Here is a 72,089-nt window from a genome sequence, read left to right on the forward strand (position 1 = left end):
AATTCCGGAAGTCGTGTCCACTGGCATCCACACACTTCTGGTTCAGGTGCTAAAAAAGAGTGAAAAGAGGCAAGAGGAGTTCCCACTGTGGCTCAACAGGATCAGCAGTATCTCTGCAGTTCGAGGACATATTATTATGTGCGATCCCCAGCCCAGCACAGTGGGTTAAAGGCTCAGGTGTTTCCTCAGTTACTGATATCTAGCCCCGGAATTTCCATATGCCACAGCGTGGCCAAAAAAAAGAAAGAGAGAAAGAAGAGAATCCAAGCCCAAATCTCAGGAGGGGCTCCATTTACTGGTCCAGGGGTCCAGGGGTCCAGGGAGCGATTGAGGTTACATCCTCAGGATGTGCTGAGCCGAAGGTCTGCAAAGAGCTCCAGGTAGACGGGGATGGAAAACAAAGGCAGGGCTACAGAGAGGTTGAGTCACAAAGGATAAGGATCACTGAGACTGCTGGACCATTGACAGACAGCCACGTGGAGAACTCTGGGTGGGGGCGGGGCCTGAGCAGTTACCGCAGAAGGTTGCAGGCGGAGGAGAGATTTAATCTAAGAACATAAAATTTTAAGAACGTTTTATTTGAAAATAATTTCAAACATGCAGAAATGTTATAAGAACATAAACTGGACGTAGACTATCCATTTTTTACTCAGATTCCCCTATTGTTAACATTTTACCCATTTGCTCCATCATCTGATCACTCTCACACGTGTGTATACATGTATATATGCAAATATATATGTTTACACAGATATACATGTATATATATATGCAAAATATTCTTCTGGACCTCTTGAGTAAATACACACACACATCACAAAATTTTACCCCCAATATCTCAGTGTGTATTTACGAAGAACAGAAATATTCCCTAACATAACCTAAGTAAATTATCAACTTCCATAAATTTAGCACTGATGCAATTATTTCTCTAGCTGACCCAGTAATGTCCTTTTTAGTATCCCCCTCCCTCCGCCCCAAACTGGGGTGAGTGTATAAGCCGGCCTTTCTTCCTGGAGTCTCGGCAGCTGTACTGAGGTGGGGTGGGGGTGGGGTGGGTGAAAGGGAAGGGTCTCCTCCAGGAGCAGCCACTTAAGCCATGTATCAGTTGCCAACAGCCCCAGCTCCTGAGAACCTGGGCAGGATGTGTGGCTACCTGGGAGGTGAGTAGAGGTCAAAGAGCCACATTAGGCAGAGGTAATCAGGTTGACCTCCAGGTCTGCTAAGCTCATGGCTTGGATATTGGAAGAAATTCCTTGGAGAAGTTTCCATAGTAGCTCAGTGGAAATGAATCTGACTAGTATCCATGAGGATGAAGGTTGGTTTGATCCCTGGCCGCACTCAGTGGGTTAAGGATCTGGCCTTGCCATGAGCTGTGGTGTAGGTTGCAGACACGGCTTGGATCCCACATGGCTGTGGCTGTGGCTGTGGTGTAGGCCGGTGGCTACAGCTCTAATTGGACCCCTGGCCTGGGAACCTCCATATGCTGTGGGTACAGCCTAAAAAGACAAAAATCAAATTTTTTTTAAAAAGGGAAAAAAAAGAGGAATTCCTTATTTCCCTTCTCAGTTTTTTATGAGAAATAACATTTGTGAGTCTTCTAAGGCTTGTTCAGCAGAGTAAACCGCACCTGACACTGACACGTATATTCTCTTTGGGCAAAGGATGCACTTCTGAGCCTATGTTCATATGTCCATGACAATGAAAATGGATGCTCCATGGAATCCAAAGACATCTCAGGCACTTTGTTACTTGCTTAAACAAGATTCTGCTGAAGCTTTTTTGGGGTGATGATATGTTTCTCCTCAAGTCCCCAAAGTCTCTGGCCCACGAAGGGATGCTACAGTTTTTGTCCTTTCTGAGGCTGTTTACTTCCTGAATTGGCTCTTTCTAACGCCGAGACAGAACACACCTGGTGCTTTATCAACTAGAAACACAAAAATCAATCTGAGAAGGAAGCACAGACAGGGGTGTTTCTGATCTAAATACTTTTAGGAGGATTATTTGGCAGCACAGAAATTTGTTCTCCTTAGTAACCACTTTTGAGCATCTTGGTAATCCCCCGGAGCTCACTCTGGTATTCTTCCTACCAGATGAAAATAATACATCCCATTGTGTTTCCTATTTCGTGTTGTTGCCAGAAATCCCGGAGCTCCATTTAGTGCTTAAATATATAATACAACAAGTAAATCAGCATAACTTTTTCTTATATTTGTACCTCCACTTACCATATATGTTATATTTGATTTTTCATGTGGTATATATATCCATGTACTATTTATCTATGAGTTTCTTTGTATGACTATCTATTTACTATGGTTTTATTGTACATGTGTCTTTAACATTAAACATCCTCATGTTTCTTTTGTCTTTTTTTTTTTTTTTTTGTCTTTTTGCCATTTCTTGGGCCACTCCCACGGCATACGGAGGTTCCCAGGCTAGGGGTCTAATCGGAGTTGTAGCCGCCAGCCTACACCACAGCCACAGCAACGCAGGATCTGGGCTGTATCTGTAACCTACAGCACAGCTCATGGCAACACCAGATCTTTAACCCACTGAGCAAGGCCAGGGATCGAACCCGCAACCTCATGGTTCCTAGTCAGATTTGCTAACCACTGCGCCACAACGGGAACTCCCAAACAGCCTAACATTTCTGCAAGCAAATAGGCCATGCCTTATAAATATATAGTGCCTCACAGAACCCTTGTCCCCTTCTGGCCGCTTCTTCTAACCATTCCACATATAAAAGCAAGTCCAAGACATTTTCTGGCGTGTCTGTCAACTACCCCTCCTGGTTCCAACTCTAAACGGCATTGCCACACAAGGCAACCTGGTTTAGGGCAGGAGTTCTTAGTTGAAGGAGAAACTTCTCTCCTTGGATTGCATCCTGAGCTCTTATGTTTATGTCATTTCTTCTGGGGAATTCAAATGTGATGCCGACAGAATCCAAAGGGAATGCTGGTGAAGAGGGGCACAACCTCCCAACCGACTTTTTTTTGTTGTTGTTGGGCTTTTTGCCTTTTCTAGGGCCACTCCTGCGGCATATGGAGGTTCCCAGGCTAGGGGTCGAATCAGAGCTGTAGCTGCCGGCCTACACCTCAGCCATAGCAAGGCGGGATCTGAGCTGCGTCGGCAACCACCACAGCTCATGACAACGCTAGATCCTTAACCCACTGAGCAAGGCCAGGGATCAAACCCACAACCTCATGGTTCCTAGTCAGATTCGTTAACCACTGCACCACAACGGGAACTCCTCAAGCTGACTCTTTTAAGAGCGGAGAGAAAGCCTGGTCTTGGGGAGGTTTGTGCTCCCCCAGCCGTGGCGGAAAAAGAAGAGGGGGTGGGAGCGCAAACCTCCCTCAACAACTCGGACTCCTAATTGATTGCTGACTCAGGCCTAAGGAGTAGGACCAAGACCCAAGCACAGGCAGGTCTGTAAGGACCTTCAAGGCACTTCCCCTATAACAGAAAACGTCCCCAGGCAGGGAAGACACTTTCTCTCATGGTTGACTCTGGAGCCAAGTCCTACCCTGGATTTTTGCACATTTCTAAGAGGAACCAGGGGGAGTTCCTGTGTGGCTCAGCAGGTTAAGGATCCAGCATTGTCACTGCAGTGGCTCAGGTCACTGTTGTGGCCCAGGTTCCATCCCTGGCCGGGGAACTTCTGCATGCTGCAGGCACGGCCAAAAAGAAAGAGAAAGAAACAGAGGAGCTATAAAATAGATGTGTAGGTGCGGTCATTTGTCTCCACCATGGAAAAATAATAATAATATAATAACTGACACTTGTACGAACTATCCAAGGGCCAGATACTTTTCCAAGCATTTATGCATGTGTGCTCACACGCTCACGCACACACACATACACCCCCCATCCATCCATGAGGTAGATATATTATCATTATCCTCGCTTTACAGAGGAGGAAACTGAGGCTCAGAAAGGGTACATAACTTGCCCAAGGCCACCCTTCTGCTATACTTACCCAGTGGCCAGCCCACAGATGGCCCCTAACCCACACAAGCCATAGTGAGTAGACCCATGAGTCCAAGTAGATCATAATATTGGTCTCAAGCCCCAATTCCAGAATTCCAGAGAAGGTTTATTCACTAGAACTGTGTCAGTCCATTTCTTATCCATGGGCCAGAGATAATATTAAGTATGTCAATTTAAAGTCTACTTACTTCTCTTTTGAAGAATTTCAGAAACATCACTTTTCAGAGTTCCCATCGTGGCTCAGTGGAAACGAATCTGACTCGGAACCATGAGGTTTCGGGTTCGATCCCTGGCCTTGCTCAGTGGGTTAAGGATCTGGTGTTGCCATGAGCTGTGGTGTAGGTTGCAGATACGGCTCAGATCCCATGTTGCTGTGGCTGTGGCGTAGGCTGGCAGCTGTAGCTCCAATTTGACCCCTAGCCTGGGAACCTCCATATGCTGAGGGCGAGACCCTAAAAAAAAAAAAAAATCACTTTTCAACTTCTAGAAGAAGGTGAGAATTTAGATCACTCATTCATCCAAAACACAGTTATTAGGGGCCTACTGCATGCAATGCACTTTGCTAGGTTCTAGAGAGATGATAACAGCCTCGGTCCCTAACTACCAGTCTGCAGACAGGACCTAATGAGGTAGAAAGAGACAATGCTTCACCGGGTAAGGGAAGGCCTGAAGTGGGGATCCCACCCTGCTCTTAACCTACTGTGGAACATCACTTAATCCCTCTGGATCTCAGTCTCCCCAGCTGTAAAGTGAAGGGGTGGTTCGGGACATTATCTGGAGAGAGCTTCTAGCTCTAAAGTTTGATGCTAACTCCAATGTTCATTGCAGCACTATTTGCAGTAGCCAAGACCAGGAAACAACCTAAATGTCCATCGACAGAGGAGTGGATCAAGGAGATGTGGTACATATACACAATGGAATATTACTCAGCCATTAAAAAGAATGAAATACCAGCATTTTTAGCAACATGGATGGACCTAGAAACTATCATGCTAAGTGAGGTCAGCCATTCAATGAGACACCAACATCAAATGCTTTCACTGACATGTGGAATCTGAAAAAAGGACAGACTGAACTTCTTTGCGGAACAGATGCTGATTCACAGACCTTGAAAAACTTACAGTCTCCGGAGGAGACAGTTTGGGGGGTGGGAGGATGTGCTTGGGGTGTGGGATGGAAATCCTGTGAAGTTAGATTGTTATGATCATTATACAACTACAGATGTGATAAATTCATTTGAGTAATAAAAAAATAAATTAATAAATGTTTGATGCTAATAGCAGTTGCTGTTACTGCTGTAAAACATTGACAAGCATCTTCTATAACAGCCATCGAGAGAGGCTCTGTCCATACATCTCTCATTTTTCAAACAGGCATCAAAGACAAAATGCAGCAAACAAGGAAGAAGATTCTATTCAGGCCACCGCAATGGGAGGACCATTCCTTAATGAGGAAGGTAGCAAGAAAGGGACGAGGCCTGATGTCTTGTGGAGGCAGGTAGACATGGGGACATGGGAGGCATCCCCAAGACTCATAGGAGTCACATGGAAGGATTATCTTGGAGTGTTCAATGGCAGTCGCCTATTTGGGGAACAAAAGGGGGAGGGATTTCTTAGCGGTCACTGTTTTCCAGGAACCTGGGCTGAGGTAAAGCTCAGGATTGTCCCAGGGGCCACATACTTTGTGATGCACAAAAGTATAACCACGAGGTAGCTAAAACCACAAAATAAACAGGGGACATCTCCCCAGAGTATCTATTTTTACTTGAAATTGTGGAGGCAGAATCATTATTTTATATAAAACAAACACCTAAAAAAAAAAAGAATGAAAATATTTATGATTTGGGAGGTGGGTAAATCTTCAAAGAAATTTTATCCTTCAAGTGCAACCCTCTCCCTCCCTCAACCATCGGGGAACATCTGAGGAAGAGTTTGAGAGGCATGGTCATTTATTCTCTTCTTGAATTCTCAACAACTCTTTGGTAATACATACTTTTTGTTTGTTTGTTTGTTTTGTTTCGTTTTGTTGCTTTTTAGGGCCGAACCTGAGGCATATGGAGGTTCCCAGGCTAGGGGTTGAACCAGAGCTGCAGCTGCTGGCCTACACCACAGCCACAGCAATGCAGGAGCCAAGCCACATCTGCCACCTGCACCGCAGCTTGTGGCAATGCCAGATCCTTAACCCACTGATCAAAGCCAGGGATCACACTTGCATGCTCATGGGTATCAGTCAGGTTCTTAACCTGCTGAGCCACAATGGGAACTCCAATATATATACATTTTTTATCAAGGCTTTGTGGGGGTGATGTTATCTTTTATGTAATGTTTTGTTCATAGGCCTCCATAAATTTTTTTTCTAACATCAGAATTTTTTTAATGGCAAACCTTTTAATTTGGAATATCACAGAAATATTGCAAGAATAGTATAGAGAGTTTCTGTAAACCCTTTACCTGTACACTCAACTTCTGCTATTGTTAACATCTCCAGTCTAATGCTCTCCCAACTGAGCTATTTCAGCTCCCACTGGTAACATCTGATATAACCATGGTACGTTGGTCAAAACTACTACAATTAACATTGGCCATTACCTTTTTTTGTTTTTTGTAAATTTTATTGAAGTATAGTTGATTTACAGTGTTGAATTAATTTCTGCTGTACAGCAAAGTGATTCAGTTTTAGATATCCTTTTTTCATATTCTTTTCCATTACACTGAATAAAGTTCTCTGTGCTAGAAGCCATTACTATTAAGTAAACTACGGACTTGATTTAAACTCCACCAGTTTTTTCACTAACGTCCTTTCACTGTTCTGGTATCAACTCACAAGTCTTTGCACTTACATAAATGCCCTTTTTTTGGATTTTTAGGGCCGTACTTGTGGCATATGGAGGTTTCCAGGCTAGGGGTCAAATCGGAGCTGCAGCTGCCAGCCTACACCAGAGCCACAGCAACACAGGATTGAAGCCGCAACTGCCACCTACCCCACAGCTCACATGGATGCTGGATCCTTAACCCACTGAGCAAGGTCAGGGATCGAACCTGAGTCCTCATGGATACTCATCGGATTCATTACCACTGAGCCATGACAGGAACTCCCATAAATGCCTTCTGATGGATTGAGAGAATCTTTCATGAGGGCTACTAAGTGCCAGGCATCACCTTACATCTTGGGAGCTGATGCAATCAGTAGTCCTGGGTTTCTGAGTATATAAAGCACACCTACCTACCGTGGGGAAATCAGCTTGTCTGTTCTGTGCTACACACACGTGAGGAGTCCAAGGACTCTGCGTGTGGATCTCAAACATCGACAAACAGGTATGCAGCTCCGGTACCCACCCACAGGTCATCAGCTGGAGGGGTCCTGGCGCTGGCCACAGTGGGGTCTCCCAGCTCCCACTCCCCAAATCTGGGCAGCATTTCTGAGCCTGTGATGTGACCCCTTCATTAGTCTGCACTGGGCAGCCCCTCTGGAGCCCAGTGCTGAAATTTAGCACCTTTGAAATCAGATAAAGGGCATCAAGCCCCAGCTGTATTTGTTTTAGAAATGAAAGGGCGAAGCATGAAAATGATTGTTTTCCTGAAAATAAAGAGATTAAACAAGTCTCCCTTCTCCCCTGCTGCCTCTCTCCTCTTTTTCCAACTTGTCTGCAAAGGACTCCAGCTTCATGTTAAAGAGCAGAGAATTATCTCTTTCAATCTTGGGGACTGGGCCGGCTCCATAACAATTATAAACTCTTATCTGAACCCGCCTGGAGGCAAGGGGGCCACGGGAGCTGAATTCTTTCCAGCATTAACTGCCATTCAAATGGATACAGGAGAATAATTGAGCCTTTCCTTTAATGTTGGGGGCCCGCAAGGTGATTCTCAAACTTGTTTTTGGTGCTATTTTTTCCCTTAACCTTCTTCTGTGGACGGTTTGATGCATGTTGGGAATTTAAGATTTTCATACAGGAAAGGAGAAAGCATGTGAAAAGTGCCTAGAAAATCACCTGACACTCAGTAAGTACTCCATAAATGTTAGTTATCATCATTACTATATTTAAGAGGCCTGTGAGAGACATTTGTACCCAATTTGGACAGCAACGGGGAGCCTTCAGGGTTTCTTAGGAGGATGATATGGTTGGACCAGAGAGGTGGTCCTTAAGGAGCTTAAGAACTAGTAAGGTCTTGGGAGTTCCCCTTGTAGCTCAGCAGGTTATGAACCCAACTAGTACCCATGAGGACAAGCGTTCAATTCCTGGCCTTGCTTAGTGGGTTAAGGATCCCGCATTGCCACAAGCTGCACTGTAAGTCGCAGACATGGCTCAGGTCTGTCGTTGCTGTGGCTGTGGCGTTGGCCAGCTGCTGCAGCTCTGATTTGACCCCTAGCCTGGGAACTTCTGTGTGCCACAGGTGCAGCCCTAAAAGGCAAAAAAATAAACCCCTAAAAAACTAGTAAGTTCTTAAATCACCCACACATAACAAGACATAAAATAATGACTACAGTAAATAACAGTTATACAAAGTCATTTCCCTGCGTGATGCCATTTTGTCATCAATGGCAAGACTGTCGAATAGCCATTGTTTTGTCCCTGATTTACAGATGGAGAAACAGAGGTTAAGAAACTAGTAAAAGCTGGAGTTCCCGTCGTGGCGCAGGGGAAACGAATCCGACTAGGAACCATGAGGTTGCAGGTTCAATCCCTGGCCTTGCTCAGTGGGTTAAGGATCCGATGTTGGCCTGAGCTGTGGTGTAGGTCACAGATGCGGCTCGGATCCTGCGTTGCTGTGGCCCTGGCGTAGGCCAGCAGCTGCAGCTCCGATTCGACCCCTAGCCTGGGAACCTCCATATGCCCCGGGTGTGGCCCTAAAAAAAAAGACAAAAGACAAAACAAACAAAAAAAAAAACAAAAAAAAACCTAGTAAAATCAGAGCTCTGAGCCCACGTAGTATCAATATTTTCCCTTGACGGTGGAGGAGAGTCCTCCCTCCCACCTACTCTACACACAGCTCCATCACAGCAGAGCCTGAGTGGTGTGGCTTTGGTGTCTGTCTTCCCTCCAGACTGGGAGCAATTTAGGGGCAGAGTCAACGTTTTGTCATCTTCACCTGGAGGGGCAAGCACAGAGCCTGACTCATGTGGATACGCAATACAAAAAATGTGTTCAGTAAACAAAGGACGCACATCCCAGGCACGCCTGCCCAGGGACTCCTTGTGTCCTTGTTCTGCTGACTCATCTCATGGTTCCTGTTCCCTCTTCTGGGACAAAAGAATCTGTGGCCTCTATTACCAAAACATGGTGGACAATTAGCAGTGGGAGCTCTAAAAGTGCTCGGGGAATGCAAAACACCACAGCCCCTGTAACTAATTGTGGTCAGTTCCCTGACCTCTGCAATGAAAGAAGATCTTTCATTTTTTCAAACCGGAAATGAAGAGTTTTCCCCTCAGGTCAGCCAGGGGGGGTCCTTCTTCACGAGCAAATCCTGAGGTGGCCCAGGAGATGAAGGCCGAAAATGGGCTTTAAGCCTGGAGGTTGCTAGGGCCGGTCTAGAAAGAGACTGCGCTGCGAGAGTCATTCCTGTGCCTAAATGAGACTTAGAGAATTGGGGTAGACCTCACCCCCAACTCTCTCTCCGTCTCCCCAAAATAGAAGAAAAAGAAGTGACACTTAACATTAAAAATGAATAAATAGGAGTTCGCAGCGTGGCTCACCGGAAACGAATCTGACTTGTGACCATGAGGTTGCAGGTTTGATCCCTGGCCTCAGTCAGTGGGTTAAGGATCTGGCATTGTCACGAGCTGTGGTGTAGGTCTCAGATGAGGCTCGGGTCCCAAGTTGCTGTGGCTGTGGTGTAGGCCGGCAGCTACAGCTCGGATTTGGCCCCTAGCCTGGGAACCTCCATATGCTGCAGGTGAGGCCATTAAAAAAAAAAAGGCTCTTCCAGTCCCCGTAATTCTTATGAGATCAGATCTGGCATTGCTGTGGCTTGGGTCACTGCTGTGTTACAGGTTCGATTCCAGGCCCAGGAATTTCTGCGTGCTGTGGGTGTGGCCAAAGAAAGGGAGAAAGAAAACAGGTATGAAGTCCCCACCCTGGGAGAGGGAAAAAGTGGGTACCTTTATCCATCAGCCCACCCATCATCCACTCATTCACAAAGAGCCTGTGAAGACCACAGACTGTTCTAGATACGGGGCACGACAGTGAACCACATGGTCAGAGTCTTCGTCCTCGTGGAGGTTACAATCCAATGGAAGAGATACATAATAAGCAACAAACTGCAAATAAGACCCTAATCTAAGGGTCCAAACAACGCACTATGTAGAATGTGGGTTTTTGTGAAATTAATGAAACCGCAGGAACTAACTGCCACATCTTCTCTCTGCTCAAGTGAAAGCGGGGAGTGGTGGGGAGGTGTGTGCTATTAATGGTCCTCACTGAATATTAAATAATGAAGGATGAAAAACACTGAGAAATAAATAATAAAGCAAGGTGGGAGGATATAAAATATTGAGGGAGGTTAACGTTGTAAATAGATTCATTTATACAATAAATAAAATGCCTCATTAAGAACTTAACCTGGGGGTGGGAGCAGAGCTCCCCACTGATATGTACAGAGAAACCCAGAAACACTGAGGCGTCAGAAGGTCTGGAAAAGAGAGGAAAGGAAAGGGAGTGTGTCTGAAAAGATTGCACCAAAGAGAGTTAAGAATTCAGTCTTGAAGGGACCAGAAAGTGATCCTCTAGCCATTGCGGCTGTGCTTCCTGGCATCCCTTCAGAGAGACAGGGAAGGGATATTCCAGACAGGTGGAAGAGAATGGGAAATGGCTCAGAGGTGAGAGAAAGCAGTGTGTCTTCAGAAGATACATTCTCTGGACCAGCTCTTAGAAGAGCAAGATTTAAGTTGAGCCAGAGAAAAGGACTCGGGAACGAAAGTGTGAAAATCCGAGATGAGGAAGGACAATTTTCTCTTTGGAGAAAGGCCCTTGACTGCACCACAGGTTTCAGATGCCTAAAAAAGCCAGGCGAGAGGCTGTGGCGATGGAGAGGCTTCAGAGAGTGGCAGCAAGAGCTGGGGGCCTTTGTCTCTCCAAGGACATGTGGGAGGCGGCAAGGGCCAGAGGTTTGCTCAACTCCCGAGCAGCTCCCCATTCCTGTTTATGCTTCTTCCTTTAATGATACAATGAGCTCATGGTCCCCGGAGGTGCCAGGAATGAATTAGCCATTCAGCTCACTTCAGCGGAAACCACACAGTGTGAGTGTTCTATGGCAGGTAAGTCCCAGCCGTGAGCCTGGGGACAGCCAGATGACACCACCACACACGCGTGGTCCCTGCGCTCCGGGAGCCAACATCCTTCTGAGCTTGGCTCCACCGGCCAAGCAAGGGGGCTGAGGCGGCCAGGTCGGCTGTTCAGACCACCAGGGAACATAATGTTTCACTCCCTTTAGGAGGAAAATAATTCGGGAGATTTATTCCCTCTCGTTTTGACTGTTCTGGTTTGCCGTGGCAGAGTCACAGACTGTGTCTCTTCCCTTCCTCTGTCTCAGCCTCCCTGTCCCCCGCCTTGATTACCTGCATGCTGTGAGCCCCGACCCCTACCCCACATGAATCCTCATTCCTATCCAGCTGAGCCTCATCTCCCACTTGCTCTTTCTTAGGGGGGGTGTCTTGAGTTCCCATCTTCCCACGGTACCCTGGGGAAACCACTCCATCCTCCATGTCTTCTGAATTCTCCCCTCACCTTCACCAGAACCTGCCTCTCACCGCCTCACCTCCTCCCAGGTCCCCAACACAAAGGGGAAGGAAGAGCACGTCAGATCCTTGCCACTTGGTCATGCCACTCAAGTCCTTAGCATCTGGTCACGCCATCTTCTCCAGGTACCTGCCACTTCCCGGTTCACATTTTCCCCTTTTCCCTGTTAGCATCCCCGGTGACCTCAACCTTCATGTCAGTGACCTGCTCGGGACCCCGACCACCCTGCTGACCTTTGTCCCACAGTCTGGTGGTCCCAGCTGGACCACATTTCACGGTTCTGCTTCCCTCCAAGACCGCAAGAGTAGTGCTGTCTCTTCAACCACAGCCTCCTCGCCCTTGCCCGCCCCTCAGGGCCAGGTCTTTGTCCTCACCGGGTCCTCTCATGTCTTGAGCCTTTATAACTCACAGAGTCTAATATCCCTCTTTCGTCTACATTTCCACACACACAGACACACACACACACACATCTGCACAAACCCCTCTTGTCTCCTTCCTCCCCACCAATTAGTACGGCTTGAAGCAGAGGAAGAAATATTCTTCATGCAAAACTACCTTCTCCTCCAAAATGATAACAGTATGTATTGTGCCCTGACCGCAGGCTAGATCTATGCCATTCCAAATACTGTCTCACTTAATCCTCGCAATAACCCACAAGAGTCATACAGCTATTACTCCCACTTCACATATAGAAAAGGAAAGGAAAGAGTTCCTGTCGTGGCGCAGTGGTTAACGAACCCGACTAGGAACTATGAGGTTGCAGGTTTGATCCCTGGCCTCGCTCAGTTGGATTAAGGATCCGGCGTGGCTGTGGCTGTGGTGTAGGCCGGCGGCTGTAGCTCCGATTAGACCCCTAGCCTGGGAACCTCCATATGCCGTGGGTGCAGCCCTAGAAAAGACAAAAACAAAAACAAAAAGACAAAAAACAACAACAACAAAGAAAAAAAAAAAGGAAAGGAATTTGCCCAACAGCATGCAATTAGAGGCGGGATTCAAACCCAGTATCCATGATGCTTTACTGCCATCAGCCAACTCTTACCCCCCAAGTTACATAGAACAGGTGCTGGGTTTACTAAGATTTTATTTATTTATTTTTCTACTAAGATTTTAATGGCAGTATTCTCATACCTAGAAATTTCTTGTGATTCATTCAAATCTGTTTAGTGCTTCATAAAGTGGAGGAACTTAATAAAGATAGGTTGGAAGTATTTAAATTACAAAAATCTGATTTGCACATTAAAAAAATTTCTTAGAATGTTTCTAGGAATTTATTTTATTTTTATAGCCGCCCCTTTGGCATATGGAGGTTCCCAGGCTAGTGGTCTAATTGGAGGTACAGCTGACCCTCTACACCACAGCCACAGCAATGCAGGATCCAAACAGCATTTTCGGCCTAGGCTGCAGCTTGTGGAAATGCCAGATCCTTAACCTACTGATCGAGGCCAGGGATGGAACCCACAGCCTCATGAACACTATGTTGGGTTCTGAACCCACTTACCACAACTGGAACTCCTGATTTGTGCTTAAAATTTAAGACACAAAGTGAGCTCCAAAAGTGAGATGGCTAAAATGAGGGGAGTTTGGATAAAAACCATAAACAGGCATATTCATGGGGAAAAGTTAATACTACACTTGAATTATCAAACTTTTAAATGTTGATGACAGTGTAATCTCTGCTCATTCAGACACAAATTTACAAGGGTTGATGCCTGCACATCCACTTAAAAAACAAAACCAATGCTTGAAATAAACAGCTTTGCAAATATTATCAAAAATTCCTGGAGTTCCTGTCATGGCTCAGTGGAAACACATCTGACTAGTATCCATGAAAATTCGGGTTCCATCCCTGGCCTCACTCAGTGGGTTAAGGATCTGGTGTTGCTGTGAGCTGTGGTGTAGGTTGCAGACACGGCTTGGATTTCATGTTGATGTGGCTGTGGCGTAGGACGGCAGCTGCAGCTCCAATTCAACCCATAGCTTGGGAACTTCATATGCCGCGTGTACAGCCCTAAAAAGCAAAAAAAATTCCTTAAACTCAGATTCTTTATGCAATCCCAGGAAATGTAATGTTTTCTGTATCTAAAAACTGATCCCTGGAACAAGATAGCCAGTGATAAAGAAACCTCAGTTAACATAAGCATGCAAATGCTGGCTTTGGTGCTGAGGCAAAGGATATCTGAGAACCACTGGGATCCGGACTGGCTTGTGGTTTACCAGGCAGTCGTCATTCTCCCTGCCCTGTGGAACAAGGGCATAATGACACGCAGAAGCTGTATCATCTACTGAAAAAGGCCCTCAGCCACTGTAAGATAGGCTTTGAACTGGCAAAGTGGATACGTGCCTTCTCTCTCAAGCTACATTCCTCCAACATCGAGGCAATTACTATTCAGCAGCAGCTGCTCCTAGCCAGACAGGTGACCAGCATGACACAGCTCTCTGAATTGGTCAGAGGCAAAAACCAAACACAAAACAAAAAGAAAACAATCACCTTCCAAGATATTCCAAGGGTAAACACGAGAACAATGGGGGATGATTTAAGAAGTGGCTGAGGACCAATGAACGCCCCGAGTAAGGATAAGGCACATCACAGAAAGAGTGTACCCACACCAGTAAATGAGGAGAAAGAACCACCTACGCAGCAGATCTAGAATCAAACCTTGGCTTTCCCTGGTGGCTCAGCAGGTTAAGGATCTAGTGTTGTCACCGCTGTGGTGCAGGTTCTATCCCTTGCCCAGGATCTTCCACGTGCCACAGTGCAGTCAAAAAAAAAAAAGGAAGAAGAATCAAAACTCAAGTTCCAGAGACCATGACATTTGCAGCTTTGGCGAAAACTGTTAACCCCAGAGAGGCTTCACTTGTCATTTAAGAAGAGATGTCTTTCACGAGTTCCTGTTGTGGCTCAGCGGTAACGGATCTGACTAGTATCCATGAGGACCTGAGTTGATCCCTGGCCTCACTCAGGGGGTTAAGTATCCAACGTTGCCACAAGCTGTGGTGTAGGTTGAAGACGTGGCTCGGATCCTGAGTTGCTGCAGCTGTGGCGTCGGCCATCCGGCAGCTGCAGCTCTGATTCTCGACCCCTAGCCTGGGAACCTCCATATGCCGCAGGTGTGGCCCCAAAACAAACGAACAAACAAATGTCTTTTAGAAGTCAAGTGTCTGAAGGCAATTAACTAAACCTAACTCAGCGGGCCACTCTGAGCATGTCTGCTTGGCCATCAGCAAATGCTCCCCGAAAGGGTGATGCTGGACTACAGTGGAAAGAAAATAAACTGGAAGTTGCAGAGGATGTGGGGAGACTGGCTTTTCCACCCATTACTGGGGGAGGTGGACACCACAGCATTTTTGGCAAGAATCAGGCAGTACATGGAGTTCCCGTCATGGCTCAGTGGTTAACAAACCCGACTAGGATCCATGAGGACTCGGGGTTCAATCCTTAGCCTCGCTCAGTGGGTTAAGGATCCGGTGTTGCCATGAGATGTGGTGTAGGTCGCAGAAGCGGCCCGTGTAGGTCGCAGAAGCGGCCCGGATCCTGAGTTGCTATGGCTATGGTGTAGACTGGCAGCTGTATGTAGCTCTGATTTGACCCCTAGCCTGGGAAACTCCTTATGTCATGGGTGCAGCCCTAAAAAGACAAAAAAAAAAAAAAAAAAAAAAAAAATCAGGCAGTACATATTAAAACTTAAAAGGCACATGCCCTTGGTACCAGCAGTCTCACTTTGGGAAATCTAACCTACACAAAAGAAAACAGTGATAGCAATAATACACATATACAAGGCTGTTGACTGCAGTACCATGTGCACAAACAGAAAACTGGAAACAACCTAAGGTCTCTCGGTACAGGACTGACTGAGCGTGTGGTGGGCATCTGCTGGCTGTCAGTTCATCACCATCTGCCCCCTTCTTCCTTGCTAACAAAAACTCAATTTTCCTTGACGTATCCATTCTCCAGGAGAAGGGATCTGTAAGCCCAGCCCCAGGGGGAAACCTGTAATAGTCTGTAGGGAAAGAGACCTGTAATAGTCTGGAGGGAATGAGACCTGAAATCTGCGGTTCTCCCCTGGCCCCACCCCTTCCAAGCCGCATGAGCTGCATGTCACTCCATTGACCTGAGCCCATATTCTCATTTGCAAAACGCTCATTGCCACACTTGTCCTGCCTAGCTGGCAAGGTTAAGTGCAATGATGTAAAGGCATTTTGCAAACTTCTGAGCGTTCTACCGATTTAAATGCCTGCAGATTATGGAAGTGTCGGCTTCCTTGTGTGCTTGTTAAACAAGGCCACAGTCACTCCTCAACCCCAGCAGCAGCGATCCAGGTCCTTGAGCGACGCCAATTGATGGTTGGGGTCTTTTTCCCCATGGGGCTCCAACGAACACTTTAACTTCCAACCAAAAAATGGCTTAGGGCCCAGCTGCTCTTGCCTCAGAAGGGATTTCTTTCAGGTTTTCTTGCTCATGACTCATTACTAAAATACTCCATCCATATCTATCATCTTTCCAGAGAGGAACGTTTAAGATCTGCTTCCCAGATCCCAGGCACCTTACAATCACAAATGCCGATGTAACTTGAGGAGAGGAAAACGTTTGCTGGCTTTTGTCCATTTCCCATCCTTCTCCCACCCCTGTGATTGTCTCCTTTTCTTGACACTAACTCTCCTGCCCCCATTGCCCTCCGCCCCCTGCTTATCTCTGAACGCTTGGTTTTTTTCTGAGATACAGTTTCCCATTCTCTATGTATATAAAACCTCTTGCTTTGGCATTCCCGTTGTGGCTCAGTGGTTAACGAATCCAACTAGGAACCATGAGGTTGAGGGTTCGATCCCTGGCCTCGCTCAGTGGGTTAAGGATCCCGTGTGGCTGTGGCTGTGGTGTAGGCCAGCGGCTATAGTTCCAATTAGACCCCTAGCCTGGGAACCTCCATGTGCCTCGGATGGGGCCCTGGGAAAAAAGAAAAAAAAAAAAACCCGAAAAAACTTCTTGCTTCTTCTCTGATGGGGTAGGAATGAGCAAAATGTGTCCCCAAAGCTGTTTCATTTTCTTTTTTCCAAACAGAGATGCCATTCAGCCGGGGTTGGGGGGTATTTTTAAAGACCCAGGGGCTGGGTCATTTGGAGATGAGCTGGTATAATAAGCTTGTGGAACCAAACTTAATCCATTTGGCTATAAAGAAGTTTTCTTCCAGGAGTAGCTTTGAGGCCTGGACAGAGGAACAACATATGGAGGGACAAGTGGGGGCCAGCAGAGGTCCCAGGGGACCTGGAAGAAACACAGAGGTGGCTCAGGGTTAAGGGAAACCCTTTGGCTCTGTTTGCAGGACCCTAGGGCTCCTTGCCTCAGGCCCCCATCCCCGGCCAACTTCAGAGTCCCTCCCGAGCCTGAAGCAGAGGACCCACAGAGACGCATCTCACAGAGGGCACCTGGGGGATGGAGTCAGAGAGCCCTGGGTTTGAATGTCAACACTGCCCCGTGCTATGCCCTTGGGAAAGTCAGCTCTCTGAGCCCCAGTGGGCTCCTCTGTGAAGAGGGACAAATTTGAAATGGAAGGGAAATTGCACACGGAGACCCCTGCTCCAGAAGCTTCGGGGTCCCCTGCATCGGCCTCAGGCGAAAGGGTCTGAGAGCGAATAAGAGCAGCTCGTTCTGGAGTTCCCGTCGTGGTGCAGTGGTTAACGAATCCGACTAGGAATCATGAGGTTGCGGGTTCGGTCCCTGCCCTTGCTCAGTGGGTTAACGATCTGGCGTTGCCGTGAGCTGTGGTGTAGGTCACAGACGCGGTTCGGATCCCGCGTTGCTGTGGCTCTGGTGTAGGCCAGTGGCTACAGCTCCGATTTGACCCCTAGCCTGGGAACCTCCATATGCCGCAAAAGCGGCCCAAGAAAATAGCAAAAAGACCAAAAAAAAAAAAAAAAAAAAAGAGCAGCTCGTTCTGCCCTCAGGGAGACAGTGAGTCCCTCAAGGGAGAAAGAAAGCGAGCCCCGCACGGGAGGCATTAACTGAGCCCCGAACCGAGAACTGGCTGAAGCTAGAGCTCTGCCCTGCGACAGGTTTGTTCTATTTCCGTCAGGCTCCAGACTAACCCTCTGAAGCCAGGTCCGCATTTCTCCCCAGATGGACCGTTATTTCTTCTTAAAAAAGAAGATTTGCCACTTCGTGTGCGCTTAAGCAAAAGTAAACCATTTGGTTCTGTTCACATTACCGACAGGACCCAGCTTGATGCCAGCCTCCTCCACAAAACAGCCCTAGGTTCCCCGAGGGCTCACACGGTGCCCCAGAAGGGAGATCTGGGCCCTAATCCAGATGCTGACACCACTTGTCTGACCACGAACTGACCCCTGGTGCTCCGCTCTGAGCCTTGTGTGTTCACATCAAATAAGACATTGGAATCAGAAGCGGTCTGTGTTTCTTCCATCTCAGACCTCCCATGATCCGGCCCCAAGTGATAAGCCTTGACCTTATCACCCAATACGGAGCTCTCTCCTGGGCCTGGGTCTCCCCACGGAGTCTGAGCTAACTGTGATGCGTTCTGAAGAAGTAGAGTCCCAAGGCAGCAGCTGCCACAAGAGGAAGACCCAGCAGGAGGGGCTAACTTTCCAGAAATTCTACGGATGGGTGATGGGTGGCTGGGCTGGTCCTGAGGCAGCAGGAAGGGGATCTCTCCTTCCCACCCAAACCTCGCCTCATCTGGGCTCTTCCGCGCCTCCCTTGTCAGCTTCCAGGTAGAAGAGGCTCCCCCCTGCACCCCCACATAATGACGTTTGTGAATGTGCCCTGGGGGCAAGGTGATCATGTATTCTGGAGAGAAAGAAACACCCTCAACCACGCCTCCCCGGGTGCGGGAGGCCAGGACCATTGTGCTCCCTGATAAACAGGTCCACGGGGACAAAGAGGTCAAGTTCCATGGGAGTCCATGTGTTCCACTGAAATACGCCACAGTGCATCTCAGAACAGTGCAGCCCGGTCTCAGAAAGGGACAGCCTGTGCCCACTGTCAGCACGGCGAAGCCAGCCAGGCCGGGAGCCGGAGCAGGTGGGGTTGGAGGCCAGCCTTGGGGGCACCCTCTCTTTGACAACCACAAAGCTTCCAGCAGCAGGGCAGAGATTAGATGCAGCAAGAAAAGGAGATGAGCACGGCGTTTTCATGGATCACAAGGCAAGGGAGAGAAGACACGTTTCCTCCGTTGAGTGCTGACAGCTAAACCGCCTACCCCACCACTCCCCAGCTGGTCCCACGACCTGGGCCCCTGTCCACCGCCCCCTTCCCTTCAATAGTGGCCATTGTTCAGGGAATCTCGTCCTTTTGTTTTTCCATCCATTTGTACCTCGGCTCATTTGTTTTCCATTCTTGGGAGCAATTCATCTGCTCTTGGGCCCCACAACGTCTTTCTCCCCCTGATTCCTAGACAAGATGCTTGGACAGGTCCATTGTCTTAACAGGGACCAACTCATGGCATTTAGCAAAAGTCGTGTTTTACAAAGAAAAACCAATGGGGATTCCAGTTTCTATCCATGGTAACTTCTGGCCAGTTCGGTGCTGCCGCGGCTGCTACATGGCCCTGCCTTTGTCCTCTTGTCTATATCTGGGCTTTGGTGTAAACCAAGTTCCACGGGAAATCTGGGGAAATTTCTGTGATGCCAAGACAACGGGCAGAGCTCGCCCCGTCCCTGTCTGCCATCCTGGCATCGTAAAATAACACCATATTGATAGAATGACGGGGAGAGGGTATGGGGCCCTCTTTCCACTGCCCTGTGGACAGACAGCCCTTCATGAAAAGAGGATCAGAGGAAAAAGCGAAAAAGTCAGTGGGGTTCAGGGCAGTTCGAACCCAGGCAGGCCTGTACGTGGGAGGGGCTAGAGGCTGGCCAGAAGAGGCCTTGCAAAGGCCTGGCCGGGAGGTCCCAGAGAGGGCCGTGATTGTGCAGCGTCTTGTCTGAGCACTAGCAGGCTTTGCCCCGGGTGCGCCAGAGAAATTGCTGTTGCTGGGATGATGATGGATGCAATTATCCCAGTTATTAATACTCCACCAACTGCGGGGGCAGAGGGCGTGGCCAGCCCCATCCATGGGCGCTTTTGCTTCAGGTTTTCATTTCCCCACAGAGCAGGAGGCCTCTCAGTGATCCACAGAATTGTAAAGATAACTAATAGCAGTTCTCGTCCCCAACGGAAAGCTGCACAGACATACCGATAGAGGAGAGCGTGCTGCAGACGTGGTTGTCAGAGTCTTAGGGGTTGGTCCTTCTGGACCACAAGAAAATACTCTCAGGGAATAAAGGAAAGATACAGCTCCAAGGGGATGTATTCTTTACCCCAGCCTCTGGTTTTCCAGGCAAAATACGTTTCAGGTAAGGAAAGCATTTCCCAAGCCAAGCTCTTGGGTAGCGTAGAAAGGTTCAGACATGCCACCCACCACACAAGCTTTGGGGCTCACGATGTGTGTGTATGTATGTGCACACACACATGTACACACGCATGTGTGCATGCCTCGGCTCCAGCCCCAGGTCTACACAGCGGTCAGGAGACGGCACAGGTCTGGCTGATGAGTGGGGAAGCCAACTCCCGGAGCCGGTCCGCACAAAGGTGCCTCCGCTGCATGGCGGAGACTCAGCGCTCTTGGCAGAAACACTCGGCACTGGCAGGAAATCTCAGCAGGGCGGCTTGTTTCCGCTCATCAAACACCGGTAGCTTTCACCAAGAGCAGCAGAAAATGGGAGAAATGTGTCTGATCGCATCCGGGCTGTGTGTCAGCACTTTTCAGAGGCAGAGGCAGTTGGATTCTAGCTTTGAAGAAAAGGCTGTTATACTCCTCTTCTGGCCCACCGTCTCTGCCAAGGAAACAGTTGGCAGGAACTTACCTGAAACTCAGCTGCCCTCTTCATACCTTGGGAGCCACCCGAGAGGGTCGGTCATTGAGAAACAGAAGGTAATGACAGCGCTCACTCTCTGCCTGCTGATCATGGAGCTCCCGGGTACTCGGGAGGAAGGACTGCCCAGGAACCAAAAAGTGACTTGGCCTCTCATGTGCCCTCTCCAAGACCACCCCCCGCTCGGTAGCTTCCTGTCTGTTTCACTCTTGCTGCCCCCCCCCGCAAAGGCCAAGAAAGGACCCCAGGCATCAATCAGTATGGTTGGCACCTTCGTGGCAGCTCTCAAAGGAAGAACAGTGAGCGAAGAGAGACAATTAGTGGATCAGGGACCTGAGCCTCCTCAAGCATACCCTCTAACAAGGGCATGTTCTCATAACGAAGGACCCACAGCCGCCTCCTCACGAGAGAGACTCACGAATCTTCCGGCACCACCATTTCCTGCCCACACTGGGGAAGGGCATGGCTGCTTGGAGAACACGATTTGTGAGTTCCGCATTCGGATTCACTCCTGTAGGCCCATCTCATGCATCCAGGTGTACAAAAGGACTTCTTGAAAGAGTAAGAAGCCCCCGGCTCTCCAGAGTACCGCCTTGGAAAGTCAGAACTCTTCAGAAGAGCGAATTGAAACAGACTGCCAATCAGGGTCATCTCCGAATATACTCTCATGCATCCCGAAGTCAAAAAGGGTAATCACACAGGGAGCATCGGACAAGCCATTCAAAGTAGTGGTGGAGGGCGATGTCTACCCTGTTTTATGGCTCATTGTTTGTTTGCTTTATGCTTCTCACATTTTTTATTTTTATTGATTATTTTTTTGCTTTTTTAGGACTGCACCTGAGGCATAGGGAAATTCCTGGGCTAGGGGTCGCATCGGAGCTGCAGCTGCCGGCCTACCCCACAGCCACCACAACATGGGATCTGAGCTGCCTCCAAGACCTACACCACAGCTCACAGCAATGCTGGATCCTTAACCCACTGAGTGGGGCCAGGGATCAAACCTGCAACCCCATGGACACTAGTCAGGTTCATTACTACTGAGCCAGAACAGGAACCCCTTCACTTTTTTTTTTTTAAGTAGAATATATACCTTAAAGTGCACAAATCTTCCTTCTTTTTTTTTTTTTTTCTTCTTTTCTTTATGGCTATACCTGCAGCATGTGGAAATTCTTGGGCTAGGGGTTGAATCCAAGCTGCAGCTACCAGCCTACACCACAGCCACAGCAACGTGGGATCCAAGCCACATATGCAACCTATGCCACAGGTTGTGGCAAGGCCAGGTTCTTAACCCACTGAGCAAGGCCAGGGATCGAACCTGCATCCTCACAGAGACAATGTCAGGTCCTTAACCCCCTGAGCCGCAGCAGGAACTCCAAAGCGCACAAATCTTAAGTAGCCAGCTTGGTGGGGTTTTACAGATGCACACACCCACATCAAGTTATAGAACATTTCCCAGAGGCTCCCTCAAGCCCCACGCGAGCTAACCTCAAGCTCCAGAAGTAACTACTCTTCTGCCTGCTGTCACCCTTGGTAGTGTTGCTGAGGTGATGACTCCACAGGGGTGGAAGCAGGACATACTCTTGCATCTGGCTTCTTTCATTCAACATTTAGTCAGTGACATTGGTTCCTGTGGTTGATGGTGAGGTAGCTGGATCTTCTTCGCGGTTGTGTTGTATCCGTTGTGGCAAATCCTTCCTCCTGGAGTGAGTGAGGGTGAGAAGCGTGCGTGGGATTGGAACGTTTGCTGGGCAACTTGGAGTTGGAGGCCAGAATCCAGGCCTGGGAAAGAGGACACAGAGGGAGAGGACTGGCTGCAGAGCCCTCGGGAAGCCAGGAGGGCAGCTGGCACGGCTGTCCTGGGGCCATGTGTCCTGGGCACTGCTGCCGAGCAGGGCAGGACAGTTTTAGCCCAGCCTCTCTCCAGGCCCCCAGCAGCAGTTGACAGCTCTCCCACTCCATAAGCCAGCTCCCCAAGGACAGAGGGGAACCTAGGGCCCCAAAGACTGCCCCACAAACCACTGTGAGGAGAGGCCCCTTATTTTATTTATTTCCCTCTGGCTGACGAGCCAAACCAGTCGAGCATGACAACAGCCTGCCCATTAACACAAGTGCCAGGCCCAAGCATCTGGTTCTATTTCTCTCCCGTTTCCCGTGGGTGGTGGCTGGGAGCTCATGCCGGCTCCTCTCCACTTTTCCCTCTTAATCACAATCGTTTGTTTTAACAGGACGGCCAGCGACTGTGCTACAAAACCCAGACTGTGCCCACACAAAGCCAGCGAGCACCAGCCATTCCCACATCCCCAGGTCAGCCCAGAGTCAAATGAAAACAGCCCGCTCTGCCATTATCCTCTTTCCGGCTTGTTTTTGCAGGGCCCCTGGCTACTTTTAGAATCTCCCCACTGCCTGATGTGGCCTCCAGATATCTGACCATCCCGCCTCTGGTTTCTAAACACAAATGCCAGGACCTCATTGACACATGCCCAGGGCTTGAAAGGTCTGAAGACCAAGGGATCATCCTTTGCAAGGCAGCCTGGCAGCACAGCTGCTTTGGAAACGAGAAAGCTCTCTCTGGGTGTGCGTTTTCTGGGGGAGTCTTGGTCTTCATGTAAAGAGCAGGGAGCTTCTGGGAGTTCCCGTCGTGGCTCAGAGGTTAATGAATCTGACTAGGAACCATGAGGTTGCGGGTTTGCTCCCTGGCCTTGCTCAGTGGGTTAACGATCTGGCATTGCTGTGAGCTGTGGTATAGGTCGCAGACGTGGCTCGGATCTCGCATTGCTGTGGCTCTGGTGTAGGCTGGCAGCTACAGCTCTGATTAGACCCCTAGCCTGAGAACCTCCATGTGCCGCAGGAATGGCCCCAAAAAAGGCAAAAAGACAAAAAAAAAAAAAGAGCAGGAAGCTTCTGGATGCATGATAAGGACGGACTGCCTGAGGATGGAGCCAACCACAGCCACCCTTGGCCCCCTATCTACGGGCCCTTTTCTACCCCAAACCTAAGGGTCCTAGATGGCCATCTGCCACCCAAACCCCCACCCAGCACCACGTAATCAGCCTGGTCCCCTTGTCATTGCCACACACGGGGTCTGACCCCAGGACCAGCCTTCAAGCTTTTCTCCTTCGATTCTCCACCCAGCATCCAGGCTACACACACACTTGGCCCACGAGGCTGTGCTTTACCCTCACCTTCAACCCTTCCATTCATTCAGAAGCAGAGCCGCTGCTGGTGACTCACATGACTGAGCTCAGGCGTGGCTGAATGTGGAATGCTCACTGCACTTCCATTCCTGGGACCAGAGTCTGTCCTGTCTCTGATGCTCACTATGCATGTGTCCTTGGGCTCAGGCTCTGTGCTGAGCCTGGGTTTCTACATCCGAGAAAGAGGGTTATCAATGCCCTCCTAGCCTCCTCCATAGATCTCTTTCTCACTGCAAAGGAATCCATGTTCGTCATATTTGATTCAAACAAGCCTGGCCTTGAGGAGTTGGGAGGTGTGCTGGGTGAATCTGATGCCCATCTCAGTGGCTGCTTGTTTTGACACTGGGTCCAGGGAGCTTCTGTGTCCCAATCCCCTTCTTCATTGGGGATCTGGGCCTAACAGACAGTCCCTGACTCTCCAAGAATAATAGTCAAGTTCCCAGACATCGGGCACTTACCGTGTGCCAGGTACTGTGCCAAGCAATTATACCCTCATCTCATTTAATCCTTATAAAAGTTCTTTGATGTAGGCCTTATTAATCCCATTTTATGAAGCTCAGAGAGGTTAAGCAACTTGCCCAAGATCACACAGGTAAAAACAGAGGAGCCAAAATTTAACTTTAGAACAACTTCTTTCAATCACCAGGTTAGACTGCTGTTATGGGCTGAATTCGTCCCCCCAAAACTCTTATGTTGAAACTCTAACCCCTAGTACCGCAGAATGTAACTGTATTTAGAGATAGGGCTTCTAAGATGTAATTAAGTTAAAATAAGGCCACGGGAGTTCCCGTTGTGGCAGAGCAGAAACAAATCCGACTAGTATCCGTGAGAATTCGGGTTCTATCCCTGGCCTCACTCAGTGGGTCAGGGATCCGGCATTGCCAAGAGCTGTGGTGTTGGTCGCAGACACAGCTCGTATCTGGCATTGCTGTGGCTATGGCATATTTGATTCAACTCCTCATTCGACCCCTAGCCTGGAAACTTCCATATGCAGGTGCAGCCCTAAAATAAAATAAAATAAAATCAGGCCATTAGAGTAGGCCCTAGCGCAATCTGACAGATGCCTTTATAAGAAGTGGGAGATGGAGTTCTCGTTGTGGCTCAGTGGTAACGAATCTGACCAGTCTCCATGAGGATGCAGGTGGGAACCCTGGCATCACTCAGTGGGTCGGGAATCTGGCGTTGCCATGAACTGTGGTGTTGTTGACAGCTATAGCTCCAATTCGACACCTAGCTTGGGAACCTCCATGTGCCATGGGTGCAGCCCTAAAAAGAAAGAAAGAAAGAAAGAAAGAAAGAAAGAAAGAAAGAAAGAAAGAAAGAAAGAAAGAAAGAAAGAAAGAAAGAAAGAAAGAAAGAGGGAGAGACAGCAGAGATATGCCTGCACAGAGAAAAGACCAGGCTGAGGACGCAGGTCAGAGAGGCCTTGAAGAAACCAGACCTGCAGACACCTTGATCCTGGACTTCTGGTTTCCAATCCATTTCTGTTGTATAAACCCACCCAGCCTGTGGTATTTTGTCATGATAGCCCCAGCAAACAAACAAAACTGCCTCCCACTTTCTTCTGAGAATAGCCCCAACCATGATGACTGCTCCAGCAGCCCCACAGACTGACCAGCGCTCAGAGGAGGAAAAGGGAAGACAGGAAGGAGGAGGAAGAGAATCGACACATCTCCCAGTCCTGGGCCCACTCCTCCTGCCCTGAGCCATTTTCTCCCCGAGTGTCCCTGAGCACGTGTCCCCTTGCCACTTCCCTGCTCATTGGTGGAGTCTCCTCTGAGCCCCCTGATGGCACCTGATGGAAGAAGACGCCCCATCCCCTTTCAGCCAGAAGGACCACAGATGCCTTTAGTGACTTGGGACCAAACAGTGCGTGGGGATGGGTGCTGAGATAAACAAGCCTCAGTGTAGAGCAGACGGTGTGAAGTCCTGGAATGGAATGTGAAGGAGAGAGAAGGTTCCAGTAGGGCTGCTGCAGGCGCTGGGGAGGCCTCTGGAAGGACTGGGCCAAGATGGGGGACTCCGAATGGGGACAAACCTTCACTGCAGCCCATTTGGCCCCCTTTTCTGCCTGTCCTGGCTTTCTCCCTCCCCCTCCCCACTTCCAGACATGAGCCTGAGGCTCTGGGACTCCCTGACATTTAATCCAACACAGCCAGGTCAAAAACCCGCCTTGCAACCCTCCTCCTCGTCCATAGCAACTCAGACAATCATTTCAATCTTCCTCCCCTCTCACCCGTGAGACCGTGTCTCAGGCCCTTGTATTAGTTTCCTATTGCTGCTGCAACAAATTAGCACACACATCTAGTGGCTTAAAACAACTCACTTTTATTATCTTCCTCTTCTGTGGTCAAAAGTAGCACACGGACCTCAGCGGCCTAAAGCCAAAGGGCAGGCTGCGTCCCTTTCGGGAGGCTTCGGGGACAACCCATTTCCAGCTTCCTACATTCCTTGGCTCATGGCCCCTTTGTCCATCTTCAAAGCCAGAACTGGCTGAACGTTCCAGAACACACTATATCATTAACTCTACCCCCTTCCTCCCTCTATTATTCACAAGGACCTTGAACTCCAGATAATCCAAGATTATCTCTCTCTCTCCTTTTTTTTTTTTTTTTTTTTTTTTTTTTTTTAGGGCTGCAGCAGCTTATGGAGGTTCCCAGGCTAGGGGTCCAATCAGAGCTGCAGCTGCTGGCCTACTCCACAGTCACAGCAACATGGGATCCGAGCCACGTCTGCGACCTACACCACAGCTCACAGCAACGCTGGATCCTTAACCCACTGAGCAAGGCCAGGGATTAAACCCACATCCTCATGGGTACTGTGTCAGGTTCTTAAGCCACGGAGCCACAGTGGGAACTCCAAGATTATCTTTATGTCAGCTGATTAGCAACTTTAATTTCCCAGTGCCATGTAACATGCTGTAGTATTCCTGGGTTCTGGGAATTAGAACCTGGACGTCACTGAGAGGCTATTATTCTGCCTATTATACTCCTGAATTCATTCTCCTTCCACAGAGGACAAGGGACACTGTAAAGTGTATTCCACCTCCCAACCCCATCCTTCTCTGCCATCTCCCACCTCACTTCCCCATCATCACAAACCCTATAGCTCAGCACACTCCAGAATGGTAAGATCATTTACAGGCTCTAAGGTGTCTTTCTGGACCCAACGGGCCCTTCCTCCAGGATGCCTGCCCGTGGGGTGTGTGTTGTCCAAATCCAGGACTGGCCGTAGACACAGACAGCTGCTACCATTGGCTCAGGAGGTTGGGTTGTTTCCCCTGGGTCTCCTGATTCTTACACCTCACAGAGAAAACATCACATTGGGTTAGGGATCCCATTCTCAACCTCTGTGACCAGGATGGTTCTATCACCCAAAAGCAGCTGAGTCCAGAGAGACTTAAACCCACCAAAATGTCAGACTGCCCAATCAGAGAGGCAGGGCAGACTGAGCACATCAAAACCCTTTCCAATATGGAGCCAAAAGATTCTTTGGTTAGCACAAAACCGTAGGAAAAAGAACTTCGGCTGTCTGGAGGGTATGTTTCCATCAAATCATGGAAGCTTGATGACTCACATTTTCCCAGTGTCCAAACACTCTTGCTAAGTGGCCTGAGGGTTTCCCACTGAGTATTTCAGATGAGTGCTTCAAGCCCACAACCTCTCCCACCCTCACACCTCCAAGATGACCCCAAATTTGTGATTTCTTCCTTCTTCCCCTCCCCAAACCCCTCAGAACAGGCACCCAAGGACCACATCATTTTATACAAGGCCTAAGCTGAAGCTCTGTACATCCACAGGTGTCTGAAGGGGTCACCAGCCTTTGGGTGGAAGAGGAGGTGGCAGAATGGGGATGGAGTGGGGAGATCCCCCTTGTCGCTAGTTGAGAACTTTCCTTGTGTGCCGTGAAGTAGAGCTCTAGAATGGAAAAACTGGATGAAGAAAGAGAGACCTCAAAATTCATCTAATCCAGCCCCATCATTTTACAAGTCAGAAAACTGTAAGAATAGTTTGGAAAGTTAACACTTGTACATAATTCCTGCCATTGTCATCTTCCTCCTCTTCCTCATCCCCACGATGTGGGAGCCTGGATTCCACTATGTGCTGAGAAGTCACTTTGTTCAGGGTCTTTTCTAGGAAACTGGGTTTTCCCACCTCTCCTTTTGTAAAGTCCCTATAAACTTCTCTGGCTCGTAAGGGAGAAGGGGGGACAGCTCACTTTCAGGAGCGGCCATGCAATGCTGAGCACCTGGGCGGGCCCCCCAGCGGCAGGCAGTGGCCTCCGACTCTCCAAGGGTGAAAGGCTAGGAAGGAGAGGCTAAATACCCGAGTCAGTCCCAGTGGGATGATGACTCTACAGACCAAGGTGGGGAACGCTGCAGGAGTGGGGGACTGCCAGGCGGCTTGAACTGGTCACTAACACGGCTGGAGCCCTTACTGCTTTCCAGAATTCCAGACTCTGCCACCTTAAATGCACTGGTTCATTGAATCATCACATCAACCATTCACAGTCACCCTATTTTGCACAGGAGAAACCGGAGGTGCTCAGAGGAAAAGTACCCTGGACCTTTCCAAGAGGCTGCCAAGAGGCAGATCTAGGATGTAAATCCAGGGTCTGAACCCTCATCTCCCTCTGCATTTCCAATCGGGGGCGGAACATCCTGGGACCCCATTTTGCCACCCTTTCTCCTAGTTCTCTCTCACCCTTAATCTTCCCGTCCCCACAAAGCTGCCAGATGGGGGTGACTCACATCCATTTTCTTGCTCAATCCCCTCCCCCGCCCCGAGTGTGGCAGGCTATTTCTGGAGGGATGAATCTGGAGAGGAGCACAGGAGCGACTGTTTTCAATTCTAAACTCCAAAGCAGCCAAAGCCAGCACCCAGCCCAGGGCCCTGCCTATTCGGGGACTTCCTAAGTGAAGATGAAGATGGTGTTGGTGGTGATGACAGTTGGAGGGGAGCAGGAGGCTGAAACCTTAGGGACAGGGCAGGACAAACAGTAAGACTATAATTTGCTAAACCCTACACCAAAATCCCTGCCAGCCACAAAATTGCTATGCTCATGCCTGGACGTCCATCCCAGCTCGAATGCCCTGAGCAGCCACCCTGGGACCTTCCAAGAGCCTAAGGATGGAGCCATAAGGTGTCCGGGGTTCCCCTGGCTCCCACAGAGCCCCAGATGCCTGGAGTATGGCCACTGCCTCCTCCTCCTCTTCCTCCTCCTCCTCCTCTTCCTCCTCCTCCTCCTCAGGGCCGGAAGCAAAGAGAAGCCTTCTGATGTCCCCAGCCCTTGAACCTGTTTCCAGCTCCAGACAAGGCACTTGTCAAAGCCCCTCAGAATTGCCGGGGTAGGCGCAATATAAACAGTCATGTAGTTACAGGATAATAATTACACCTTCCATGTACATAACACCTTTCTTCCCCAGAGCAGCTGGCTTCTCACATTATCTCATTAATCCTCCCGTCCCTGGGAGGCAGGGAGGCTTGGTGTGATTAGGGGCATTTCGATGAGGGAGGAGGGAAAGGAGAGGGACCAGGGGGAAGGGAGGGAGGAGGTGCTAGCTGGGGTCACACACTTAATCACACAGTTTAAGTTCAGTCTGCGCTCGGGCCTTGGCCAGATGTCAGAAAAATAATAACAGTTGCCCTCAGTTGAGTGCTTTAGTGAGAATACACCAGGCAGCCGGGGGCATGGCTTCCCTCGGTCCTGGCAATGGTCTTGTGAGGCTGCGGTTATTATGGTCCCATTTGACAGATGAGGAGACCCAAGCTCCTCTCCAAAGCTATCAGAGGCAGTATGGCCCCACTCACCTCTCTTTTCCTCTTCCAGCAAATACCTAACAGCCTGCTCTCTATTCAGATCCCCTTCCCAGAGCAAGAATTGGTAAACAAAGGCAGCGAACATTCAGAACATTCACGGGGAGGGGGCGATCATCAGGGAAGTTTAGAGTTGTAGCAGGGCAGGCAGGAGGCTGCAAAGCAGCTCATTATGTTGCCTTATGGAATCAATAGAAAAGCCCTAATTCAATGAGAGTGGCACCCCACCCCCACCCGCCTCCAGTCCATTCCTGTTTCCTGGCCCATCCTTTTGACAAGGGGACAATTACTGCTATTCATACCCACCCCGAGGCCACCTGTCATGGACCCATTCTCATGCACATGGAGCCAAAGATCAGGCACAAAGCAGGCCAATCTGGGGTTTTCCACCAGACTGGAGAGTAGACCCTCTGTGCTTATCCCCTCAAGGCATTTAGAGCAGTGGGGCTTCTGCGAATTCCTGGGAGACCCAGTCAAGGAGCCTGAGGCTGGATGCACCTTGGGCCAGCTCACCTACTCCAGGGCCTAAGCCCCTAAGAAACTGGTCTCCGGAATTAAGGCTGGGGTGATGTGCCTGGGCGAGCACCTGCTTTGAGAGTTCCAAGTCCTAACCCGGACACAGAGTGCCCAGAGGTGGCTCTGGAGCCGGCTCACACTGGCTTAAGGGGGCCGAGGGTTAAATTTCCAGGGATTTTGTGAGATGCTCGGTGTCACATAGGTGGCTTGAATCAGCCCTGATAGGAGTATTTAGACTATGGTAATGGACAAATGCTACAAATCAGCTGCACCTTCTCCCAGCCAGTTGTTAAACATTTACCAGCCCACCGCTGCCTGGGGTGAAAAGCAGCAAGCTTCCAAAAGCATCTAGGGCTACCTGAAAACTGAAGGCCAAGCACTCAGAGGCCAAATAGAAGGGTGAGGGGTATTTTCTTTAGAGCATGGACTATCTTTCTTCTTGCTGGGTTTCAGGGCATATCTTACTACCCAGCTCTTTGCACAGTCACATTAGCCCAGATGCCAAACCCTGCCTTCTGCACAATTATTGCTTATTTTTGGTGAATTCAGTTGAACTGAATTTTTTTTTAAGTTTCAGTCTGCTCTAGTTGGATCGACCTAGAGCTGTCAGAGACAAAGTTTTATCACGAAAAATGCATGAATAAAATAATGTTTATAAATTAAAATAAAATGTACTCATTACATAATATTAACTAGGCATTCCCGTTGTGGCTCAGTGGAAACGAATCTGATTAGTATCCATGAGGACACAGGTACGATTCCTGGCCTCGCTCAGTGGGTTAAGGATCCAGCATTGCCACCAGCTGTGGTGTACGTCGCAGCCGCAGCTTGGAGCTGACGTTGCTGTGGCTCTGGCAGAGGCTGGCAGATGTAGTTCTGATTCAACCCCTAGCCTGGGAACATCCATATGTCCCAAGTATGGCCCTAAAAAACAAACAAATAAATAAATAAATAATATTAACTATTAACAAATTTTATTTGTCTGCCTTTATCAATTGCTGCCATTGAATTTGCAATAACGACAAGGCCTTTCCCAGCTCAGCCTTGAGAGCCCTACCTGTAGCCAAAACTTCAGATGGAACTTTTCAGAGTGTGCCCCAGAGTGACATTAAGTGGCCCAGCTGATTTTATCAAAACAATCGCAATCTCTTCATACAGAAAACAGAAGGGCAAGAGTGACCCCTCCGTGGGTGGTTTGGAGGTAATTTTCACGGTGAAATGCTTCGTGAATAAGACAGTGAGGACAGTGGCAGCCTCCTGGGGTTGCTGCTTTATGCCTGAGTGTGAAGTAATTAAGAATGTGAATAAACCCCAAGCATGTGCCAAAACCCCCAAACACCATCAAGTGAATGTTCAGTGAAGATGTTTGCAAAGAGAGGCATGTATTTCACCCTGTTCCCAGCTCTGAGCCCCTCATTCACGCAGACTCCCCACATCCCCTCCCCAAATTCGAAAGGCCCCAAAGCTCCCAGGCCCTATGGGTGGATGAGGAGAGCCTCTCTCTCCACCAGACTTTTTCTCAAGGACTCCAGAGCTCCCTGCTCAAACCCCTTTGTCTCCCTGCTCAAGTGTCTCTGCTCCAACAACCCCTTTGAGCCCTGGCTCTGGGCTGCACACCTGGATGTCACATCCCTTCTGCCCCGAAGGAGGAGCCTTAAATGCCATTCATTCATGCAACACACGTTTATTGGACATCTACCACTTTCTAGGCACCGTTCTTGACACTGGGGTGCAGTGAAGAACAGCGTGGACCTGTCCCTGCCCTCACGGACATAGCCAAGCAAACAGAAAATTGAGACACACCTGGAAGTGTTCCCTCCCCTAGTGTTGGTGCATCCACAAAGGCTTCCCGGAAATCGAGAGGTCAGATGTGACCTAAAGTATAAGAAGGAGGAGTTCCCATCGTGGTGCAGTCGGAAATGAACCTGACTAGGAACCATGAGGTTGCAGGTTTGATCCCTGGCCTCGCTGAGTGGGTTAAGGGTCTGGCTTTGCCGTGAGCTGTGGTGTAGGCTGCAGACACGGCTCAGATCCCATGTTGCTGTGGCTGTGGAGTAGGCTGGCGGCCACTGCTCTGATTGGACCCCTAGCCTGGGAACCTCCATATGCTGCAGGTGCAGCACTAAAAAGCGAAAAAAAAAAAAAAAAAAAGTATAATAAGGAAATATCTAGATCAGGGCTTGGCAAACTTTTCCTGTTAAGGTCCCTATAGCCCTCTGACAGTAAGACAGCCAGTAAATACTTTAGGCTTTTCGGGCTCTGTGGTATCTGTCATAACACTTACTCTGCCCCAGAAGTCCAAAAGCAGCTACAGGCAATACAGAAGCAAATGAGCGTGTCTGTGTCCCAATAAAACTTTATTTATGGACCCTGAAATTGGAGTTTCATATAATGTTCAGGGTCACAAATATTCTTTTTTTTTTTTTTTTTTTTTTTTTTTTTGGTCTATCATACACAAACATAAAAGCCATTCTGAGTTCATGGGCCAGATTTGACCCACGGCTGTAGTTCGCTGTCCCCAGATGTAGGTGGAGGGTGCTGCGAAGGTGGAGGTGGGGTTCAGAATTTTCCAGACTGAAGGATGGCTTGGAGGTAGCCGAGAAGATGAACCTATATGGCACCCTGTCAATCCTAAAAAGGAATATGGATTTACCCTGTCAGTTAGGGATAGGTTTCCAGTGGGAGAGTCATTTGTTAAAGAAATATTTCATTGGAGTTCCATCGTGGCACAGTGGAAACAAATCCGAATAGGAACCATGAAGATGCAGGTTCGATCCCTGGCCTCGCTCAGTGGGTTAAGGATCCAGCGTTGCCATGAGCTGTGGTGTAGGTCACAGATGAGGCTCGGATCTGATGTTGCTGTGGCTCTGGCATAGGCCGGTGGCTACAGCTCCAATTAGACCCCTAGCCTGGGAACCTCCATATGCCTCAGGTGTAGCCCTCAAAAGAAAAAAGACAAAAAAAAAAAAAAAAAAAAGTTTTTTTGTGAGTCCCTACGGAAGGGCATGTACTAAAGTAGCCAGGGGGCTCCTTGAGATTGAGTAGCCAGGAAAGGTCGTCTAAGGAGGTGGCCTTTGAGCTGAGATCTGAACTTACAAGACAAGGTTTATGAGGCGCTAGAACCCTTAATTTTTACAATTAACTGCGAGGAGGGATTAACTGATATTCATTTTACGAGTGAGAAAATGGAGATACAGCAAGGTTAAGCAAGTTGCCCAAGGTCACAGAGCTCAGAGATGGCAGGGAGCCAGGATGTCAACCGCTCTGGTTCAAACCCGGCCTCTGGCCTTTATTAGCTACGCGACTTTGGCTAGCGACCTCATCTCAGAGTCCCAAACGCCAGTTACGAGTTCCGTCTTTCTTATATCAAGAAGCTTGTGGAGTTCCCATCGTGGCGCAGTGGTTAACAAATCCAACTAGGAACCATGAGGTTCGGTCCCTGCCCTTGTTCGGTGGGTTAAGGATCCGGCGTTGCCATGAGCTGTGGTGTAGGTTGAAGATGCGGCTCGGATCCCGCGTTGCTGTGGCTCTGGCATAGGCCGGTGGCTACAGCTCTGATTCGACCCCTAGCCTGGGAACCTCCTTATGCCGTGGGAGCGGCCCAAGAAATAGCAAAAAGACAAAAAAAAAAAAAAAAAAAAAAGAAGCTTGTGCCCTCAGAAAATGTGTGTTGAGGGCCTACTATGTGCCAGGCTTGTTCCAGGTGGGAGGAGGGGAGGGAGAGGGGTTTGGGGTTTTAGATGGGGTGGTCAGGGTAAACCGCACTGACCAAGTGACGTTTGAATAGATTCAAAGGAGAAGAGGGAGTTGGCTCTGAGCATTTTGGAAAAAAGTTTCAGCCAAAGGAAGCAGTCGGTGCCATCAAGGAACAACTGCGTGGCTGGAGCAGGACAGGGACATGAAAAGAGGTAGGAGGGAATGTCACAGAGGTAAAGCGGGGGTGTTGGGGAGGGCTTAAGAAAGCTCACTTGTGGGTGTTTTGTTTTGTTTTGCTTTGTTTAGGGCTGCACATTCGGCATAGGGAAGTTCCCAGGCTAGGGGTCGAATCAGAGCGGCAGCTGCCAGCTTACACCACAGCCGCGCCAGATCCGAGCCAAATCTGCGACCCACATGCAGCTCATGGCAATGTGGGATCCTTAACCCACTGAGCAGGGCCAGGGATCAAACCCGCATTCTCATGGATACTAGTCAGGTTCATTACCGCTGAGCCACAATGGGAACTCTTCACTTGGTTTTACTCTAAGGTGCTATCTCAAGCCTCAAGCATCTAGATGGCATCTAGGGTCCCTCAGATTCTGTGACAGAGAGTATGCCACCTGTGCTCATCGCCACCCACTGTGACGGTCAGACTGGCTCCTCTCTGCATGAAGCAGCCAGAGGAGGAGAGAGACTGACCTCGGGGAAAGACGGAGAAGGGCTCGCCATCAGATCCTTCTGGAGAATATCAACTAAGGGGACAGGTCTCTGCAACGTGAGATGGCCAGGGTTACACAGCGCTTCCTAACGCTGGAGGCCTCCCTGCTCTTAGAGACTGAGATGCATTACAAGGGACACATTGGGTTCGGGAATCGTGTGGGAAAGTTTCAAAGGTTTTTTTCAAATTTTTGATATTCTGCAAGACTCGTCTGGTTTAGCTTGATCTTAGGATGATAAGAATATACGAGAGGCTGGGAGTTCCCATTGTGGCACAGTGGAAATGAATCTGACTAGTAACCATGAAGATGCCGGGTTCGATTCCTGGCCTTACTCAGGGGGTTAAGGATCTGGCGTTGCTGTGAGCTGTGGTGTAGTCGCAGACTGGGCTTGGATCCCACGTTACAGTGGTTGTGGTGTAGGCCAGCAGCTGTAGCTCTGATTCAACCCCTAGCCTGGGAACCTCCATATGCCAAGAGTGTGGCCCTAAAAAGAAAAAAAAAAAGAATATACGAGAGGCAGGCCAGCACCCAGGCTGCCTACCAAGAGCCTGATGATGTCCACCCACCCCCAATTCTTGGCTGGCGAGGGTTTGGGGTGAGGATTAGAGGAGAGCAAGGGGAGGAGCGGGGGACAACGCTTCCAAGCGACTGTGGGATGCATGTAACACTCATCCCTCACTTCCACTAGGAATCTAGCTTACTGTGTGTCCAGGCCTTCTGGGGTTTTTCTTTTAGGGATTTGTTCGGTTTTATTTTCTTCTATATCTGTTTCTGAGTTTAGTTCCTTGGCCCTAAATACAGCAGTAATGGCTCAAACCGGGTATGGGGTGTGACTTCGACCACTGGGATTCCTCATGGCCTTGCCCAGGCTCCTCCCATCTCCTGTCGCTCCCCCCCCCCCACCGAGGGCCTCAGAGCATACGCCAGCATAAAGGTGAGCTGTCCCTCATGGACCTGGTCTTGAGACAAATATATTGACAGCTCCTCCTGACGGTCCAACAGAAACAGATACTTCTGTGTGCATCCCACCAAAAAATCTCTTCTGTCCTTTAGGAATCTGAAAGTAGCCAGGTCCCAGGTTTGCCAAGAATCCACAAGTCAAGGAAAAGTCTTGGAGCAAAAAGCATGCTCTGCCACCCGCCCCAACATGCACCATGAGGCACCTGTAAATAAATCCATTGTCTTGTCTGAGCTGTGTGAATTCCTCAGCAGTTAAAAATGTTGGTTTGTTTCTTCCCGATCTTTACAGGCTGGTATAATTGCATTAGATGTAGTTCCTTCATCCCTTCCCTGTTACCCTAAAAGAAGGAGCTCTTTACCTGTTGACGTCTTCCTTTCTTGCATCTCTGAGATCCTCACAGGCCACTGTCCTAAGTTAATCCCCCCACAGAGAACTGTCAAAAAACCAAGTAGTTGGTCCACTTACTGTTCATTTATCCCTTAACACTCCAGGAATGTGCTCATGTAACGGAGGTTTTCTGAAAACACATCTAAGAGACAAAGATAGCTTTTTTTTCCCCCCCTTAAAAAACTTTATTTTTCATGACACAAGTCTTTTCTTTCAACATTCAGGAAGCAAAGGAATTGATTCCTGGGGAGAAAGATGAGTGTTTGAAAACCAGCGGGAAAAGGTTGCCTTATACCTTCTTTGTCTTCTTTCTGGGGCTCGAATGGACCATTTTTCCTTTGTCTTTCCATAGAAAAGGCTCTTGTTGCAAAACACCAGAGACCAGCAGGCCCAGAACTGGATTGTTCAACCCTGAGACGGAAACTCCAGTCTAAACAAAACTCAGCCAAAATCTTTATTAACTTAGCCAAAATCTTTATTAACTTAGCCATGAGCCTCTCCAGCCTCAAGGATCTCAGGATCTATAAGAAGTGGAGGTGCAGCTGCATTCCTCAGCACGAGAGTCAGAGCTACCCGCCACTACGCCTGGTATGATGGGACTAGGCTGTCTAGTGGTTAAAGGCATGGGTGCAGGGTTTCTAGAGCACGTGCCTGGTTTATGAAGCCTGCCTCAAGCTCTTTCTACCTGTGCTAGCTTGGGTAAGTGACTGAATAGCTCTGTGACTCAGGCTCCTCCTTTATAAAGTGAGGATAACAAAAGAAGCTACCTCTTAGGGTGGTTACAAGGATTAAATGAGATAATACATGTAAAGCGATTAAAACAGTGTGATGCATTGAAGCATTATATAAGCATTCAATATTTTTCATTATTATCATTGCACTAATATGCGATAATAGATTTTTTTTAAAAACACTCTTTCCAATGGGCTATACAAATTTTGCTCAGGTCTGGGCAAATCCTTCATTCTTTCTTAGATATTTATATGCACAGAGTGGACCCACGTGCAGAGTTGTTACAAGCCCATCAGCCTATACCAAGATGCTCGCACCCTAAGCACTGGCTGTGAGTGTGTCCTCTTGCTTCCTGCCACTGAGCTGGCAGCCAGCCTCACCCCACATCAAAGTCAGAGAAGAAAGTGATGGAAGGCAAGCTGCACCTTCTCCTTAAGTTGTTGCGGGAGGTGGGCAGCAGTGGTGGCAGGGAGCAGAGATGGCTGGGACTTTGGCAGGAGAAATGAAGTCCCAGGCAAGGAGGGACCAACCAAGCATGAGCCAGAGTCGTACGCTCCTCCTGTCACATCCGATCCCCAGCACACACCCTCACAACACCCCAACACACACACAACACTCCCAATACACACCGCCACGGCACCGCCAGCACTACACAATACCCCAAGGCGCATAGACATGGACGAAGCTGTCCTGGTCTCTATCCCCGTGGCCTCTGCCTTTTCTCTAGGGCAGACCCCCACGGGGAAGCAGGCTTACCTCCACTCTGTGATGTAGGACAAGAGCGGAAGGGGACGGGACAGCCCGCACACACTGCAGTGAATCCGGGCTCGTCTGTGGACGAGCTGTGCCACTTGGCAGGGAAGTTCACCTCTCTGAGCCTCTCTTTCCTCATCTGCAAAACAATCACAATGCCTACATTGGAAGAGTGTTGTTGGGATTAACCTAGATAAGAACTAGAACACACTCAGCACAGGTGCCTGGCACGAGGCCCATTCCCTGTAAGTGGAAATGGCGTGGCTGTCATTCTTCATGGGGCGTCTATTGCCGAGACCGGGGCAGGCGAAGGGGAAGGAGAGACATGGGGAAGGGCTCCAGGTGAACCATCCAGTGAAGGAAAACGCCCCCCACCCCCCGCACCCCAGAAAAAAATCTGCGCCGCCTTTGTGTTCTCAGTAGGTTTCCACAGCATCCCCAGAAACTCACATGTCATGATCTCTACCCTTGGGTGCTTCAAGGAGAGAGCCATTAGCAAATTATTAATTAGCATCATATTATCAACCCCAGACCACGTCTTTGACCAGAAGAATCCTTGCTTTACTGTCCCAACTGCCTGTCAGCAGGAGACACGTGGCTCTGTTTCCCACCAGACCCAATTCCGTTCTCACAGGTGACCATCCTCCACCACCGACCGCCGGGCGGGGCCCCGAATCATCGGCTGAGGACCATCCCAGGCGGGGACATGCCCCCGGCTTCTCCGTCCCATCTTCCTCTCTGACACGGGCGCTTTCCTTTTTCAGGGTTGCAGGTCCCTTTAAGAATCTGGCAAAAAAGGACCGCCTCTTCCTTGCAATGTTGTTCTGGGCCCTCTTAACCCCCTGTTCCAGAAGATGTGAGGCTCCAGCGCCTGCTTCCCATCTTGGCGACTGACTCCCGGCCAAGCTGACTGGAGTTTGGCTGCTCTGAGGAGCAGAGAGTCCTTCCACCTGGCGGCCTGCTTGGAGCCCGCTTGTTAAAGTGAACGGCCCAGTGTGCGCCACGCAGCTCCGCTTAGAGCTTCGGATTCTGGCAAGGAACCCAGCGACGGCCAGGCGGGGCCCACACACCCCCTCTCTTCCTCCAGCTGCAGGATCTTGTGTGTCTGTGCAATTTTCAGACTTGCTAAACTATCCCACATTTCTGAAGAAAAAGGAGGAGGGGGCCGGAGATCACGGGCCAGTTCTCCAATATTCTACAGGAGTACGGGGCCCTTACCAGGTGTCGGGAGAAGGGAAGCCCTCACATCTGCCATAGCCAACGTGGAAGCTGGCAAGAATAACCAACGCCAACCAGGCACCCGGTAGCCATCAGAATCATTTAGCTGAACCCCCTCAACAACCTCTGTGGTGGGAACAGTTATTATCCTCATTTTATAGAAAAAGAAGCAGGAACACTGAGGTAAAATAACTTGCCAAGATCCCAGCATGAAAGGGCTAGAATTTGGCCCCAGGAAGTATAGAACCTTTTTTTTTTTTTTTTTTTTTTTTTTTTGCTTTTTAGGGCTGTATGTGTGGCATATGGAGGTTCCCAGGCTAGGGGTCCAATCAGAGCTATAGCCGCTGGCCTACGCCACAGCCACTGCAACTCAGGATCTGAGCCACAGCTTCGACCTATGCCACAGCTCACGGCAATGCCAGATCCTTAACCCATGGAGCAAGGCCAGGGATCAAGGGGCATCCTCATGGCTACTAGTTGGGTTCATTACCACTGAGCCATGGTTCATTGCCCAGCCCTGAGTCCAAACTGCTCCTGAGTCCAAACTGCTAACCTCTATGTGGTCCCACCTCTGCTATCCTTTTTTTTTTTTTTTTTTTTTTTTTTGTCTTTTTGCTATTTCTTGGGCCGCTCCCTTGGCATATGGAGGTTCCCAGGCTAGGGGTCGAATCAGAGCTGTAGCTGCCGGCCTATGCCAGAGCCACAGCAACGCGGGATCCAAGCCACATCTGCAACCTACACCACAGCTCATGGCAACGCCGGATCCTTAACCCACTGAGCAAGGGCAGGGACCGAACCCGCAACCTCATGGTTCCTATTCGGATTTGTTAACCACTGCGCCACGACGGGAACTCCCACCTCTGCTATCCTTGCCTCATCATTGTTATTGTGTAAGTGGCGAGGGAAAAAACAGAAAAAATAAACTTCCCAGAGTGTTCACCTCTGGCATCCTCTCCAGTGAAATCGCACTCCAAGAGATTTGAATCTAGAGAAATGAAGTAACAGACCTGTGCCCTGATGCCTGTGAATTTAGTCTAGTCTCTCCTGCCTGTGAATTTCAGATGCCCAGAAACAAAATGCATAGACAGAGGTGGAGGGAGTTCCCTGATGGCACAACAGGTTAAGGATCTAGCATAGTCACTGCTATGGCTCAGGTCACAGGTTTGATCCCTGGCCCAGGAACTTCCATATGCTGAGGGTGTGACCCACCCCCAACAAAAAGACCAAAATGAGTGAACAGTTTAGAAGATCTAAATGGAACCGTTGCCTCTTTTTACAGATTTGGAAAATGAGACCCAGAGAAATTAAATCACATCCCTTAGCAGCCCTGTGTTTGGCAGTAGACACTTGGTATGGAGTGCTAGTTCTGCCCCTTCAATATCTCAATGACTCTGGCGAAGTTACTTACAAGCCTCGGTTTTCACATCTGCAAAAGGGGACCATAAGCCCCATCTCCCAGAAAGGATTCAAAGATTCCACCATGATACTGTGGTATGTGCAAGGGCCATAATAAATAATAAAATAATAAAATGTAACCGGTTCTGCCAACAGCGTGTTATGAAACAGTGTATTATTACCTCACCATGCCCCTTTGTTCTTTTCTCTGTTGAAAAAATGAGAAGCAATGGTGGACGGTGGACCTTGGGAATAGCTGTGCTGCCTTCCCACATGTTCTCTTTGAAATTAAGATCCTGGCTTTTCTTTTCCTCAGGATGAGGGACAGCATGGCCTTAACAGCCTCCAGACCTGCATATGCCACCGCTCAGTGGAGGACAAAACCCAAAAGGAGAAGGGGGAAAATACATCTTTTGTTTTTGGAGCTACATAGCCCAAAATGCAGCTAGAAAAGTTCCATAAAGATTTGGCTTTCACCAACACAGAGCGGAAACAAAGCTGACCCCTCCCCTGGCCGTGCCCTCTGACCCCTCTGCCTGGATGACCTCTGCTCTCTCGCCCCCACCCCTGCCCCAGCCTGGCCTCGGAGGCTCCTCAGGGGCTCTGTGCTTTTTTCAGGATGGACAAGGATCCAGTTAGCACCAGCCCATTTCCCAATGGCTGGGGGAGCTTGCTGGTTAATATTCATGAGCAGCGTTTTGTGCCTGCTGCATTTTCTCTTGCAAGGTAGGTTTCAAGGGAGGGATATATTACAGAAATGATCCTCCTGCCACCACCTCTGGAAAGGCAGGGCTTAGGGCTCCAATCATAAACATTTAGCAGGGTGACCCCCTCTTCCTCTGATTGCTCCTCACCCCTCACCCTGTACACATTAAACTCATTCTTTCTGTGTAACAGGGCTATTGTATTTCCTAGGGCTCTGCTCCTTTTGGGTCTGGGTCCATCGAGTCTCCAAAAATGTCCATCAATCCCTCCGGCCACTATAACCCGATGAAGGCAATTCTTTGTTTTCTCTTAAAGTGGCCACCGGCCACAAGTCTAGAGCCGGGAAGTGCACTCAGTTCTTCCTTCAGCTACAGCTCTAGCGATGGAGGAGGAAGCCCCAGGCCCTCAGGAGGAACTCAAGGGCAGTAACAGGTAAGAGGCTGAGCTGATTTTCATTCATTTGGGAAGGGGGGGGGGGTGTTCCTTCTTCCCACAGTCTGTCACAGCAGAGCTGGAAGAGTCTATCAGAAGGAATATTCTAATTGGCAGCAGGGGGAGGGGGTACTGGGCAATAGAAGACTCGGTTCGGAGGCCCATCTTTGAAGTTTTCTCAGCAGTGAAATGCAAGAAAGGAGACTGGCCCTCTCTACCTTGTTGGAAACTGGGGAGGACGAACGGTGATGGTGATTTGGGAGGCGCTTGATGAACGGGCAAGGGTTGGTGTGGCTGCACAGCCCTGGCTTCCAAAACCCTCACACAGTTGCAGTGGTTGTTGCTGACAACATGGCAACAATAAAACAATGACAATGCAGATTCCAAGAAGGATGGGAGCAGAGGTCCAGAACGAGCCCTCCCGGATTATCTCATTTAACACCCGCATTAGCCTAGCAGATTGGGTCCTTTTCTCCTCCTTTACAAGCTAAGAAAACAGGGGTGGCTGGGTTGAGTAACTGGCTCAAGGTCACACGACAGGGCAGTGGTGGAGCCAGATCTGGGGTTTCCTGCATGACCTTGGGCAAGCTACATCGGCTCCCCCAGCCCTTGCTTCCTCATCTGCAAGAAATAAAGGGGCTGCACAGGATGATCTGGAAATTCCTTCAGGCCTAGGAAGACTGGACTGCCACTCCCCACAACTGTCCCAGAGACCACCCTAACAGGCCAAGTCCACATTCCAGCAGGGAAGACCCTTAGCGAATGTCTGGGAGGTGGGCACATTGGTGGCTTCGTCAGTCCACCCACACATGTGTATACACACACACCCACACATACACACACACTCCCTGGTGCCTGTTCCAGAGACCCAGGCTGTGAAGTCTGTGCCCAGTGACAGGAATGCTTCCGAGTGGAGGTGCCACAGGCTGCCGAGCAGGCCAGATGGATACAGCTTTCTCCAGAGGAAATACTCTCCCTGGCACCCAGCCTCTCTGGCTCTGTGAGCAAACCCAGAAGAAAGGCCACCCTGCAGCCCGCTGACAGGCGTGGTAGTGGCAGCCCGCCAGCCCAGTACCCACATCCCTCAATCAGCCCATTCTCCTCGCATCCTCCCTGGGGCACGGCTTGGTTCCCCTCATAGGATCCCACAGAAAGGAAGCAGGGTGAGAGCAGACTGAGACAGCCGGACTCTCCGTCCAGTCTCCCCACAAGGCGATTTCAAAGGCTCCACTCTGTGGGAGTTGCTGGGGACACTCCAAAACCGGAATGGCTTCAGAGCCTCCAGAAAGATTTCCTGTCTCACCTTCACCCCCGCTGCCTCCTCTTCCCAGAATCTGAGATGCGTGTGTTCCGGAAAGCTCCTGCTGACATGTGAGATTACCTTCCGCGCTGTCATAAACATACCAGGAGCCAGAGTCATAGTGCGCTTGGAGGACGCGAACCTGGCCGCCACCCGACTCCCTCGGCACCATCTCCTCTGCGGGAGGCCTCCCAAATGCTTTGCCTCAGTTTCCCCCACACTCATTAATCTTATACCTCGAAGTGTGGACCCTTTGACCAATAAGTCCCCGCTTCCCCCATCCCCCAGCCACTGGTAACTGCCCCTCTACATTTCTCTGAGTTTGTCTTTTTTAGGTTCCACATATGAGTGAGATGGTACAGCATTTGTCTTTCTCTGCCTGCCTTAGCATGATGCCCTCGAGGTCCATCCAAGGTGTTGCAATGGCAGGATTTCCTTCTGAACCTGAATTTTTTTTTCCTTTTTTTTTTAGGGCCGCACCCACTCCATATGGAGGTTCCCAGGCTAGGGGTTGAACTGGAACTACAGCTGCCAGCCTACACTACAGCAACACAGGATCTGTAACCTGCTGAGCGGGGCCAGGGATTGAACCCGAATCTTCATGGATACTAGTCAGATTCATTTTCACTGTGCCACAACGGGAACTCCCTAAACCTGGAATTATTTTAATTTTTTTTTTGTTGTTGTTGTTGTTGTTGTTGCTTTTTAGGGCCGCACTCGCAGCATATGGAGGTTCCCAGGCTAGGGATCTAATCGGAGCTGCAGCTGCTGGCCTACACCACAGCCACATCAATGTCAGATCCGAGCCTCGTCTGCCACCTATACCACAGCTCATGGCAACACCGGATCCTTCACCCACTGAGCAAGGCCAGGGATCAAACCTGCAACCTCATGGTTCCTAGTCAGATTCATTTCCGCTATGCCACAACGGGAACTCCTAAACCTGAATTTTTATAAGATAAAATTTCTTTCTGCTGTACAGTAGAAAATTGACAAAACACTGTAAACCAGCTATGACGGAAAAAATAAAAAATCATTTTTAAAAATTAAATAAAAAATAAACAACTATCTGACCAAAGAAAAAAATTTTTTTTTCTATTTATCAACTCCTGTCTGATGCTGATCGCATCATCTATGGGGTCCTGGCCTGAGTCCCTGGGATTCAGAATAGAAGAGGCCTTACCATGCCTGATCCTTTTTTTTTTTTTTTCCTCCAGCTTCAACAGAGCAACCTGTTCCCTACAACAACTGGTAAATGAACTACATGTGAAAAATGATCCCTGGAGGAGGGGGGAGGACCTGAAACCCAGTGATAAAATTCCAGGGAAATGCTATCTTCATTGACAACCCAAGTGATGGGTTAGTTAGTCAGCCACCGGTAGAGTCAGTGCTTCTTATCAATTTCCTTCTTCTTTCTACATGAAGCAGAATCATCGCTCTAAAGACAAGGGAAAGACAGAGGTTCTAGAAAGTTTTTGCAGGTTCCTTCCAATTACATTTTCTTGCTTCTAGATTTCCCGATTTCTTCCATTAGCCAAGGGCAGGGAAGTGTATTGCCAGGTGGGGCTCAAGGATTTAAAGGCAGTGTTTATCCGAAAAATCTCTGTGGACATGAGGACAATCAGTCTGATAAGCAGGAATAAGCAAATGAGTCACGTGACTGTCTCTGCTTCATTTTTCTCCGCCTATTAAAAAAAGGGGATGCAGAATTCCCTGGTGGTACAGTGGGTTAAGAATTTGGCATCATCTGGTTGCCAAGGGGGAGAGAGAGGGAGTGGGATGAACTGGGAATTAGGGGTTAATAGATGCAGACTATTGCATTTGGAGTGGAAAAGCAATGAGATCCTGCCGTATAGCACAGGGAACTCTATCTGATCACTTGTGATGGAACATGATGGAGGATAATGTGAGAAAAAGAATGTATATACATATGTATAACTGGGCTACTTTGCTATACAGCAGAAATTGACAGAACACTATAAATCAACTATAATGGAAAAAAATTTTTTTAAAGAATGTGGCATTATCACTGCTCTGGGTTGGGTCACTGTTGTGGCATGAGTTCAATCCTGGCCTGGGATGGACATGCATGACATGGGAAAGGCCAAAAAAAGGTAGGGGGTGCTGCTTCTTCAGTTCTTGAGGATGATAGAGAAGCACATGCAATACCAGGACAAGCATTTCGGCAATAAAGATAAAGACCTACTTGAAGATTTCAGGGATGTCTTAAGGCTGTTTTTCTTTGATAAATGAAGGAGAAAAAATTATGGTTTGTGCTCAAATTTGCCTGATCATCCACTGGCCTTTATGTGGATTTGGTAAAAGAAAGTTTTTCTTTACCAGATGCCACCTCTGGGACCCAAGCGGCTTCACAGACCAAACTATGCCCCATGAGGCCACCAGCCTGAACCTCATCTCTATGCAGTCACACTTAGCCCTTCACCACGACTGTGTGGTTTCAGCTATAGTAGCTGGCTTTGAAATGGCTGTGAACTGAGTTTCCAGGCTCAGGGATGGTTCTGTGCAAACTCATCCCAAGTCTTCTCAAGTGTCTTCTTAGAAGCCACAGTCAGCTTTGGCCAGGGGAGGCTGGTCAGGGCCAGAGCCACAAATCTGGAGCCTTGGCAAGAACAAAGCTGACAGAGTCACGTGGGGCGGGAACCTGTGACCTCAGGCACAGCTGGGCTATAATCAATCAGCAGCCATTCCCCAGGATTAAGAGTAACAAATCACAAAATGTACTTAACCACCACTTAAGCTATTAGATAAGGCCACTTGCTCAGCCAGACCTGGGACTACAGCTTCTAAAGAAAAAAAAATTTTTTAATGGATTTTGGCATCTTTTTTTCTTTCTTTCTTTCTTTCTTTCTTTCTTTCTTTCTTTCTTTCTTTCTTTCTCTCTCTCTCTTTCTTTCTTTCTTTTTTTTGTCTTTTGTCCTTTTTAGGGCCACACCCACAGCATATGGAGGTTCCCAGGCTAGGCGTAGAATCGGAGCTGTAGGCGCCAGCCTACGGCATAGTCACAGCCACAGCCACAGCAACACCAGATCCAAGCCGCATCTGTGACCTACACCACAGCTCACAGCAACACCCGATCCTTAACCCACTGAGCAAGGCCAGGGATCGAACCCGCAACCTCCTGGTTCCTGGTCAGATTCATTTCAACTGTGCCACGGTGGGAACTCTGGATTTTGGCATCTTTTGATAAATGTGTTTTCAGAGAGTTTTTTCCTTCTACAATTAAAAGATATCTTTTGTGGTATATATACACAATGGAATACTACTCAGTCATAAAAAAGAACAACATAATGCCATTTGCAGCAACATGGATGGAACTAGAGACTCTCATACTGAGTGAAATAAGTCAGAAAGAGAAAGACAAATACCATATGATATCACTTATAACTGGAATCTGATATACAGCACAAATGAATGTTTCCACAGAAAAGAAAATCATAGACTTGGAGAATATACTTGCGGCTGCCCTGTGGTGGGGAGAGGGAGGGAATGGGAGAGATTGGGAGCTTAGGGTTAACAGATGCAAACTATTGCTCCTGGAATGGATTTACAATGAGATCCTACTGTGTAGCACTGAGAACTATGTCTACATACTTGCATGGCAACACAACAATGGGAGGAAAAAATATGTATACATGTATGTGTAACTTGGTCCCCATGCTGTACAGTGGGGAAAAGATAAATAAATAAAATATAAAAAATAATAATAATAAAATAAAATAAAAAATACCTTTGGTTGCATACATTAAAAATCCAAGACTAATGCCCAACCTATTAGAAGGGGAGCAATAAACAGTTAATTTATAAGTACATTTATTCACTCAATAGCTATTTACTGAGCACCTACTGTGTATCGGGCATTTATCTAGGCTTTGAGGGACACTATTATGAATGACACAGATAAAAGCTTCTAACATAAGATAGCAGTAAATGAAAAAATACATAATATCAGATAGGAAAGTGTGCTATGATGACAAATTAGATAAGGTAAAGTAGAGAGAAATGTGGCTACTATCTTAGGGTCATGAGGGCAACTCTGAAATGTCTGAGTGAAGACTTGAACGTTGTGAGGGAGGAAACTGCAAATGTATCTGAGAAAGAGTCTTCCACAAGGAAGGAACAGCATGGGCAAAGGCCCTGAGGCAGGAAGGTGCTTGGTATATCTGAGGAAGAGCAAAGAGGTCCAATGGCTGGAGTGAAGAAAGAGAGGGAGTGATGAGTAAAGGGAGATGACCTTGGACAGGGGTCAGAGGCCAGAACAGCCTGGGTTTTGAAGCCGTGGGGTCTATAATGAGAGAGGGAGGAAACCACGGGAGGGCTTTGAACAGGAGTGTGATTCTACGCTATGGGGAATAAATGCAGGGGAGTAAGAATGGCAGGTGGGAGACCATGGCAAAGTCCAGGTGACAGATAATGGTGGCAAGGCGGAAGCAGTGGAGGGTAAGAAGTGGCTACACACTGGGGAGTTCCCATTGTGGCTCAGCAGTTAACAAACCTGACTAGTATCCATGAGGGAGCAGGTTCAATCCCTGGCCTCGCTCAGTGGGTTAAGTAAGGATCCAGTGGTGCCGTGAACTGTGGTGTAGGTAGCAGACGTGGCTCGGATCCTTCATTTTTATGGCTGTGGTAGAGGCCGGCAGCTACGGCTCCAATTGGACCCCCAGCCTGGGAACCTCCATATGCCCCTGGTTCAGCCATAATAAAAAAGCCCAAAAAAAAAAAAAAAAAGAAGAAGTGGCTACAAACTGGATATCCTCTTAAGGTAGAGCCAACAGGATGTGCCAATAGATTGAAATGAATGAATCAAAACTACTTTTTAAAAAAAATTCTCTCAACAAATAAGTCAACCTGGCCTCTTTGAGCTGAGAGAAATTTCCACAGGGGCTTTTTATTTTTATATTCACTTTTCTTTCTTTTTAAAAAATTCCTATTCAAATTATGTAAACCTATGGCTAGCTAGCTAGATAGGGATAGATAAAAACTAGTTCATTCACGAGTTCCCACTGTGGCACAGAGGAACCAAATCTGAGTAGCATCCATAAGGATTTGAGTTCAATGCCAGGCCTCACCCAGTGGGTCGGGGAATTGGCACTGCCATGAGTTGTGGTGTAGGTCACAGATGCGGCTCAGATCCTGAATTGCTGTGGCTGTGATGCAGGCTGGCAGCTGTAGCTCCGATTCAACCCCCAGCCTGGGAACTTTGATAGGCCATGAGTGTGGCCTTAAAAAGTAAAAAAAAAAAAAAGAGTTCCCTTGTGGCACAGTGGTTAACGAATCCGACTAGGAACCATGAGGTTGCGGGTTCAGTCCCTGGCCTTGCTCAGTGAGTTAAGGATCCAGCGTTGCCATGAGCTGTAGTGTAGGTCACAGACACGGCTCAGATCCCGGGTTGCTGTGGCTCTGGTGTAGGCCAGCGGCTACAGCTCCGATTGGACCCCTAGCCTGGGAACCTCCATATGCCTCGGGAGCGGCCCTAGAAATGGCAAAAAGACAAAAAAAAAAAAAAAAAGTTCACCCATTTCTCCCACCTTGTCACCCCTCCCCCCACCCTGCCTCTTCACTTTTTAAATTTTTATAGTTTGTCACTGATGGGCTATTAGATTTACTGTGACATAAGTGGAGTTTAGTTATATATTCACATCAAACTCCCCTTGGCCATGTTTCTCAGGTGCCAGGCCCAAGAGGTTGGCACCACACAAAGTCATTCTTTAGAAATTCCACTTCTTTTTTTTTTTTTTTTTTTTTTTTTTTGGCTTTTTGCCTTTTCTAGGGCCACTCCCATGGCACATGGAGGTTCCCAGGCTAGGGGTCGAATCGGAGCTGTAGCTGCCAGCCTACGCCAGAGCCACAGCAACACCAGATCTGAGCTGCATCTGTGACCTTCACCACAGCTCACGGCAACGCCGGATCCTTAACCCACTGAGCAAGGCCAGGGATCAAACCTGCAACCTCACGGTTCCTAGTCGGATTCGTTAACCACTGCACCACGACAGGAACTCCTAGAAATTCCACTTGTGATTTGCTTATGCTGTATGTTTCCTTGAGATATGTAGGCCTAGAAATATCTAACTTGTCTAGACAGCATATTGTTAACTTTGAAGACAGCAATGAAAAGTATTGAAGGAGATTGTGGAACCAAGGCCATGTAATTTTTCCAGCAATAAAAACTATGGGAGAAGTTCCCTTGTGGCACAGCAGGTTAAGAACCTGGCATTGTCACTGTAGGGACTCGGGTTGCTGCTGTGTCATGGGTTTGATCCCTGACCTGGGAACATCTGCGTGCTGCAGGCATGGCCGAAAAAAAAAAACAAAAAAACAAAAAAACTATGGGGAAGTACTTGTTTTTAAGAAGAAAACACTTTAACAGTCTAGACACATAAAGGGGAAATGCACAACATTTCAGAATCTGGGCAAAACAAGCAAAAATTAAATAAAACCCCAAAAAGCCACATCACATGATTACTGATGTCACTGTGAATTACCCTCTTTGACATTTCCACCCACAGCATCGCGACAGACAAATTACATGCCTCAGGTCACACTCCAGGCTGAAGCCAGATCTTTTTCCCTCTTTTTCCTAAATGAGACACTACTGGGCAACAGGGATCTAAAGGAAACTTAAAGATAAACATAACTCAGGGGGAGCACAGATATGCCATTTTTTGGTTTTAATACAACATGCTTCATCTTGCACTTTGTATGAAGTGTGCTTGGATCAGAATATCAGGGATTATAAAAAGATCAGATTTTTCCCTGCCTAGAATCACGGAATGACAGATCTATAAGAACAGTGAGATTATCTGGTCCCAATTTAAGGTATCTGACAACAGGAATGTCAGGCCAGAAGGAAGCCTGGGCTGGTGCCTACTGGTTCAGTATCAGCCCTGATCTGGAGCCTGACACCCAGGGAGGTGTCGTGACCAGATGTTGTTACAAGTCTTGGGATATGCGGGGGACGGGCTGAAAGGAGATCCTCTAGGCAGTGCTTATGAAAGCGCAGAATGACTCCATCAGAGGCTGTTTGCTCTGTAATGTGGGCTTATGGCACTCACAACCCCTAAGTCCAGTGACAAAACCGGCTCCAGGGTGTTACAAAGAACAGGAGTCCCAAAAGAGGAGGAACTGTGATCCCATTGGGGATATGGGAAGATTTGTGGACTGGCTGGGGTTTGAATCAAAAAAATTTTTAAAGGGGGAAGCAGATGAATAGATAGAAGAGAGAAGACTTTCAAGTGGACATGAAGACCTGAGGATGGCAACCCTCATATGTGCGAGAGATGGAAAGCCTTTGCTCATTCATTCCTTTCTTCATCCGGTCAATGAACATGAATTGAACACCTACCGTGTGCCGCACACAGCAGGAGGCGCTGGGGCTGCAACAGTGCACAAGGGTGTGAAGCCTCATGTGTCCATGACAAAGAGACGTGTCACCACAGGGAAAGCTGGCACAGAGTGTTGTGGGCATGCACAAGGGCTCCCCACCTCCCGACCCCCAAAACCTGGGGGAAGGGACCTGGGAGAAGACTGTGAGATAAGCAAGGTGAGAGAGAGGGAGGGTCTAGCCGAGGGAGGAATATGTGTAAAGATCCAAGTGAGATGAAAGAGCAGGTCAAGGTGGTTGAAGGTCTTGAAGCCAGATGACAGTTCAGAGTAGATGAGGCAGGTCATAGGAAACCACTGTGGCCCTAAACCGAGTCAGACATCCTGAACACAGTGTAACTATTACACAGAGTAAGAGGAGGATTGCCTTTAGGCTACCATCTTGCCAACCAGGTGGTGGAATCTTTTTTTTTATTTTTTTTATTTTTTTTGTCTTTTGTCTTTTTTTTGTTGTTGTTGTTGTTGCTATTTCTTGGGCCGCTCCCGAGGCATATGGAGGTTCCCAGGCTAGGGGTCGAATCGGAGCTGTAGCCACCGGCCTACGCCAGAGGCACAGCAACGCAGGATCCGAGCCGCGTCTGCAACCTACACCACAGCTCACGGCAACTCCGGATTGTTAACCCACTGAGCAAGGGCAGGGACCGAACCTGCAACCTCATGGTTCCTAGTCGGATTCGTTAACCACTGCGCCACGACGGGAACTCCCGAATCTTTTTTTTTTTAAGACCATGTCGGGCATGCAGAAATTCCGGGGGCCAAGGATCCAACGCAAATGGAGCACTGCAGTGACAATGGCAAGTCCTTAACCCACTGAGCCACCAGGGAACTCCAGAGCTAGGATTTCTGACCTCAGGATATGAAGTCCAAGTGGAATGAGCCTTGAAAGTAGAGAAATAAACTGCCTAGCAAGGCAGCAAGAAGTGCTCATGGTCAGAAGGAAGGCGGGTGACATAAAGATGGGAGCTGAGGGAGCCAGAGAAGGACGAGGCATGGATAGCAATGGCAGAACAGTATTTCAGCAAGAGTGCTGGCACCAAAAGCCAGAATGCTCTGCCAAAAAATCCAGGAAGCTAGAGAAGGCCAAGTGTCAGCAGAGGTGTGGGGATTTAGGGGCCCTCATACATGCTGATGGGAGCATGGGCTGTTGCAGCAACTCTGTAATCTGGCACATTTGATGAAATTAAGCATAGGCAGACCTCATAACCCAGCAAATCCACTCGTGGGTACAAACCCCAAATACATTTTCTAATGTTGAATGCTGACTGCAGCACTGTTCATGGCGATGGGCAATTGGAAGCAATCAGAGTATCCATACTGGGAGGGTAGATGGGAATGGTAAACACACACAGTGGAATATCATGTAACACTTGAAAACTTGGTGTTAAGTAAAAAAGAAAATAAAAGACAACATGAAATGTGTAGTAATACAATTTACATAAACCCAAACTAGAGTTTCAGAAAATTTAACACTGGAATTGGTCTAACTCCTTCTAATCAGCACTCCTGATACCCCTTTTCTGCATTAGTTTTCCCATAGCACTTACCACCCCTCTAACATTCTGATAATTGTCTTATTTTTATGCTTATAGATTATTGGTTTTCATCCCTTGTTAGCATATACATTCCATGAGGGCAAGGGATCTCTGATGGTTTTGTTCATTGATGCATCCCCAAATGCCTGGCACATAGTAGATACCCAGCAAATACTTGTTTGAGTGAGTCAATCAATAAGACAATGACATATATTTTACAAGAATGCATACAACCCTAAGATCCACTTGAAGCAAACGAGAAGAGTGCATAAATAAGAGCCTGTCCAAGAGGGGTATGTGGGAGGAGATGGAGGCTGAAGGGGCCAGGCTGCACAGAACATCCTGCACTAAGAAGCATGGCCCTGGTTTCACAGTTCCCATCTCTCCTACCTCCCAGTGGCTGATCTGGACCTGCCATCAGCCATGGCCTGACATTTCCAAGACACCTTGAAAACATAAGCCTGATGACGCTTCAGGTCGTTGTCCAGGGAGACCAGAAGTCTGAAGGATTCCAGGTGAATGGCTTGCTCCAAACCCTTTTTAGGAAAGGCATTAACTGGAGGCGTCTGCCCTGGGGTCCGCTCGCTCAGGCCCCTTAGAAGTTTGGCCAGTTTTTGGATTTGGAATTCCCAACTGGTTCATATGCATTAGCAGGTTTAAAACAAAACAAAGACTGTATTCATGCTAGAAGGTACCTTACAAGTCATAAGTTTCCTCACCAGTCGCATGAGAACTATGGGGAAGCTTTGGAAACACAAATTCTCAAGCCTAATCCCCATGGAGATTTGGATTCAAAAGATCTTAGGGGGGCCAGGAATGTGTTTGGTTTTGTTTTCGCTCCTCAGGGGATCGTGACCCATCCAGGACCAGAGCCCTGGCACCGGGCAGTCAGAATCCCAGTCTGTCCCCAGCAGCCAACCTGGCTCTCCCCAGGAAGGCAAGAAACCCCAGCTTGTCCTCCATTCCCCCTTCCCCCCTGCTCAAGGGGGCTTCAAGAGAGAAGCAGGAGGAACTCTGGGTGGAGGTGGACAGATAATTGGCCAAAACACCCCCTCAGCCGGGCTCCAGTATCAGCATTCCAGGCCCACCCACCTGGGCCCTTGGTCACCAGGAGACCTCACGTGTACACACAGGCCCTAACCTGCCCTGACTCCAGATCCTGCACTTCCCAAGCAGCTCTCTCAGCCTGCTTTGAACAAAGGCGATTGTTCTCCCAGGCCCGTACTGCCAGGAGATGTCTACCCATCCTCTTCCTCTCTTCCCATCCCTCCCAACCCTGCTCCTGCCTTTACTCCCTGGGAGGGAAGGTATTCTGCATAGGACTGCTCCTGGATCCCTTTTTCCTCTCCAACTTGAAAGTCCCGGGCTGTTGGCCTGTGGTTACTCCCGGCACAAATCCCCTCCCCCAGGTGAACACCCTCCAGCAGGTCGCAGGGATGCGTTCCGCACCGGAGAGTGAGGTGCCAGCAGATGAGGGATTTTTTTTAAATACCCATTTGGGGTTGCAGACCTTCCTGTGGGAATCCGCCGCTCTTATTTTAAGGATAGATGGTGCCTGTCCCTGCCCCCACCTGATGAAGCCGTAAATTGTAACAAGAGAATCTGGCTAAACGAGTTTCCGATCCCAACGTTATCTTGTGGACAAAGAACGCTTTGAATACGGTTTCTGTGTTTGGCTTCTCGTGATGGAGTGGAAAGTGATGTTTTCACTGTTGCTGGAATTCTTCTCCCCCCCCTCAGCAGGGTCGGAGGGGTGGTCACAGTGGAGGCAGCCTTGGGCCTTGGGGGCCGGGGGGAGGCCACGTGGCCCTGGAGAGCTGTGGCCGGACCATTCCCTGCTAATTAACACATGGACAGTGATGATATTTCTCTCGGGGAAGCTGCTGCTGATAAGATGGTCCGTCCCTTTTGGCCACCACGCCATATCGATAGGCAGAGAGCCCCTTTCTCAAAGAGCCTGTGACCCAAACATGCTTGGGGCGGGTGATGGATAGAAAGCTCCCGTGTTAAAAGGATTCCAAATCTAAACAGAATGTGTCTGGTTACTGACAAAATTAAATTACCCTCCGCTGGAGGAACTTCCAATGAAAACAAAGTTATGGTTACAGATAAAACAGAAACTTGGGCATAAATTCTTACAGGTTTCTAAGAGCAAGCGTGATTGTTCAAAGGACGGGCTTCATTTTATTTTCGGTTTGTCCCACTTGGATATACTTCATAAATGAGAAGGTACAAAAAACTTTTTTTTTTTTTTTTGTAGTATTTAAAAGGTCAAAAGTCCAATAGACTCTGGTTGAAAGCACCTGGAGGCCCAGATTTTCTGAACCCTCTTCTCTGGGCTGCTCTGGGAAGTATCTCTTTTTCTGCCTAGAAACACAATAACCAGGCTGCCTGGGAGAGAAAGAAAATGCAGGCATGTTTCCTGTTCCGAAGCTTCTCTTTCTCAGGGAAAGATTGCATTCAAGACCCTGCCTTCGTGGTCCTTTCTCGTCTGATTTTCTCCTTACCTTGCCTTCTTCCAGAAATGAGGCTGGTGTAGCAAAACAGGAAGCAGTCCATAGGGATTTCAGTTTTCCAACTGGCCAGGAAGAGAGCCATTCTAGTCAATTATTGCCTGTTCATTCGATGGGTCTTTGTTGAGTTTCTGCCTCAGGCCACCACAATGCTGGGCTCTGAGAAGGATGCAGGAGTCTTCAAGGGAACTCGGGTTTGTCAAGTACATCCCCATTTAGGATATGCTGCCACCTGCCATAACTCAGATGGATTCCAGGGGAGAGGGAAAAATGGCCTCTGGATTTAAACTGCTTAGAGCCTGGCGAGGGGTGGTCAGGTTGCAGAGAAGAAACCCCCCGAGAATGAAGCAAGGCCTTGCTTAATCCAGGCCGAAGCTGTGAGAGACATATCGAAAGTGTTGCAGCCCAGAGGAGAAAGATCAGTAAGACCCCCGCTCCAGGTGCTCTCAACCAAAGAGTCTAGAATTTCCCATTCTGTGGGTTTGGTTTGTTAAGTGTTTCGGCTGGAATGATGTCTTTCTCAGAGACCCAAACCTCAACCACAACGCCCCTCTCTTTCCTTTGAAGCTGGTTTCCAATCTCTTCCCGAACAGAGAAACTTTATCTCCTACATCCTCTGCTCTCTGCTGGGTTACATCCATGGACGTGGGGCCGGCGGGTCCACGTCCAGCTGGACTTGGCCATGGCCCTGTGCTGAAGAGAAAGATGTCATTGACACAGGTTTCTGTCTGGGAGAAATGTGCTCCTATTTTGCTTTTGATGAATGTGCTAAGACGTTGCATGGGGAAAGGCGCCCTCCCCTCCCCTCCATCTGTGGAACCCACCAGGCCGGGTGGGTTCTCAGCAGAGCAGCCGAAACACGGGAGCGTTCCCGGGCTGGCAGGGCTGCACGGCTGTGAGGAGATGACTCTTCCATCACACTGTCATCGCGTAGCCGAAAACACCCTGAGCAGCCCAGCTGCGGCACCACTGGCGGCAGAGAGCTGACGGAGGAGGCCAGAGCATCCAGCCAAACCCTCCAGGCCTTCACAGACTCCCTCTGATGTGTGCAGTCGGAGGTAGGTGCCTCACTAGCCGTGAGACCACTGACCCATCCCTGCGCCGGGACGGGTACTCGGTCGCCACAATGAACGGTCCTGTGAGGACTTTGCTGTGCCGTGAGTTACCATCATCACCATTTACTACCACGGCTACCAAAGCCTCCCATCCCTTGATACACTCCAAGACAGTCCCCCCAGGCCCCATGTCAACCTGACTGCCATTTCTTAGCCCCCTCCTGTGGAGAAACTGTGGAGCCCTGACTGTTGGTATGGCAGTGGCTTTGACATTCAATTCGGAACAAGTTTAATGGGCTTCTGGTATCTCCGGGCATCTCCCAGGTGTCCGCCAGTGAGGATACACCTGCAAATGAACCTGGCCTTCGAAGTTTATCAGAGGAACATCCAGGACAGTGCCAGTCATTTATTCTCCAGTCTTCCTGAAAAATTCCCAGATGCCCTCTTCCCATGTGTTTGGCTCCTCCCTCACCTCCACCCTGAGAAATAGCCATCAGGGTTGGCTAGAGTATTAGAAAACAAGAATACGGAAGAGTGGGTTTCAAGTCAGACCTGGGTGCAAACTGCAGCTCTCCTTCTTCCTTATTACGAAACGTGAAGCTACTTAACATCCCTGAGCTCAGTTTCCCCACTTGCAAAAATGGTGACCATCAGCCGAATCGGCGCTCAAGGGCAGGTGGCCAGTGTTGGTGCCAGACCCGTGGTGATAGACCCCGTCAAACGGCAGCTGCTGTTGTGCTGGTTACATAGTATTATATGTATTAGTATTACTATTACATATAATAATAGTATTACTATTATTATTGCCACAACTGTGTTATTAACAGGTTTGTGCTTAGTGAGAGAGAAGAGCTTTTTTTTGTCTTTTTTTTTTTAGGGCCCACGGGTGGCAGTGGTCAGTGAGCAAAAATGTAGGAAAACTGATATGATGACTTGGGTTTTATTGTACATAAAGGACTTTCATTCTTTAAGATAATCTCTAGTTTTGGCTTATGAGGCCAAGAAGACAAACTAGATATATATCCTACAAGCATAAAAAAATTTCCTTCGGCCAACACAATAACCTTAAAGTGGTTTTCATGACATTCATTTTCAGGTGATAAGGAGTGAGAGGGGATGGGAAGTGATTTGCAAAATTTTTTTTTTTTTTTTTTTTTTTTGTCTTTTTGCTATTTCTTGGGCCGCTCCCGCGGCGTATGGAGGTTCCCAGGCTAGGGGCTGAATCGGAGCTGTAGCCACCGGCCTACGCCAGAGCCACAGCAACACGGGATCCAAGCCACGTCTGCAACCTACACCACAGCTCACGGCAACGCCGGATCCTTAACCCACTGAGCAAGGGCAGGGACCGAACCCGCAACATCTCATGGTTCCTAGTCTGATTCGTTAACCACTGCGCCACGACGGGAACTCCTGCAATTTTTTTTTTTTTGTCTTTTCAGGGTCACACCCGCGGCATATGGAGGTTCCCAGGCTAGGGATCTAATTGGAGCTGTAGCCTCCGGCCTACGCCAGAGCCACAGCAACTTGGGATCCAAGCTGCATCTGTGACCTACACCACAGCTCGCGGCAATGCAGGATCCTTAACCCACTGAACGAGGCCAGGGATCGAACCCACAACCCCATGGTTCCTAGTCGGATTTGTTTCTGCTGCACCATGACAGGAACTCCAGAAGAGCCTTTACTGACAAGTAATATAGGGAAAGCTTGGGAGAACATCCCAAAAGGAAGTGCGTATCTAAGACCCCAGTGGGGACATATCCCATAGAACCAATTTGGGTTTTTCATTGGAGGAGGCATTTTTTTTCAGCCGCAAAAGCCAATGTACTATCTTTCTGAAAGAAAAAAACCTAATTGAGCTGTTTTTTGGTTTTTGTTTTTTTTTTACTTACATGTGATCTTCTGTTGATTCTTCCACCCCCGGGGATCCATTGTCTTCAAAAAAATTAAGAAGTTCTCCGCCAAATCTGTCAAGAAAGACAAATGAAGGATGCTGGCCTGGAGTCCTACTCTGAGGTATCCAGAAGGAGGAAGGGAAGCACCACAAACACTTTTCCCTACTTTTCTTTTAAAAGGTTGGTAGATCATGATTTTAAAAATCATCATTTAAAAATGCTTCATACATGAACAAATGCTGTTTGGATTTCTGTCTTTCCCCTTCCTATTTGTTTATTTTGGGCGGAGGGGTATGCCAATGGCATGCAGAAGTTCTGAGGCCAGGGATCAAACCACAGCAGTGACAATGCCAGGTCCTAACCCACTGAACCACCAGGGAACTCCTGTCTTTCCCCTTTTTAGCTTGGGGCAGTCAGACAGTACTACAAGAGAGAATTACCATTTGATGTCTCTTTTCTTTACCACCTTAGACAATGGAGAAAATAAACAACTTTCTGAATTCATCCACTCAGTCCACTCAGACCCTATTCACTGTTTATAGCTGAACTTGCAGTGGTCAGTAAGCAAAAATGTAGAAAAACTTATATGATGACTTGGGTTTTATTGTACATAAAGGACTTTCATTCTTTAAGATAATCTCTAGTTTTGGCTTATAAGGCCAAGAAGATAAACTAGACATATATTGTACAAGCATAAAAAAAATTGCCTTCAGCCAGTGCAATAACCTTAAAGTAGTTTTCATGACATTCATTTTCAGGTTTCATTTTGAGCCCAATTCGCAATTTGACTACAGTTTCCCTATTTTTATTACCAATACACTGAATATATATATATAATTTCTCACTGTTTAAATCAAAGGGAAAAGTTTCATCTAGGATTATTTATTTTCACTCTTTAATTTTAATTCGTGTGCCTCTGGAGAATGTATCTTTTGTATGATTCCAGTTCTAAAAGCCAAAAGAAAACAGAAGATGAGATGCTATTGGTTAGTTCCTTTAAAAGGTTGTTTGGAGGGGCCTCTCTTGAACTTTTTTTTCTGTAAGTCATATATCAAGTCTTTGATCTTGACAGCCCTGAAATACTACCTTACAATTACATCATAACTATAAAATGACTTTTGTTGGCTAGTGGAATGACTTTTCAAAACGTTTCCACCAAATACACAAATATTACAGTGAAAGGATGTCAGAGTATTTCAAATGATTAGTGATGGTATTAAAATTCCCAGTATTGCTATATATTGTACCCCTAAGAAATTTAGAATATTTATGGCAAGGCTTTCATCTAAGCAGTCTGACTGGGTTTTTGGTTTGGGGGTTTTTTTCTTTCTTAAAGTGATTGGTAATTTCTTCTTTTAGTCTTTTTCACATTTTTTGCTCTTTCTAAAAGCCATTTGAACCATTGATTTTTCTCAGTGAAGAAAAATAATTTATATTCAGACAAGAGTTAGCAGAGCAACTGAATCAAATAATACCTACTAACATCTCAAATATTTATTGATTCAATAAATATTTACTGTAGAGCCATAACATATCATATGATACAAATTCAACTATGTGCACTTGGCCTGTCTCTCCCCCATCAAAAGAAAGAGAAAGAAATAACACTTTGAATAGTGTAGACATTCCAACCACCCACTCACTCGAGGACAGGCCCCAGAATCAGCGAGATGAGGAGACGGACCTGATGTTGGCTCAGCTGGTTCTACTTCCCTTGCACCTCTTAGAGGTGGGGCTGAATGTAAGGCTAGTTTTGAAAGAAAAGTGTTTGGGGGTACATCAGAGCCAGCTGATTCATCTGGTTCCCAAGCAAAAACAAACAAAACAAAACAGCAATCAGATCCACTGTTGGAGAAAAACAGTGAGAACTGTCCCTGTATTGTATTGCATAAGCCAATGAAGAGTTTTTTGAGGATAACCTTGACTGTGAGGCTTATTTGCCCTACTCCTTCTGGTAGATGCTCAATACAGTGCAGTTAAGTAGAATGCACCTGCTGTATACAAGGCTCTGTTCTGAAATCACAGGGGAAAATCCCTGGATTACTCAGTGGACATTTTAGAGGTATGAGAACAAGATTGTTCACACACATATACATACACACATATAACTTGAGAATGAGTCACATTTTTCGTAGAGTGGGCCAATCTTGACATGCCCTTTTCTAACCTAATAATTAGTTTAACCAATCTTTACTTTCCTTATTAGGAATTGTGAGCATGTCCAATGATAGCAGTTTAAAAGGTAAGATGATAAAGCAGATATTTGGTTTTAAATTTCTGTTTTTAGAATAAACTACTGATGAGTTGGAGATTTTGTTGGTAGATGTGGTAGGGATGATGGTTGTGGTACTTCAGAACAAGACAGTGATTTAAAACAAAAGTGTAAACACAAAGAGTCTATCAGATCACTGAGACACATTAGCCAGTGGAAGGCTTTATGGTAATCTGTATAGTATGTATACATTGGGTGGTAACATCAAAGTTAACTGATGTGTACGTGGGTTCAGTGAATTGCCTCCCTGTCTCCAGACTCACTTGCACCAAATATGAAATGCATCATGCCAGGCATTTCCTCTTAATTATCTTTAGGAAGGATATTTTCAAGAAAAGCTAATCTACCTGTTTCTAATTCAGTACAGCTTACTCCCTTAAGATGGTACCTTGCCTGGGCTAGCTCTATCCCTAAAATAATCCTTTTACTCTTTTACTCTTTTTTTCAAGTTTTTTTTTTTTTTTCAAACAGGTGGTCCTTCAAACAGCTGGGGACCTCCCCAGCCCTCAACTCATGGTTTTGTTTGTTTGTTTGTTTGTTTGTCTTTTTAGGGCTGCACCTGCAGCATATGGAGGCTCCCAGGCTAGGGGTCCAATCAGAGCTGTAGCTGCCAGTCTACACCACAGCCACAGCAACGCCAGATCCAAGTCACATCTGCAACCTTCACCACAGCTCACAGCAACACCGGATCCTTAACCCACAGAGTGAGGCCAGGGATCGAACCCGCAATCTCACAGTTCCTAGTCGGATTTGTTACCCGCTGAGCCATAACGGGAACTCCTCAACTCATGTTTGATTCAAGCTCGGAATAAGCCTTGTTTAATCAATCAGACTCTCCAAGGGGTTGGAAAACGCCCCATGATCAGGAGGAGAGAGCTGTGAAGCAAGTATTGAATTTTCTCACAACTCGAACCGATTCCACTCCTCCCTCCTTAGAGGATCAAATGGAAACTGCAAAGGTTATATGCAATACCTCATTCGAGCTGACCTTTTCAGTTCAGGAGAAACAACAGAGATAAGATGGGGAATGCGACTTTTAGACAGTGGGCCATCCTGTCTGGGGGTGGCATCGTCCTTTCAGATTACCTCACCTCATCTTGGGAGCTTCATTTTATAACTAGGAAGGATGGCAGGAAAAGCGAAGAACAGGCTCATTAAAGCTGATTTACTGGAGAGACTCAAAATCCTCCTTCCCTCTTTGGTATCACCCGAGTCATTCAGGCCAATTTGTGAAGCTGCACATCATTATTTTAATTGTCTGCAGCCCTTGGGTGAGTTTTAATAATCTCACTGGGCTGGTTACAAGCAGGGCTCCGGACACTACAGTAAGGGTTTTCATAGATTACAGCATAAAGAATATGATCAGGGAGAGTTCCTTGTGGCGCAGCAGAAACAAAACTGACTAGTATCCACGAGGACGCGGGTTCAATCCCTGGCCTTGCTCAGTGGGTCAGGGAACCCGGTGTTGCCGTGAGCTGTGGTGTAGCTTGCAGATGCAGCTCGGACCTGGCATTGCTGTGGGTGGAGCAGGCTGGCAGTTGTAGCTCCACTTTGACCCCTAGCCTGGGAACCTCCATATGCTTCAGGTGCTGCCCTAAAAAAAAAAAAAAAAAGAAGAAGAAAGAAAAGAATATGATCAATAATGTTGTAATAGTTTTGTATGGAGAAAGATGGTTACTAGAGTTATTGTGGTGATCATTTCATAACGTATGCAAATGTCACATCACTATGCAGTACGCCTGAAACTAACATGATACTGTATGTTAACTACATTTCAATTTTAAAAAATGTAAGAGTTTTCACAGATTCACAGATGTATGGTGGCCGCCAATTCAGGTGGAACTAAATAAAGAAACATAGGCATTGACGAGCTTTGGAACAAGATTTGAGTTTTGAGGGGGTTTTTTTTCTCTTCTCTTGTAATGTAGGAGCTGATTGCCCTCTAATGTAACAACGATAAGTTGGAATCAGGCTCTGGAAAAAGGTTTTGATTTAATTAGCAAAACACAGCACAAAGCATAGTCCTGCATTCCCCTGCCTTCCACGGCTCTCTCTTCCATAGGTTCATCCCTTCTGAAATTTTTTCCTTTTCTCCAACCCTCCTCACAACTTTCCTAGGGGAAAACGCCTTAAACAAAAGCCCCATTGCACAGAATGTTAATTATCAGTGGGGTCAACTTCAGAGAGAGAAACATCCAGCCAGAGCGAAGGGATACCAGCCTGTCCCGGAATCAGCTACACATGCGTCCTTCTCATTGCTGCTCCTTTCTCCTTCAGGCACCTTTGGCCTTGGAGAACCCTCAGGCTGATATTTCGAACCTCCTCCAAAGCACTTAGCTGTGGAGTTGATGAACCTCCAGGTCTGGCTACAGATTCCAGCCACAGCCTTGGGTGTGTCCTGCCTGAACTTCTGCTCTTAACTCAAAGCCACTTGATGAATGGAAACTTTAAACATTCTTTGGATGTTCCTGGTGTTTGAATCACCGTCTAAAATGGGTTTGACATTTAAAAGTTTGGAAACTTCTTAGAGAAAAAGGGGACTGTGGAGGGGGCGGGAAGATGGGAACTAGAAGGAGTAGATCCTGTGTTGTCTCAGGACAGATGCACACAGTAAGACAGATGGCGGGCTCCGGAGGGCAAGTGTGGTGAGAGTGGCATCTGGACAGCCCATCAGAGACCACAATCACTGTTGATATTGCTGCCACGCTTCTGTCTGGGCTTTTCTTATAACACTCTTCATCATCACTCCAGATTTGTGTGATTCTAAATCTCTATGGCTACATGAAGACAACTGAAGTCCAGCTGAGGTAGAAGTAAAATTAATTTCCTGTAGTTTGCCTTTGAGTGAGTATTAGAAAACCACGATGCTGAGGAGGTGCCCTAGGCTCTCTGGAGAATCTGGGATTATAAGGGAAGTGTAGCTAAAGGTGCCGAGTTGGAAAGTTCTCTGAGGAGTTCCCCTCTGGTGCAGTGGGTTAAGGATCCGGCATTGCCACTGCAGCAGCTTGGCTCGCTGCTGTGGCGTGGGTTCAATTCCTGGCCAGGGAACTTCCACATGCAGTGAGTGTAGCAAAAAAAAAAAAAGAAAAAAAAGAAAGAAAAAAGAAAGAAAGAAAGTCCTCTGAATAACCCACTGGAGTTGCCAGGGAAACTGGCATGGAGGAAGTCCGCCCAAATAGGCTTATTAATAAATACCTTGGATTCACTGTCACGCTCAAGGCAGGAGATAGACGTGACATGGCAGTGGAAATGGAAAATGGTGTGAGGGCAAAGGAGGGGTATAAAATAACCAGAGTTAGCCTTGCTAGTAGATTATCAATTAACTAATCTTAAAATTCTTTGTTGTACAGCAGAAACTATCACAATCTTATAAATTAACTATAGCTCAATAAAACTTAAAATAACCAGTTACGTGGATATAATGAGACAAGGACTGTGGAGCAAGTGCAAAGGCCTGATTGATGTTCAAATTCAAGAACAAAAAAATCTTTCTTTAAACAAAGCAACATCAGGAGTTCCCGTCGTGGCGCAGTGGTTAACAAATCCCACTAGGAACCATGACGTTGTGGGTTCGATCCCTGGCCTTGCTCAGTGGGTTAAGGATCTGGTGTTGCCGTGAGCTGTGGTGTAGGCCAGTGGCTATAGCTCCAATTAGACCCCCTAGCCTGGGAACCTCCATATGCCGCGGGAGCAGCCCTAGAAAAGGCAAAAAAGACAAAAAATAAATAAACAAACATACAAACAAAGCAACATCATATTTGTGCCACAGAGGCAAGAAAATCCGGGTGAGGAGTTTCTGTCGTGGCTCAGTGGTTAACGAACCTGACAAGTATCCTTGAGGATGAAGGTTTGATCCCTGGGCTCGCTCAGTGGGTTAAGAATCCGGCGTTGCCGTGAGCTGTGGTGTAGATCGCAGACACTGCTCAGATCCCGCATTGCTGTGGCTCTGGTGTAGGCCGGCGGCTATAGCTCCGATGAGACCCCTAGCCTGGGAACCTCCATGTGCTGCAGGTGCAGCCCTAAAAAGCAAAAGACAAAAAAAAAAGAAAAAAAGAAAGAAAAGTGGGGGTGAACCAACCCCACATACTCTCCAAGAGCACCAATCTTTTTGGCTATGTGATGATCTATAAAGCCTCTGATTCGCCAGCACTCTCCCTCTGCTCCTCACAGGGCAGAGTGATGTCAACTTATTAAGCATACGTGAGCTGGGGTTAATTTAGCTTTGAGGATTTCTCAACAGGCTTCAGATAATTGGAGACAGTCTAGACTGTTGTGAAGCTGAAGCTGGAAGTTCCTGCCATCCCACAAATCTGGGCCTAGAGGAACAGACCCGACCGCCTCAGGGAAGAAAAGAAAGAAAGAAAAAGCAGTCACCGAAACCCCCCTTTTCAGAGAAGGGTAACTAACAATAAAAAGAAGAGGCAATTGTATTCACTCAATGATTTCCTGCCTCAGAGTTGCAGCCTTCTGGGATCCAGCAGTGGGGCTGGTACTGAGAGGGGAGCCTCCTGGGCCCAGGGCGCTGTGGAACCCTTGACAGCCCAGTAAAGTCCTGGCTCAGAGCCTCTGAAGGTGAATCACACTGGCTGGTAAAGTTTCTCAAACGTTTCTCAAACCAAGAGCACACACGGGCGCACGTACTTGATGGGGGACAAATTTCTAGAAACACTTCCTTCTGAGCAAAGTTCGAAACACAGGCCAGCTTTTTCCCATGGCAAAGGAGAGAGCTGAGTGGAGATCCTCGCACTCAGGGGTTTCCTTTTTCTTTCTCCTTTTTTTTGGGGGGGGGGAGGCTTCCCCGCAGCATACGGAGGTTTGCAGGCTAAGGGTCTCATCGGAGCTGAAGCCGCCAGCCTACACCACAGCCACAGGAACACCAGGTCTCAGCCGCCTCTGTGACCTATACCACAGCTCACGGCATCGCCATGTCCTTAACCCCCTGAGCGAGGCCAGGGATGCAACTGCGTCCTCATGGATGCGAGTCAGATTTGTTAACCATCGAGCCACAATGGGAACTCCTCAGGAGTTTTCTTGGTGAGGTCCTCATTTTTCATTATTTGCCACAAGCAATACTGCACACGTTGAGATGGATGAGCCAGCCACCTGACGCAGACACCCCCGCTTACAGCTTAGCCTCCTGTTGGAAAAAGTCTCTGAAATCCTCTAGCTCTGAAATAAGTCTTGCTTCCTATGCTCCCAGATCAAGCTTTTGTGGCAGCAGCCAGAGCTGTTTTCAATACCCTTCAGCTCAAGCCTGCATCGAAAGCAGAGACAGGCACAGCGTCCTCTGTGCAAGCTCTGAGGCAGAGCCTGCTTGAGTATCTACCTTCTGCATGTCCAAGTGCCACGAGAGGCCCCAGGGGGACACAGAGGCACAGGACCCGGTTCCTGCCCTTAGCGGGTGAGCCAGGTGCCAAGGCTCCTCACAGGGCAGCAGCTCCTGAATGGGGGCCATGGTTGCTAGGCAGCCAATTCAGAACAGTTATTCATGTCGGGAAGTCAAGTCCTGCTTTTAGCTCTGCCCCTTGACATGTGAGGTAAGTCACTTGTCTCCGGATCCTCTGCCTACAGTCTAATACATATAATTAGAGAATTACTTAACATCTTCCCTATAATGAGCTGCAGTTGCATATGCCCCGATATATTTTAATGATTCAAATTAAAAGGGAATATGATTTTGTTCCCAGATCATCTTGAGTCAAATCCAAGCATTTTTTCCCACCGACTTCACAGGTCATTATTTTATTTCTTTGGTGTCCTCCAAAACTCCGTTCACAAATTCATTAAGCATTTGCTGAGAGAATGAGTAAAGGACTCACTACCATTTTGACTTATTCGAATGATTTGTTGGCTCCTCGTACTACAATGTCTAGCATTAAACAGCTCTGCCCTTCAGTCTGTCACGGACATCTGCCCAATATCTATTCCCCCTTTTTCTAGTAATAACCCCTCATTTGGCTTTGGGAAAAAGCCCTTTCTTTTGGATACAATCATGGCAGTTCTTTTATATACCTCTAAGCTAGACTAGAAACATCATATCAGAATTTCAATCTGGAATATTCTTGAGAATGATCAGAGTTCAACTGAGTCTGCAGTCTCCTGAAGAGATTATTGCTTAGTTCTTGCTGCCAGAACCCAGGACCTGCTCTGGCTCTTGTTCTCTCTAAACCTGTGTTTTTCTGCTTTCCCTTTAGTTCTGTGACAATATCTTTTGTGCTTGAAGAAACTAGAGTTGGTTTCTCTTGCTTGTAACTGAAGTATTCTACCTGCTACCCACACCTTCAGGTAATTACACTAGGATTCCAAAGTAGAAAAAGAGACGTTTCAGAGCTAAAAGAGGTCTTCAAAATCTAGTCCAACCCTTTAGTTTTGCAGATGATCAGACCAAGAAGAGTTAAGTGACTTGACCAAAGTCCTAATATTTGTTGGTGAGAGTCAAGCCTAGAACCCAAGAGACCTGGCTTCCTGTCCAGGTGCCTTTCCAATTTTTCACTGTCCGCAGGTAAGTGTTTCCTGTCCTCAGGTCTCCTAAGGTTATTGCCTGTGGTTCCTTCCATGCTACAACGGCAGAGTTGAATAGTTACAATGGAGGACATACCATTCCCAAGGTCTAAAATATTTACTCTCTGGCCCCTGATAGAAAAAAATTACTGTCACACACAGTTCATAAATGAATGAGGAATTCCCATCATGGCATGGAGGAAACGAATCTGACAAGGATCCATGAGGATGCAGGTTCAATCCCTGGCCTCACTCAGTGGGTTAAGGATCCAGCGTTGGCTTGAGCTGAGGTGTAGGTCACAGACGCAGCTTGGATCTGGCATTGCTGTGGCTGTGGTGTAGGCTGGCAGCTACAGCTCAGATTCGACGCCTAGCCTGGGAACCTCCATAGGCTGTGAGTGTGGCCCTAAAAAAAAAAAAAAGAATGTGTCTGTGTTCCAATAAAACTTTATTTATAGATGTTGAAATTTGAACTTATAGGAGTTCCCGTCGTGGTACAGTGGTTAACGAATCCGACTAGGAACCATGAGATTGTGGGTTCGGTCCCTGCCCTTGCTCATTGGGTTGAGGAGCCTGCATTGCCGTGAGCTGTGGTGTAGGTCACAGATGCGGCTTGGATCCCGCGCTGCTGTGGCTCTGGCGTAGGCCAGTGGCTACAGCTCCGATTGGACCCCTAGCCTGGGAACCTCCATATGCTGCAGGAGCGGCCCAAGAAATAGCAAAAAGACAAAAAATCATAATAATAATTTTAAAAATTAAAAATTAAAAAAATTTAAAAAAAAAGAAATTTGGAGTTCCCGTCGTGGCGCAGTGGTTAACGAATCCGACTAGGAACCATGAGGTTGCGGGTTCGGTCCCTGCTCTTGCTCAGTGGGTTAACGATCCGGCGTTGCCGTGAGCTGTGGTGTAGGTTGCAGACGCGGCTCGGATCCCGCGTTGCTGTGGCTCTGGCGTAGGCCGGTGGCTACAGCTCCGATTAGACCCCTAGCCTGGGAACCTCCATATGCCGCGGGAGCGGCCCAAGAAATAGCAAAAAGACAAAAAAAAAAAAAAAAGAAAGAAATTTGAACTTACAAAGTTTTCAATTTTCTTGAAATATTCCTTGCCTCCCAAAAACATTTAAAAACGTAAAAACCATTCTTGGCTCACGGACTGTATAAAAACAAGCAGCAGGCTGGATTTGACCTATAATACACCAATCCCTGGCTTAATTCAGTTTGAGTTAGGGTTTCTACTACTTGTAGTGAAATACGACCTAACTTTTAAAATTAATTCATCATATACTTATTAGTCATCTCCTTTGTGCTAGGCCTACAATGAGAAATAGCACACAGTCCCTTCCAAGTCCAAGGACATCACAGTCTAGTTAGGGTCTCAAAGCCTTCCCCAGTAATAGGCGCCATTTACTGGGCACTTACTACAATGTGCAAATCGCCTTGCCTTTAGATTAATTATCTCCCTTAAGCTTCATTAACAGTGCTACAAGGTGGTTTATTTATTTTGGGGCTGCCCCTGCAAGCATGTGAAAGCTCCCTGGCCAGGGATTGCACCCACACCACCGCAGCCACCAGAGCCACAGCAGTGACAATGCCGGATCCTTAACCTGCTGAGCCACAAGAGAAGTCCAAAATGGTTTGTATTATTATTCCTATTTTACAAATGAGGAAACTGAAGCTCGGAGAGATCGAGCACCTTGCCTAAGGTCACCTAGGTAGCAGGTACTAGAGTGAAGACCTCTACCCAGGTTGTGTGACTCTGAAGCCAGGGGATGAAACCACTGTGTTAGGGGACCCCTCCAGATTGTGGCCCCAGCCGACACTGCCATTTCCACTGACCACCCTCTGCCCTCTCCTGCCCAGTCCTCACATACTAGAGGATTCATGGTGCCCCTGTCCTGAGCAGCTTCTCCTGCAATACAGCTCAGCCCCCATCCCCTTTGAACATCCTCAGCACCAACCACCAATGCCTCCGTCTTCTCAACATCCACAGCCTCTGATGGCTTGGTGACTCATCTTGAGCAAATAGAGGGCTTTGATTGTCATTTAACTTTTTTCTGTTTTTTTGTTTTTTTGTTTTTTTCTTCTCTATCCTCAAGCTATACTGTTGGTGTTGGGGTGGGAACTGTCTCTTGGGTAAATGTCAGGGACAAACATACAATGAGCCTAAAGTTGGAGAAGAAAGGCCTAGCTAAAGAATGAGATAAAAGGAGAGGTTGAACAGCTAAGGGAACAATTAAGAACCAAAGCAACATCACTTTCTATAGATGAGAAAAAATAAAAGCACAGAAAAGACCAATCCCCTCCTCCCCAAATGAAACAAACACATCTGAGAAATACTTGAGATAATAAAAGTTAAAAGAGGGGGACAAGACAAGGGTTAAAGCAACTATAAAGAAAGGAATAGAAATAGAGGATGCAGTGGTGTCTTTATTTGAAAGAGAAGCCTCCTCCCCACCCCAAAAAAGATAACTGGAAAAATATTTGAGGACATAATAAAGAAAAATTTCTCCCAACTCAAGGAACATTTGAATTTAAAGATTAAAAAGGGGTTCACTCTGGAGTTCCCCTCATTGCTTATCCTGTTAAGAACCCAACTAGTGTCCATGAGGATGTGGGTTCAATCCCTGGCCTCACTCAGTTGGTTAAGGATACAGCATTGTGGTGAGCTGTGGTATAGGCTGCAAGCATGGCTTGGATCTGGCATTGTTGTGGCTGTGGTGTAAGCCGGAAGCTGTAGCTCCAATTTGATCCCTAGCCCAGGAACTTCCATATGTTGCACCTGAAGCCTTAAAAAGAAAAATAAATAAATAATAAAATAAAATAAAAAAGGGTTCACTCTACACTAGGAAACTGTGATATAAAACCATCAATAAGACTTCAAAAATAGGAGTTCCTGTCATGGCACAGTGGTTAACGAATCCGACTAGGAACCATGAGGTTGCAGGTTCGATCCCTGGCCTTGCTCAGTGGGGTAAGGATCTGGTGTTGCCGTGAGCTGTGGTGTAAGTCACAGACGTGGCTCGGATCCCGAGTTGCTGTGGCTCTGGCGTAGGCCGGCGGCTACAGCTCCGATTGGACCCCTAGCCTGGGAACTTCCATGTGCTGCAGGAGTGGCCCAAGAAATGGCAAAAAGACAAACAAACAAACAAACAAAAAAAAGACTTCAGAAATAAAGAACTCTTCAAGCAACCTACAAGAGGAAAATGATGAAGCTGGCTTCACCTTCGAAATAGCAACATATGATGCCAGAGGTAATGGAAGAAAAGATGCTGAAGGAAAGAAAAGATGACTCAGGAATACTACTCTCAGCAAGCAGTCCTCTGCACATGGAGAGGTAAGAGTCAGAGTCTCAAATATGAAGGAATTCAGGGAAAATAGCATTGAGTCCTTCTGCAGAGGGAAAAGGCAAGGAAAAAACTACTTGACCATGAAACAGAGCCGACAAGAAACTGATCAAATTAGAGGATTAGTAACAAGAAAGTTTGATAAGAGGATTAGCAATAAATATTGAATCCAGAGGACTCAACCTCTGGAGAAATATACGAATGCAAATCAGAATGTAGGTGCTATAAACCCGAACAAATTTAAAATAATAGAAGCATCAAAAATTGGGAGAAAGGAAGAAACATGACAGCATCAAAACATCTAATCACTTCGAGAGAAGTCAATCAAAAATACCCACCCAGAATGTAAGTTGGTGTAGCCACTATGGAAAACGGTATGGAAAGTCCTCAGAAAAACTAAAAATAAAACTGCCACTTGATCCAGCATTCCCAATCCTGGGCATATATCCAGAGAAAACTGTAATTCAAAAAGATACATGCACTCCTACAGTCACAGCAGCATTATTCACAATAGTCAAGACGTGGAAACAACCTAAATGTCCATCAACAGAGGAATGGGTAAAGAAGATGTGGTACGTTTGTACAAGGAAACATTACTCAGCCATACGGAGAATGAAATAATGCCCTTTGCAGCAACGTGGATGGACCTAGAGATAATCATACTAAACGAAGTTAGAGAGTGAAAGACAAATGTCATGTATCATTTATATGTGGAATCTAAACTATGACACAAATGAGCTTTTATGAAACAAACAGGCTCACCGACATAGAGAACAGACTTGTGGTTGCTAAGGGGGAGGGTGGGTGAGAGAGGGATAGAGTGGGAGTTTCGAGTTAGCAGATGCAATTATTATATATAGAATGGATAAACAGTAAGATCCTACTGTACAGCATGAGGAACTATATTCAATATTCTATGATAGATGATCATGGAAAAAAATAACTTGAAAAAGAATGTATAGGGAGTTCCCCTTGTGGCTCAGAGGAAATGAATCCGACTAGTAACCATGAGGATGCCGGTTCCATCCTCGGTGGGTTAACGATGCGGCATTGCCGTGAGCTGTGGTGTAGGTCACAGACACAGCTCGGATCTGGCATTGCTGTGGCTGTGGCGTCAGAAGACAGCCTTAGCTCTGATTCACCCCCTAGCCCAGGAATTTCCATATGCCATAGGTGCAGACCTAGAAGGCAAAAAAATAAAATAAAATAATGTATATGTATATACACACACACACATACTCACACACTTAATCACTGCTATATAGGAGAAATTAATACAACACTGTAAATTAACTACATTTCAATTAAAAAATGTAAAAATTTAAAAAACCCTGAGAGTCCCTGCTGTTGCATAACAGGATCTGGAGTGTCCCTGTAGCGCAGAGCCAAGTTCAATTTCGGCCCAGCACAGTAGGTTAAGGATCCAGCATTGCTGCAGCTGCAGGGTAGGTCACAACTGCATCTTGGATCTGATCCCTGACCCAAGAACTATATGCCAAGGAGAGGCCAAAAAAGAAAAGAGAAAAAGAAAAAAATCAGAGTTCTCTTGCGGTGCAGTGGGTTAGGGATCCAGGTTGTCACTGCAGTGGTTTGGGTCATTGCTGTGGCACAGGTTCCCTGACCAAGGAACTTCAACACGCCTTACGTGCCACCAAAAACAAACAAAAAACTATCCACTCAAACTTTCAGTTGATTTTCATCATCTTTGTTTTCCTTAATCAAATGATCTTTTAGGAATTAATATATCTTTTTTTTTTTTTTTTTTTGTCTTTTTAGGGCCGCATCCACGGCTTACGGAAGTTCCCAGGCTAGGGTTCAAATCAGAATTGCAGCTGCCAGCCTACACCACAGCCACAGCAAAGCCAGATCCCATAACCCACTGAGCAAGGCCAGGGATCAAACCCACATCCTCATGGATACCATTCGAATTCTTAACCCACTGAGCCACAACGGGAACTCCCGGAACACTTAATATATCTTGTCATACAGAAACTAATATTTGAAGCTCAGTTTCACCTGAGTGTTTTTCTTCTGCTAAGTTTAGGTAAAACCAAATGTTAAACCTAGTGTTTTGAATTATTTTTAAAAGTATGCATAATATGATCCTGTTACTATAATATTATTTCTGTTTCCCTCTTATTTTCTTTCATTTAAAAAAAATTTTTTTGGCCACAGCATGCAGTGGCTTGATGTGGGATCTCCCCAGACCAGGGGCCAAATCTGGGCTGCAATGAGGAAAGTGCCAAATCCAACCCACTAGACCACCAAGGAACTACCCCCACCCCTTATTTGCTCTCTCTCTCTCTCTCTCTCTCTCTCTATATATATATATATATATATATATATATATATAGTATCAAGACTATCTTAAGTGTTTTACATGCATCTACAGCTTTAATGCTCATAGGATTCCTAAAACGTAGATACTATCATCACCCCCATTTTACAGATGAGGAGCCAAGTATAGAGACACTTCCTATGGTGGCACAGGCAGCAAGTGGGAGAGCTAAGAGTCAAACCCAGGGCTTCAGGCTCCAGAGTCCGTGTTCTTTCTTAACCATCATTGCTCCTCCGTAAGTAGGTAGGTAGGTCATTTTTTGCCCCTCTTGTTACTTTGAATTTTTAATTGATGATTGTCATTTTTTTTAAAGCCATTACCCAGAGATCGATGAAAGAGCTTGTACCTGGAAAGCAGGATAAATACTCCCATGCATTACACAGGCCAACTGAGCAGAGCCTAAAACAGCCTTCCACGCACATCCCCTCTTCTGACTACTAATCTAGGTGACTTCTCCAAGGGAGAGGTGGGTATTCAGAGGAGAAACTCCTTAACACACCAGCACAGGCTTTGGAGCAATAGGTGGTCTGAGACTTTAAAGATAATCATTGCAAAGGGGCTGAATTGAAATTCAAAACAGCATACCTGTGTTTTATTGGCTTTGGGCAGATTAGCTGGAGGAAAGAAGCATCCTTAAGGGATCACCTCGGTGAGAGAAGGAAACATGTAATAAACAAAAGGTGGAAGAAGTCCCAGGTGTATGCAGTCACACGGCCAGGTTACTGTGTCTCTGCACAATTTGCTGGCCTGATGCAGCTTCATTTTAAAGGACATAACTTAAGCAGCATGATTCTGCCATCCAATCGCTATATAATAAGAGCGGTAATGGGGAGAGCT

The 72,089-nt window shown here is 47.5% G+C and overlaps 1 long non-coding RNA gene across 2 annotated transcripts; it reads right to left on the reverse strand.

The window, feature by feature from the left end:
* Positions 1 to 32,448: 32,448 nt before the first annotated feature.
* On the reverse strand, positions 32,449 to 56,872 carry LOC110256975 (uncharacterized). 2 transcript variants are annotated; one of them, XR_014828947.1, is made up of 3 exons: positions 56,796 to 56,872; positions 34,853 to 37,497; positions 32,449 to 32,892 (listed from the first exon to the last, which is right to left on the reverse strand). It is a non-coding gene; the product is annotated as an uncharacterized LOC110256975 (long non-coding RNA). The 2 variants fall into 2 exon arrangements; XR_014828946.1 differs by having other exon boundaries at positions 32,449 to 32,994; positions 34,183 to 37,497.
* Positions 56,873 to 72,089: the final 15,217 nt, after the last annotated feature.

This window comes from Sus scrofa, chromosome 15 (assembly GCF_054392235.1).
Source record: "Sus scrofa isolate SSC_HxYL_T2T_F1_AM1 chromosome 15, Sscrofa_HxYL_maternal_Yorkshire_Landrace_v2.0, whole genome shotgun sequence".
Classification (NCBI taxonomy): Eukaryota; Metazoa; Chordata; class Mammalia; order Artiodactyla; family Suidae; genus Sus; species Sus scrofa.